Source organism: Hyaena hyaena, unplaced genomic scaffold (genome assembly GCF_003009895.1).
Source record: "Hyaena hyaena isolate Hyena2069 unplaced genomic scaffold, ASM300989v1 scaffold_284, whole genome shotgun sequence".
In the NCBI taxonomy this organism is placed as follows: domain Eukaryota; kingdom Metazoa; phylum Chordata; class Mammalia; order Carnivora; family Hyaenidae; genus Hyaena; species Hyaena hyaena.
In genome coordinates, this window is record NW_024080913.1 from 1,608,602 (window position 1) to 1,678,117 (window position 69,516).

The 69,516-nt window shown below is 48.7% G+C and overlaps 2 protein-coding genes and 1 non-coding gene across 6 annotated transcripts in view; all 3 read left to right on the top strand.

The window, feature by feature from the left end:
- Positions 1 to 9,353, top strand: part of CGN (cingulin) — a 29,489-nt gene extending 20,136 nt beyond the window's left edge. Inside the window, exons 11-21 of the mRNA XM_039246249.1 lie at positions 1 to 125; positions 425 to 631; positions 987 to 1,244; positions 2,193 to 2,363; positions 3,651 to 3,812; positions 7,088 to 7,177; positions 7,633 to 7,716; positions 7,827 to 7,945; positions 8,251 to 8,359; positions 8,746 to 8,909; positions 9,215 to 9,353. The exon at positions 1 to 125 is cut by the window's left edge and continues 76 nt beyond it. Coding sequence (XP_039102180.1) covers positions 1 to 125; positions 425 to 631; positions 987 to 1,244; positions 2,193 to 2,363; positions 3,651 to 3,812; positions 7,088 to 7,177; positions 7,633 to 7,716; positions 7,827 to 7,945; positions 8,251 to 8,359; positions 8,746 to 8,909; positions 9,215 to 9,353 — 1,628 coding nt within the window. The remainder of the gene's footprint in view (positions 126 to 424; positions 632 to 986; positions 1,245 to 2,192; positions 2,364 to 3,650; positions 3,813 to 7,087; positions 7,178 to 7,632; positions 7,717 to 7,826; positions 7,946 to 8,250; positions 8,360 to 8,745; positions 8,910 to 9,214) is intronic.
- A 3,072-nt stretch (positions 9,354 to 12,425) lies between these two features.
- On the top strand, positions 12,426 to 52,452 carry TUFT1 (tuftelin 1). Of its 4 annotated transcripts, XM_039246250.1 has the most exons (13): positions 12,426 to 12,584; positions 34,951 to 35,025; positions 35,398 to 35,499; positions 38,158 to 38,244; positions 38,743 to 38,832; positions 40,559 to 40,624; positions 43,100 to 43,213; positions 45,355 to 45,483; positions 46,040 to 46,134; positions 47,896 to 48,001; positions 49,186 to 49,269; positions 50,225 to 50,325; positions 50,902 to 52,452. In XM_039246250.1, exons 1-13 carry the CDS (start codon positions 12,525 to 12,527, stop codon positions 50,966 to 50,968), a joined length of 1,176 nt encoding a protein of 391 aa, XP_039102181.1. In that variant the 5' UTR covers positions 12,426 to 12,524; the 3' UTR covers positions 50,969 to 52,452. The 4 variants fall into 4 exon arrangements, with proteins under 4 accessions (XP_039102181.1, XP_039102183.1, XP_039102182.1 ...); XM_039246252.1 differs by lacking the exon at positions 38,743 to 38,832; XM_039246251.1 differs by lacking the exon at positions 34,951 to 35,025 and having other exon boundaries at positions 12,427 to 12,584.
- LOC120241310 lies at positions 15,898 to 16,004 on the top strand. Its single transcript, XR_005530869.1, has one exon. It is a non-coding gene; the product is annotated as a U6 spliceosomal RNA (small nuclear RNA).
- Positions 52,453 to 69,516: the final 17,064 nt, after the last annotated feature.

Here is a 69,516-nt window from a genome sequence, read left to right on the forward strand (position 1 = left end):
GGGAGCGGGACTTGGAGAAGCAGCTGCGGGCCGAGGCGGATCGATGCCGGGGGCTGGAACAGCAGAACCTGCAGCTACAAAAGACGCTCCAGCAGCTGAGACAGGACTGTGAAGAGGCTTCTAAGGCAAGGGGAGTGGGCACAGGGCTCAGGCGGTGCAGGATGAGGGTTCTGGCGGGCACGGAGGTTCCCTGCCGTGGGTATGTACAGACCAGATCATGGTCCTAGGTGTGTAGTTCAGAGCAGCCAGGGGGTGGCCGGGGAGGCCCTGATGACCCCGCCGCGCCTCGTAGGCCTGGGATTCTCAGGGGCAGGCCGCTGCGGTGGCCTGGCTCCTGTGGGCTCTCTTCCGGGCGGCCTCCTTGGCAGCGGCCGGTGCCCTGGGGCCCCGGGGTCTGAGCTGCCGCTCCCTGAACTGGCCGCAGGCTCAGATGGCGGCAGAGGCAGAGGTGGCGGTGCTGGGGCAGCGGCGGGCGGCCGTGGAAACCACGCTTCGGGAAACCCAGGAGGAAAACGACGACTTCCGGCGGCGCATCCTGGGTCTGGAGCAGCAGCTGAAGGAGGCCCGAGGCCTGGCGGAGGGTGGGGAAGTGGCGGAGGCGAGGCTGCGGGACAAGGTGCAGCGGCTGGAGGTCAGTGCCCCTGAGCCGGCTTCCTCCCGGCCCTCTGGCCTCTCATCCCTGGCTGAGTACTCCCCGCCAGCTCCCCGGCCACCAGTTTTATTTTGCCCTGAGTGTGCCGCGTTTTGCCTTCACGACCCTCTGTTTAAACTTAGGTTTATTTCCCGGAGTGTGGCTCTGGCATCAACATCTTGGCCTTTGCACCGGCATTTTTGTCTCTTATCTCTCACCGCATGCCAGTCCCCTGTGTCTTGATTCCTTTGCTGGTGCCTCTGAGCCTGTTTTCACTGCCCACCTTTTTTGTAAATCTCTCTTTCTTCCCTCCTGTCTGCCCCTCTCCAAATGGCTTACGTCTTCCCTCTCCCAGGCAGAGAAAAAGCGGCTTGAGGAGGCCCTGAACACAGCTCAGGAAGAGGAGGGGAGCCTTGCAGCTGCCAAGCGGGCACTGGAGGCCCGCCTGGAGGAGGCCCAGCGGGGGCTGGCCCGCCTGGGGCAGGAGCACCAGGCACTGAACCGGGCCTTGGAGGAGGAAGCGAAGCAGCGGGAGGCGCTCCGCCGGGGCAAGGCCGAGCTGGAGGAGCAGAAGCGGCTGCTAGATAAGACTGTGTGCCAGCTCAACAAGGAGGTGGGCAGGGTCGGCCTGGGCTCTTAGGAAGAGGCCCCAGTCTTTAGGGAGCTTGCCTGAGGGGAGAGGGGAGCGATGGGGAAGTCAGAATGAGTGGTGTCTGCTTTCCTCAAATTCATTGCTGGGGAGGCCAAGGCCAAATCTTCAAGGAGCGTGTCCTTCCTACTCCTCCTCTGTGCTCTTGACCTTCCCACAATATCCCATAACACCATGGTCTTGGTCCTTGGAGAAGGTCTCCTAGGATTCTCCCTTAGACATCTATAAGGCTTGAACAGAAGAATTTTCATTAGTAGAATTTTCTACTTGGGGTAGGAAAAGGAAGGATCTATAATACCTCCCTAGGTGTCTGTAAGACCTAAATATGGGAATTTTCATGGGTGGGATTTTATATTTGGGGGAGGACAAGGAGGAAGGAAAAAAAGGAAGTTAGTTGCTTTTTATCAGGTAAGGTTCTTTTAATCTCTCTCTAAAGCTAGAGCAAACACCTAATATATTTCATCAGTTCTAAAATGCACTCAAAGTTGATTTCAGTCTTATAATTTTGATGGGTCATTACAGTTCAAGCAGTAGATTTTTCTTTCTTAGTGGTACATCTTGCAATCATTAGCATCTTGGGTTTGTGGAAATATGGTCAATTAGGTTTGCTCTATATCAGACGCTGCTGTAAGTACTTTATGTAATTAACTATCGTACTTCTCACAACAACTTCATGATGCAGGTACTGTTATTTTCCCATTTTACAGATGGGGACCTGAGACCCAGAGAGGACAAGCTGTGGTCACACAGCTAGTAAGGATTTGAAGCCAGGCAGTCTGTATATTACTACTGGCCATACTGGGGACCTAGGCCCAGGGGAGAGAATGGAGGCATGAAGTACAGTCTGGGGTGTCGGGCCCAGAGAAGGGACAGGGGTGCAGGGCTGAAAAGGCTCTTTTCTTTGCATCTCAGCTGGAGCAGATCGGGAATGACTCGAAGCAGGCCCTGCAGCAGCTCCAGGCCCAGCTGGAGGATTATAAGGAGAAGGCCCGGCGGGAGGTAGCAGACGCCCAGCGCCAGGCCAAGGAGTGGGCCAGTGAGGCTGAGAAGAGCTCTGGGGGGCTGAGCCGGCTTCAGGATGAGGTAGGAGCAGAAATGGCAGGGGGGTGGGAACCCTCTCAACATCCTTGGTCTGAAGGTCATTGCTTCTTAACTCAACCTGGGGCCAAGGGATCCTGGGACCCGGGTTGAGGTCTAACCACTTAGGACACAGTAAGGTAGGGGAGTTATCCATTGTAGGAACCAATGATAGGAGGTCTGTTGTCTGTAGAGCGTGACTTTTTTTTAATTTTAATTTTTTTTAGAGAGAGACAGGATGAGAGAGAGTGAGTGGGGGAGAGGGCCAGAGAGAGAGAGAGAGAGAGAGAGAGAGAGAGAGAGAATCTCAAGCAGGTTTCATGCCCCATGAGGAGTCCGACACAGGACTTGACCCTATGATCCTGGGATCATGACCTGAGCTAAAATCAAGAGTCAGACTCTCAACCTGCAGAACCCCCCCGGACCCCTGTAGCGCGATATTTAAACTGTTGCACATTAGAATCACCTGGGGAGATTTAAAAAAAAAATCCCAATACCAAAAGAATGTCAACACTGCAATGTTAGTGGAGGTATGGTATCAATATAGAGTCATGTTTGACATACGGTAGATGCTTTAAATATGGTTGCTAGTTTTAGGGGCACCTGGGTGGCTCAGTCGGTTGGGTGTCCGACTTCGGCTCAGGTCATGATCTCATGGTTTGTGGGTTCAAGCCCCGCATTGGGCTCTGTGCTGACAGCTCAGAGTCTGGAACCTGCTTCAGATTCTGTGTCTCCTTTTCTCTCTGCCCCCTACCCACTTTTGCTCTGTTTCTCTGTCTCTCAAAAATAAATAAACTTTAAAAAAATTTGTTTTTAAATATGATTGCTAATTTTAATCCTTCACAATCTTTTCCAGTAACAATGTGTTATAAACTTGTGTTTTGTGGTTACATTAAACCTTTTCTTGTTAAAAACCCAAAAATCCCGATACCCAAGCTGCAGCCCATATCATTTAATTCATAACCCCTGGGCCCAGGACCCACGATCAGTTTCCTGAAAACGACTTAAGTGATTCTAATTTGTGTAGGGCATTTTAAAACAGTAAAGAAAATGAACTAGGAGCTCCTTTCTGTGGGCTAGATAGGATGCTGCCGGGATCCCGGATGGTTGAGTAAAGCTAAAGATCTTCAAAGAAAAGAAAACAGACTAAACGTCAGCCTGCTTTTTATTATCACCGTGCTCTGGCAGTTCTAAAGAATGTCAGTGAGGAAACACTTGTCCCCCCTCCCCGCCCCTCCTGCCCCCAGCCCCCACCTCGCTTCTCCATGCTGTTGCCCGTTTCCCTCTGCCCAGACCCAGAGGCTGCGGCAGGCCCTGCAGGAGTCCCAAGCGGACCGAGACACTGCCCAGCTAGACAAGGAGCTGCTGGCCCAGAGACTGCAGGGGCTGGAGCAGGAGGCGGAGAACAAGAAGCGGTCCCAGGACGACAGGACCCGGCAACTCAAGGGCCTCGAGGTAAGGAGGTGGGGGGTGATGAGGGGATGAGAGGGAGGGGGGCGGGTGTCCAGGTCCTGGCCCAGGTGGGACTTCTGTGGGAGGAGCCAGGACACACCACACCCCCTTTCTTTTTTTTTTAAATTTTTTATTTTTAAAAATTTTTTTACAAATAGTTTATTGTCAAGTTGGTTTCCATATAACACCCAGTGCTCATCCCCACAAGTGCCCTCCTCCATGCCCATCACCCTCCTTCCCCTCCCCCCACCCCCATCTGCCCTCAGTTTGTTCTCAGCATTCAAGAGTCTCTCATGGTCCTCCGTTAAGATCCTCCTATACGTGCAAACATATGGTATCTGTCCTTCCCTTCCTGACTTGTTTCGCTCAGCATAACACCCTCAAGGTCCATCCATGTTGCTACACATGGCCAGATTTCATTTTTTCTCATTGCCATGTAGTATTCCATGGTATACATAAACCACATCTTCTTGATCCATTCGGCCGTTGATGGACACTTAGGCTCTTTCCATGTTTTGGCTATTGTTGAGAGTGCTGCTATGAACATTGGGGTCCATGCGCCCCTATGCCTCAGCACTCCTGTATCCCTTGGGTAAATCCCCAGCAGTGCTATTGCTGGGTCATAGGGGAATTCTATTGTTAACTTTTTGAGGAACCTCCACCCTGTTTTCCATAGGGGCTGCACCCATTTACATTCCCACCAACAGTGTAGTAGGGTGCCCATTTCTCCACATCCTCGCCAGCGTCTAGAGTGCTCTGATTTGCTCATTTTAGCCACTCTGGCGTGAGGTGGTATCTCAGTGTGGTTTTGATTTGTATTTCCGTGATGAGGAGGGATGCTGAGCATCGTTTCATGTGTCTGTTGGCCATCTGGATGTCCTCTTTGGAGAAGTGTCTGTTCATATCTTCTGCCCATTTCTTTACTGAGTTGTTTGTTTTTCGGGTGTGGAATTTGGTGAGTTCCTTATAGATTTTGGATATTAACCCTTTATCTGATATGTCATTTGCAACTATCTTTTCCCATTCCGTTGGTTGCCTATTAGTTTTATGGATTGTTTCCTTTGCCGTGCAGAAGCTTTTATTTTATTTTATTTTATTTTTTATTTTTTTATTTATTTCTAAGAGAGAGAGACAGCGTGAGCAGGGGTGGGTCAGAGAGAGAGGGAGACACAGACTCTGAAACTGGCTCCAGACTCTGAGCTAGCTGTCAGCACAGAGCCCGACGCGGGGCTCAAACCCACGAACTGCGAGATCATGACCTGAGCGAAAGTCGGATGCTTAACTGACTAAGCCACCCAGGCACCCCAGAAGCTTTTAATCTTGATGAGGTCCCAACCACAAAAGACCCCGAATAGCCAAAGTAATACTAAAGAATAAAACCAAAATGGGAGGTATCACCATCCCAGACTTTAGCCTCTACTACAAAGCTGTCATCATCAAGACAGTATGGTATTGGCACCAAAACAGACACATAGACCAATGGAATAGAATTGAGAACTCAGAAGTGGACCCAAAAGTATACAGCCAACTAATCTTTGACAAACCAGGAAAGAGTATCCAATGGAAAAAAGACAGCCTCTTTAACAGATGGTGCTGGGAGAACTGGACAGCAACATGCAGAAGAATGAAACTAGATCATTTTCTCACACCATACACAAACTCAAAATGGATAAAGGACCTGAATGTGAGACAGGAAACCATCAAAACCACACCCCCTTTCTGCTCTAGGGACGGAAGCTGGTAGCCCACAGCTGGTGGAGTTTGACTGCAGGGATGTTTGTTTTGTGTTGTGTTGTTGTTGTTGTTGTTAAACACTTTTAAAAGAGAAATTTTATTATTTTTTAAAAATATTTTTTATATATATTTTTATTAGTTTTTTAGATTTATTTATTTTTTTAAATGTGGGCTAAGTCTTTTTTTGTTTTTTTCAATGTTTTATTTATTTCTGAGAGAGAGAGAGAGAGAGACAGCATGAGCAGGAAAGGGTCAGAGAGAGGGAGACACAGAATCTGAAACAGGCTCCAGGATCTGAGCTGTCAGCACAGAGCCCGATGCGGGGCTCGAACTCACGAACCGTGAGATCATGACCTGAGCCGAAGTCAGATGCTTAACCGACTGAGCCACCCAGGTGCCCCTTTTAGATTTATTTTTTACTGTTTATTTATTTTTGAGAAAGAGACAGAGTACGAATGGGGGAGGAGCAGAGAGAGAGGGAGACACAGAATTCGAAGCAGGCTCCAGGCTCCAAGCTGTCAGCACAGAGTCTGACGCGGGGCTCGAACCCACGAACCGTGAGATCATGACCTGAGCCGAAGTCAGATGCTTAACCGACTGAGCCACCCAGGCGCCCCAAATATTTTTTTTATTTTTAAGTAGTCTCTACATCCAACATGGGGCTCAACCTCACAACTCCTGAGATTGAGGGCCAGCCAGGTGCCCCTGACTGCAGTGTTTTAAACGGCTTTGAATTAATTGTCAGTGTTTAGGAATTTATACATGTCATATAAAAGTTCTGATTTCTGGCTTCTTTTGTACATTTGGAAAATGTGGTAACGCCGAGCTTCTAATCCTGAGTTACCTCCACGGCAGCAGTTGGCTGGGCATGAGTGGTGACATCTCTTTAGAGTCAATAGTCTCTTCAGTTTGCTATATTTGGCAATAATCACGATAACAAGACGATAGCAGGAGCAAACACATATTGTACCATGTGCTGAGCACTTCAGACTTATTTAATCCCGACAGTCACCCTGTGGGAAAGGTGGTCTTGTCTTCTCCATTTTATTGTTGAGGGAAACTGATGCACCGAGAGGTTAGGTAATCAGCCAGGGCCCCTTTGCTAGGAATCTGGTTTTCAGGGCCACGCAGTGTGGCTCCAGAGACCAGACGCTTCATCTGTCCAGGCTAGTGCCTGGCCTCAGGGTGCTTCCTTGGTCTGGGCCCTGGCACTTCTGTTTCTGACTCTTTCCATCCCAGCCTTGGCTCAGGCACTTTGATTTCTGTCTGCTTTCCCTCTAGGGAAACAGGGCTGCCCCAGGGAGGGACAGGTTCTGGGGTTTGTCATCCCATCAGGGGACCAAGGCTAGAGCAGGTGCCCCTCACCCTTCCCCTCGATGCCATCCGTGGTCAGCAGAAGGTGTAGTTCCGAGGTGGCTCTGGGCAGCGGCACTTGTGGGGACCCTTGAGACAGGTCTGCGGAGGCAGGGCTTTGAGAGTGTCCTGGTTGGGGTGTGGCGTTTTGGCATCCAGCGTGTGCAGCAGAAATTGCTCCTTCGCCACAGGAAAAGATCTCACGGCTGGAAGCGGAGTTGGATGAGGAGAGGAGCACGGTGGAGCTGCTGACTGAACGTGTGAATCGGGGCCGGGACCAGGTAAGCCCTGCCTTACCCCTGTCCTGTGTCCACCCCCGACTGCAGAGCCTCATGGCCGTCTCAGGACACCTCCGCCCTCCTGTGTTTCACCGTCTGGAGGATTCTGGCCGCAGAGTCCATTCATGGCTGGCGCTACTCGAGGTCCCCTCTGCTTCAGGGCGGGTGGAAAGAAGCCAGGGAGTTGAGTGGAAGAAGGAGTCCCGGTGGCCTGGGATTACTCTCTGGCCTGAATCCAGGCTACTGCCATTCTGAAGGGATGCTAATTCCTGGTGAGATGGAGGAGGCCCTGTTTAAATTCCGTGGCTCCTCCCACTCGAATAGGCTGATTTCTTAGTCACCTGGGAATTGTGGGGATTCAGGGAGCATCCTACGGTTTACTCTGCTTCATGTTGTTCACCTGGCTGGTTCTGTGTCAGCCCTCCCTGAATCTGGCTCCTCTCACCCCTCCCCACCAGGTGGACCAGCTGAGGACAGAGCTCATGCAGGAGAGGTCAGCTCGACAGGACCTGGAGTGTGACAAAATCTCCCTGGAGAGACAGGTGAGCTGGGGAGTGGGGAGTCTTGGGGACAGACCCCGGGAGGCAGGTGAAAGTACCAAAGGAGGAGTTGGAAGTGGAATGTGACTGTGAAGACTTTCTGTCCCTTCCAGAACAAGGACTTGAAGAGCCGATTGGCGAGCTCAGAAGGCTTCCAGAAGCCTAACGCCAGCCTCTCTCAGCTTGAGTCCCAGAATCGGGAGTTGCAGGAGCGGCTGCAAGCTGAAGAGAGGTGACGTGAGCCCTCCCTCCCTCCCTCTGGGCTTTCCTCCTCTGAGGCCCCCTCCATCTTGCACCTCACACATGGCCAACCTGGCCTCATCCTTAGGGGGACCTTTTTTTTGGTAAAGAACAGAGAGAGTTGCAGATCTTCTGAAATGCAAATGACTTCTTCTCTCCCTGGTTTTTGGCATCAATCCTGGATGCTTCCCAGTGTGATGTGACTGAGCAGAGTTCATGGAGGCCGGAGGGGGCCCCGTAGGGGTTCCTTCAGAAATGGCGACAGCCAGAGACACCCCCCCTTCCCTACCCTCTTAGGGAGAAGACAGCTTTGCAGTCCACGAACCGAAAACTGGAGCGGAGAGTTAAAGAGCTGTCCATCCAGATCGATGATGAACGGCAGCATGTCAATGACCAGAAGGACCAGGTACACACAGTAGCCGGGCCAAGCAACCACGTGGTAAGCGCGTACTGAGCGTTTGCTGGAAGGCCACCGGAGGGCCTACCTCAGACATCTTCCCAGCTTCAACTCTTCTTGTATAAGGCCGGAGACGAAACCGGAGGGACTGGGTTAGAGCAGTCAGAGTAAGCACACGCGTCGCATGCCTGCGACATGCTAGGTTCTCTTTCTCAGTGTTACACATGTCAGAACCTATTTAATCCCCGAAACAAACCTGCAGAGTTAGGGAACTTGCCCCTGGTCATGATATATTTCTAGGGCAAAGATCCCTTGTCAGAATTGCTACAGGGGAGGGTCCCAGTCCACGGTAGCAGCAGATGCTTTTCTAACATGGGGGCTCGGTATCCTGCCAGCTAAGCCTGAGGGTGAAGGCTTTGAAGCGGCAGGTGGATGAAGCGGAAGAGGAGATTGAGCGACTTGATGGTCTGAGGAAGAAGGCCCAGCGTGAGCTGGAGGAGCAGCACGAGGTCAATGAGCAGCTCCAAGCCCGGATCAAAGCCCTAGAGAAGGACTCCTGGTAATGGCTGTGCTCCGACCCCGGCTGATGGGGATAGCTGTGTGGGAAGGGGATGGCTCACTGGATAGGGAGGAGGGCCCCTAAGATGGCACTTGGCAGTCACGTCCTCCTGCCTGGAAGCCTGCGTGATTATTCTCTAGCATCTTAGCCCCTAGTCTAATCCCATCTCCCCAGATCTCAGATCCGTGGCGGATCTTGTGAGTACCTACAGGGCTTAGAACAACTGGGAATTTCCTTAACATGGTAAGTGGGGCTGTCTCAATCTTTGTGTCCCTCCCTTACAAGTATTCCTCTCTCTGACTCAGGCGCAAAGCTTCCCGGGCAGCTGCCGAGTCAACCCAGCACGAAGGGCTGAGCTCAGATGAGGAATTTGACAGCGTCTATGACCCTTCCTCCATCGCATCTCTGCTCACGGAGAGCAACCTGCAGACCAGTTCCTGTTAGCTTGGGTCCACAAGGGACCAGACACCACACTTGAGGCCCGCCCTGGCCGTCCTGTTCTTCCCTGCCAAGCCTCGGGTTCCCCCATTCCTGGGGGGAGAGAGGGGGACACCCAATTATCCAGCCTGAAGACTGGGAGGGGTGTGAATGATGGTGGTAAAAAAAGGCATTAGCATTAAGCTGGTGGATGGGCTTTCCCTTTCCTCTGGAGAAGTGGGTATTGTAGGCCAACTGAGCCCTTCCCTTAAGTGCCGATCCTCCCTCTTCTCCCTCATAGCAATAGGATGGTCAGCGTAGAGGCCGAAGTGGCTCAGACAGGATAGGAGGGAACAGATATTGCCATGTATATAAAGCTTTATTTCTTTAGCCCTTAACCCTTAGGCTCAGGGAAAAATACCCTTTGTGATTCTGCTCCCTCAACTCCTGCAACATGTTTCCCTCCAACTCTGGAGCAGGGTGGAACATTCCGGGTAATGTACACACTAGTGTGGCTCTATCCAGTTCTTGGATGCTTCTCTTTGCACAGTTGGGGGACCCATATGGTAGTCCCCACCTCCCTCCGCTCCTGTGTATTTTGTCTTCTCTAAGCCAGTGGATCCACGGGTCTGTTCTCCCTTCCCATCTTCCCCATCCCAACCTTCCTTCTTTCCTTCTGGTGCCTTAGCCAGGGTGAGGAGAGAAGGATGCTCTTCTTGCCTTCTATGCCTGCACATTCATACCTCTCCGAGGACCAAGCTTTCCCCAAACAGGGCCCTCGGCCTTCCCTGCTGCCCCAGTGAACGGTCTAGAGAGCTGCGGGATCCTCTGCTGATGAGCCCTGGGGGAGGGACTTTGGTAGGGCCATGATAAGGTGGTGGGCCTGGTTCTGCTCAGGGTCTCTGTCTTTCCTCCTTTCCCTCTGTGACTCTGGATGTGTTCATAACGGGGTTGCATCTGGGAACCCTGATAACTGCCTACCTGAGTTTGAAAAGCAAAGGTCTTCCTTGTGGTTCCTCTGGTCCAGATGTGGCCAACTTTAGTAGGGAACCAGGGGGCCCTTGTTATCTCAGGAGCTTGAACCTGATACAGGGCTTCCTGCCTAGGACTAAAGACTGACTCTTGGTAGAAACGGGAAGAGGCAATGGAGGATTTATTCCTCCCTTGGGTTTTGGGGAGAGCCCAGCCCTGGTGGGGAGGAGGTAAGGGAGATGATTCACCTCTCTTATTTCCTAAGCAGGCTCTGTAAGGAGCCTGGGGGAGGGAGAAGGCTGTTTTCGTCAATGACTTGTAATTTCATGATAAAAAAAAATCCTCTATTCTGCAAATTAGATATTTTCCCCCAAATGAATCCAGCCTTGATTTTATTTTAAATTAAACATTAAAATGATATATCTATACCAAAATCCTTGACTTCTCGTTCTTTTTCCTGGCTTATTTGGAGGTTTGTTTTATGAAGAAACCATTTTTTTAATGTTTTTATTTATTTCTGAGAGAGAGAGACAGTGTGAGCAGAGGAGGGTCAGAGAGAGAGGGAGACACAGAATCCAAAGCAGGCTCTGGGCTCTGAGCTAGCTGTCAGTGCAGAGCCCAACGCAGGGCTTGAACTCGTGGACTGCAAGATCATGACCTGAGCCAAAGTCAGACGATTAACCGACTGAGCCACCCAGGTGCCCTAGAATTCTTTATTTTATGTTTTTAAATTTTTAAAAATGTTTTTATAAATTTATTTCTGAGAGAGAGACAGTGTGAGCAGAGGAGAGTCAGAGAGAGAGGGAGACACAGAATCCGAAGCAGGCTCCGGGCTCTGAGCTAGCTGTCGGCATAGAGCCGGATTTGGGGCTTGAACTCACCAATCGTGAGATCATGACCTGAGGTGAAGTTGGACTCTTAACGGACTGAGCCACCCAGGCGCCCCTGAAGAAACCATTTAATTATAGAACTTAGAGGCTGAAGCTGGGGTTTTCTTTACCTCACTTTTTAGAGGCCATTTACAACAGGTCAGATGGAGCCCAGGGAGCCTGTGTTTCTAGCACCTCCCTTCTCTCCTAAACAACCTTCTGGGAATAGAAAGCCACTAAATGCCATCTCTGAAGGTTAAAAGAGAGACTAGGATTGAGTTATATTCCCTTGGGGCCCAGGGACATCCCCATCATTGACCTCCCAGGTGCAAAGACACTCATCCCATCCCACCTGATAGAGGATTCCGTCCCTACCTGAGAGGTAGCAAAGTTTCTGTCATTCTGCTTTTGTGTTGCCTTGAAGAGGGAGCTAGCTGTTCATCAGAGACTGCTGCCAAATTCAGGGGCACTGCCCACCCAAGAGTGGGTCAGAGCTCCTGCGTTCTTTCCATATGGACCACAGCCCACCCTATGTGGACCGCAGCCAAAATGAAGAGAGGAGTTGGACTGGAAGAAACTCCACCCTTGGCAATCCTCTCCCCTAGGTCCTTAAAATGCTAATCTGGGCTTGGGGAGTAAATGCCACTGGAGAAATTGAGGTTTGTCCTTTCTCAAGAATACAAAATCCTTTTAAGGCAACGTGTCCCGCCTCTCCCGGCCATATAAGGGCAGCTTTAGTATAATAGCTTCTACAAAACAAGCCCCACCCAGAGCCAAGCTGTCGTTGACTTTGGCCTGGGCCTCCTGCCAGGGCAGGGCACCTGCCAGACTGGCTTAGGCCAGTCTGAGTGAGTTGGCCTTTTGGTGCCTGCATTTCTACTGTGATGGAGGAAAGGTTTGCTCAGCTCCACAGAGCTGGCCTTATATATGAGACGAGAATGTAGGGAAGCTTTTTTCCAACTCCTCCTCTGAGGGGCAGGCAGGGTGATTTTCTTTTACCAACACTGACCTTGGAGTTGAAAGGAAGGAATAGCAAGACTAATGAAGAATGTTTGAAGTACAGCCACGTAACGCTGGACAAAATTTCGGTCAAGCAGCCTCAGGTAGCCTCCAAGCCCCACCTTTATGTAAATCTGAGCTAGAGCAGATGGGCGTGTCCTGGTGCTTCTCGGTAACGCCCACCTTGCTCTTTCGCTCACTCTCATTGGCGAACGGCATCTTAGGGGAGTATCCAACTGGCAGCCCCCGCCCTCCGACGCGCCTATACAAGGACACGGTTCCGCGCGCGCCTGCTTAGTAGGAGCCGGACCGCGGGGCGGGCAGTCGGTTTTCGCGCTGCGACCGCCGCGGGAGTAAGATGAACGGGACGCAGAACTGGTGTACCCTGGTGGGCGTGCACCCGGAGGAGCAGGCCGCGGTAAGAGAGAGCGGCTGCGCCGCCTCCCCCCGTCCGGTATTCTCGGTTTCCAGTTCCGCCCCTCTGGTGCCCCGCGCCGAGGTCGCTGACATCACCTGGGGCTGGCTTCGTGCCGCCGGCTGCTCGCCGCGCTCTTTCTTTTTATCTACCTTCCCGTGGAGGGCAGCGGGGGTCCGGGGCGGGGGGAGGGGGGGTCGCGGGAGGAAGGCTGTTCCGAGACTCGGGACGTACCTGCCCTCTGGGCGGACACTGCGACTCCTGCCGGGGACTCCGCGCGGGTTCCCAGTGCGCGCTGCTCAGGCGTCCTGTGGGCAGTAGATTGGGTCGGGGAGAAATGAGCTCCTGGGATGGGATCTCTGCGCTCTTTGGACTTCGGGTCCCCGACGAGGGGGATTCGGCTTTTCTGTGGGTCCTGGTGCCCGCAGAGGCCCTTCAAAGAACTTACTGGTGCTTTGGGTGGTGAGTGAGAAGACAAAGTGAAGCCTAGGGCTTGGACAGGAGGGTGGGGTCGTATGGCTCCAGGCACGCCGACATTGGCCAGGACCGCCACGTTTCGCTAGGAAGGATTTAGGGCCGTCCGCTTGGGGGTCACCTCTCTGCTGGGGTTTCTCCTTCCCCTTGCTGTTCTCCTGGCTCCCCTCCCCCACCGGCCGATCGGTAGCTTCCTGGGACGGTTTTATTCACGTTGTTTCCGTGTCCAGCGTCCAAGCCCCGGAATGAAGGGGATTCCAGAACCTAGGCTGAGAAGGGAAGGGTAGTGACCCACGCGAGAGCTTCTAGACAGAGTGGGGGTGGGGGACAGAGGGGTATTCTCCAGGGCTAACACACCTGCCCTGCCCCCCTCACTCCCTTGGTTCCCGGTGCCTATTCTTGTCCTCACCCGGGGTGACCATGTGATTTTTCCTCTTCAGAGGCAAAGGAGGGTAACTTGCAGCTGAATGTTTCTAGGCTTTGCTAGGGAACTTGACCCAGAAAGGGTGTGTACTGTTTCACCCATTTTTCCAGCTATTGTGGGGGAGAGCGAAATGGGAGCCCAGGTGATGGGGAGTTTGTGTCCCTCCATTTCCCCTCCCTGCACTGTGTATCTGATTCCCTCCCTCTCCTCCACTCTCAGCCTGTTCCCTGGGGGAGCTAAGGCAGGCACCTGGATTATGGCTCTTCCTCACAAAATAACTACCTAGAATAGTTTTCATCTCAAGTACAGATGATCAGTTTCGTTCACAGCCTCCTCTCCATTTCTGTCCAGTCGATTAGTATTTCCATCACATTGCAGGTCTTGCTACTGCCCCAATCCCTCATTCTCTGTAGTTGGTTACTCCCCAGCCATGGAACTCAGAAGATAGGAAGAAATCCATCTATTTTGTCCACCCCAGGTCCTACTCCATTCTCTTGCTCACTGTTCTTCTGGAAGGGTTGAGGCAGGGCAAAGAGTATGAGGAAAATAAAGGAAAGGCTTCTTTTTGCTTGCTGTGAAGAAGAGATCCAGAAAGGTCTTAAGACCGAAGTATTGGTACTGTTGAGAATGAGTATGACACATTTCTGTCCTTTGATATTTTCTTGCTTGCCTCGAGGGGTAAAAAGAGTCAGGAGGAAAAAAACAGTGAGCAAGGAATTCAGTCAGTTGCCAGCCATGGATTAGTTTGAAGCTGATCAGAGACTTCTAGAACAAGAGGAGACAGAAATTCCCTTTATTCCTTTTTCTCAGGCTGGGCTTGAGAGGTATTTTACTTCAAAGGTATGAATGAGACAAGCATTGCCTGTCTGTTCTTGGAGACATTCCTGAGCTCTTAAGGAGGGGGAGGTGGTAAACAATCAGTCAGGGGACAGGCTTTGTCCAGGGATTCCTCTCCTCTGAGCCAGCCTGAAGACAGAATTGACGGCTCTGGACAGTCACCAGGTAGCTGTAGTATATACTCACACCATCGGGTGAGTGCGCAGTGCATGTGCAAAGTGAGTGAACAAACATATACATGAAGAAGTTTCTCCTTGTGTCAGCAGTGTAGACAATTTAACCTACTGGTGTGTGCTAGTGCGAGTTAGGGCCCTGGGACTCTGTCGGTGTTTCCCTACCAGCCAGGCCATGTGCCTTGGTGTATCACACTTGGACGTGGAAACGCAGCTGATATGCTCTCTGGATTGTTTTCATTGTTGGAGGCAGATGGAACAGGTGCAGTGAGCCAGTGTGTTTTTCAAACTGCAGATCATCACTACTACCAGCGGGTCTGAAATCCACGTAGGAGGTTAGACCCCAGCCTTAGTAAATAGATTCCAATCATATGAAATTGTGGAATAGGCAAAACTGTGGAGACAACAAAAAGAGAAAGATCAGTGGTTGCCAGGAGGTTTGAAGGTGGAAGGGAGATGAATAGACAGAGCACAGAGGGTTTTTTTGGGGCAGCGCAAATACTCTGTGTGATAGAAGTCAGAATCCTTTTGTCCTAACCCACAGAATCTGTACATTATTCACTTACTTGAGTGGGTCCTGAGGGGAACTGTGGATTTGTGGTGATTATGTCGTGTCAGTATAGGTTCATCCTTAGTAAAAAAAACAAACAAACAACAACCCAAAAAACAAAAAACCATTCTGGTGAATGATGTAGATAATTGAGGAAACTCTGCATATGTAGGGGCAGGGGGCATATGAAAAATTTCTGTACGTTCCGGTTGATTTTGTTATAAATCTAAAAATTCTCTAAACAAAATAAAGTCTTAAAAAATAGAATTAGCGCTATCAGAGTGTTACAGTGGACATTTTTGGCAAAAGTTTTGTTTTAGTTATATGTATGTATACACATTATATGTATGTGTGTCTGCTTATTAAATCTTAAGGTAAAATTTGTTTTAGGTCAGAGAAACTAGCAAGCCACTGTAGTAAAGTTATACTGGCAGATAGAAGCACAAACAGACCTCAAACATTTTTATTAGACATTCCCAGTAAGTTCCTTTGGTTATAAGCAACAGAGACTGTTCATCTAACTTAAGCAGAAGAGGAATTTATTAGAAGGAAATGGGCACCTCACAGAATTTAAAGGAAAGCTTAAAAAGTGTGAACTGGGGCACCTGGGTGGCTCAGTGGGTTAACTGTCCGACTTTGGCTCAGGTCATGATCTGACTGTTTGTGAGTTCGAGCCCCGTGTCTGGCTCTGTGCTGACAGCTCGGAGCTTGGAGCCTGCTTCGGATTCTGTGTCTCCCTCTCTCTCTCTGACCCTCCCCTGCTCACGTGCTCTCTCTCTCTCTCTCTCTCTCTCTCTCTCTCTCTCACACACACACACACACACAAATAAATAAACATTAAAAAAGTGCACACCAAGGGTGCCCACATTGGCAGCACACATACTAAAATTGGAACAGTACGGAAAAGATTGGCATGGCCCTTGTGCAAGTGTGATGTGCAGATTCATGAAGCACTCCCTATTGTCCGGCAGTATTATAGTGGCATTGGATGGTGACACATGGTAGCCACGCTTGTGGTGAGCACAGCATAACTACGGAGTTGTCAAATCACTATGTTGTACGCCTGAAACTAATTTAACATTGTGTGTTGACTATACTTCAGTTAAAAAAAAAAGTGTGAACCTGCATCTGGATCCGTATAAGTGGAAGGAACTAATGGAGAGTTTCTACATGTGGGTGAATTGGTTCCAGGTCTTCCAAGGAGAGGGTGTCATTGGCCCCTCACCCACCGTGGCAAGGGCTTTGTGGAGGTCCTTGATTGGCAGGCCCCCCAGAATACCCAGGAAAGGAGAGAGATTCCCCCAAAGCAAAACCCAAGCGCTGTTACCGGTGGAGGAGAATGGAAGCTGTGTGGCAGAAGCAGCAGCTGTTCCCCACATTAGACTTCTGTTCAGACGATCTCTGTTTCTTTCCTTTTCAATCACTTTGCAATCAAAGGAGTATATGTTCATGATTTCTAAAAGATCTAATAATATCAAAAGGCTTTTTAAAAGAAAATAGCAGGCAGTTTCCTACCCCAAGCCCTGCCCCATGGAAGTAGCCACTTTCAACACTCAGCTCTTTTGTTGGTGTTTACCCCCATTTCTAAATAATACGCTTATAGTGATATTTCTTGATTTGTCAGTTTTAGACATGTGTTGACTTCCTGCTGTAGGAATTATAGAAAAGTTTACACTCCCACTCCTTACCCATTCTCTTTCCCTTCTCCTATTTGGCGGAACTATGATTTCTGTTAATACCATGGTGGTTAAGAGCCTGGTCCTGGGAATCTGACCCTAGAGTGGGCTGGAGTCAGGGCTTTGATGTTTGTTTTGCCCAAGATCACTTTGGTAAATTACTTAATCTCTTGCATCTTAGTTTCTTCATCTGTAAAATGGGGATAATAATTTCACCCTCTTCATAAGGTTGTTATAAGGGTTAAATAAGAATGCGTGTGAAACATTAAGCACAATGCCCAGCACATGGTAAGTGCTCAGATGTTGGCTGTCGTTTTCTACTGGTTCTACTTACTGGCTTAGATGAGACTGTATTAGCCTCTCATGAGACCCCCGCCCAAGGGATGGAGGAAGAGTCTGAGAACTCTCTGGTCTGGTCAAGGTTTGCTCCTTCTCATTGTGTTAATATTTATTCTTATCTGTTCCTTTCCCCTTTGTTGTACCAGTGGAGGGTCTGAAGGATGAGAAGGGGCCTGTCGGGGCCCAGAGTAATCTTTGCTAGTACCAACCAACTCAGCCAGGATGGGTCGTAGACGAGTGGTGGTCAGCTCAAAGGCATCCCGCTCTAGGCCCCTTTCCTCTTCCTCCTCTTTCTGACTCATGGCTTGGACAGCTGGTGTCCCGTGATGCTCTGGGCCCTTTGGAAGGATGATTCCCTTTAAGTGATCTATCAGTGTTCCCCTTCCTTAGAATATTTGCATTTTTTTCATCTTCTCTAATTATTTGTCTTGGTCAGTCTTGGCCAAAGTTTCTCTTAACACCTGGGTGGATTTGGAATTTTTTCATCAGCTGCAGTCTGAACCTTGTCTTTACCCTGAATTAGGTGTTATTCCTTTAGGATCTCAGAAGCTGTGTTAGTTTAATACCACAGTCTTTCCTCAGCTCCATTCCTTTAAAAAAATTTTTTTTGTTTTTTTTTTTAACTAAAGTTGTGATTTATTGAAGGCTTGCTATGGGCCTAATTTTTCTGTAACCACTTTAAGTAGGTATAATTCATGGACTGCACACATAACCTATTTAAAATGTATAATTCAGTGGCTTTTCATGTATTTGCTGAGTTATACAGTCATCAACACAGTGAAGTTTGGAACATTTTCTTTACCGATAAAGAAATCCTCACCCATTAGCAGTGAGTCTCCGTTTTCTCCCAACCCCCTCAGCCCCAGTCTACTTTCTGTGTCCAAGATTTCCTGTTCCAGGTATTTTGTGTACATGTGATCGTATAATGTGTGTGCTCCTTTGTGACCGGCTTCTTTCAATTAGTACGATGTTTTTATGGTTGATAAGTGTTGTAACATGAATCAGTACTTTGTTCCTTTTTGTAGCTGAATAATATTCCTTTGTATGGATAGATTATCACATATGTTCGTCATGGATAAGTGTTGGTGGACATTGGGTTGTTTCTACTTTCCGTCTAGTATGACTGATGCTGTTATGAACATTTACTTACAAGTGTTTGTGTGGACAGATATTTTAATTTCTTTTGAAGAGACGTACCTAGGAGTGGAATTGCTGGGTCAGAATCTTTGCATTTTGAGGGGCACCTGGGTGGCTCAGTGGGTTAAGCATCCGACATCGGCCAGGTCATGATCTCGTGGTATATGGGTCAAGCCCCACGTCAGGCTCTGTGCTGACACCTCAGAGCCTGGAGCCTGCTTTGGATTCTGTGTCTCCCTCTCTCTCTCTCTCTTTGCCCTCCCCCCCAAGAATGAATAAACATTAAAAAATTATTTAAAAAGAAAGAATGTTTGCATTTTGAAAGAGGATTCTACTGGAGTCACTGATGCTCACTCCAGAGGAATGAACAAATGCTAACATGGTGAAAGCTGGCTCCGTGACACCAGGGTGGGGAAGAAACTCCTGGGCAGAGGAACCTTTCAAGTTTGGTGACTGACTGTTGCTTCTACTGCTGACACCCGCCCCGAGCTCAGCCCATAAATTCCTCTTCACACCATTCCATCTCCCCACTTCATCGCCCCATCCTTACTCTCCGGAGCACTGTAGCTCACGTCTCCAGCCCTGCCAGGAATCTGGGGAATCCGGAGCTCTGCCAGCGGATGGCGCTCAGAGGCTCACCCAGGCACCTGGCATTTAGTGCCCGCATCTGCCCATACTTTTGTGGGGTGGGAGGTGGGGTGTTCACTGGATGGTTTCGGTGCCCGACACATGTGCTCAGACACTGTCAGCCCAGCTTCCCCGCCTGCTGGTAATTATGGCACATGCCTCTTTGGGTCACCGTGCAGAGTCTTGTGAAATACCCGTGTCTCTGAGGGGTGGGGAAGCTTAGTTAGGGGAGTAGGTATGTGCCAGGGAGGCTGGTGGCCTAGATTTAAGCCTGGCCAGCCAGGGCAGGAAGAGGAGAAGAAACTACGGGCTGTGATGGGGACGGGCAGATGAGGGAAGAGAAAGGAAATGGTCTCCTGGAGTCTGGGGGCACAAAAGCAAAAAAATGACAAAATGAAAAGGGAGGGGAGGGGGCGCAGAGGAACTGCCCCTTCATTCCAGGCTGGCCGAGCGCCTCGCCATTTCCTGGAAGGAGGAAAAGGCTGTCTCCTTCAGAGCTGAGCATTCAGGAGCCCACCTCCTTCCTGCACACCCTCGTATGCCCCATGGTGCCCTGTGCCAGGCCTCCAGGTGACGAGAAGGGCCGCCCTGGTTCAGGCACCACCCTCAACCCTTGTTCTGGGTTCACCTCTCAAGCGCCCGGTCAGCCCTCTGCACATACCCGTTCAGCCCATGCCTCGGGCGGGTGGCCAGACAAAGGACAGACACCCGTTTTGCTGGCTGATCTGTGGGGAGGCGCGGCAATAATTCTTTGTGTCCCCCTCCACGGAAGGCCGGCCCTGGGCTTGTGAGCCCTGAAGGAGGCAGGACCAAGGCCGCCCAGAGCCTCGGAGCAGAGTGGCCTGGGAGTCTCAGCCAAGAGAGGGGAGGCCCCAGCCACCCCATCTGGCCCCCTTCGGCATTTCGGGTCTTCCCTTGTCCTGGCCTCTTGGGAGCCCGTGTTTCAAGCAGCTGGCTGTTCCCATTTCTCAGAGGGGCAGCCTGAGGTGACGGCTGCAGCACTGGAGAGACCACGTCCGCGTCAGGTAGCAGAGGGGGCTGGACTGAAGGGCAGAGGGATGGAGGAGTGGGTTATGGAGTGAAGGGGGACTGAGGATGCTGGTCTCCAGCTCAGGGACCATCTGCACTGCGCTCACTTTCTCCTAGAAAGACCGTGACCCTCGCTCGGAGGCATCCAAGCAGCCTGGGGCATGGGAGCAGGGAGATGTACTTTCCCTTCCATCCGCACATCTGTCCCCTTTCCACGTGAGCCAGGACTGTGAGAGCCTCTGGGGCCTCCCTCTCTATCTCCCTATCATTCCTCTGCTGCATCTTGATCTCGAAGCCCCCAGCTCTGTGTTGATCCCCTCCCTGAGCGCGCCACGGAGGAGTGACTCAGCAGGAGATTTGTTTGAACAGAGGCAGAGGCTGCCTGTAATTTGGAGGTGGCCGGGCTTCTCCCCAAGGATGTTTATGAGGTTCAAGGCTGCTTCCCTTGTGATTAGCTGTTTCTTTTTCCCTAGAGAAGAAAGCTCTCCCTCCTATCAGGACTTTCAGGGAGCCCCCAGTGGGAGTGCCCTGCTGCACATTTGGGGGTGCTCCCTGTGCCCCCTGGAGTCTGCCCACAGCCTGAGATCACCCCAGCTCCAGAGAACGACCAGCTGCGCCAAGCAGAGAAAGGCCCAGCTTTCCTCCTTGCCTCCAAGCCGGGGTTGTGGGTTGAGGTTCATGGCCTAGCAGACTGGATTCTCTGGTTCTGGAGCCTGAGGTGCCAGAGAGAAATCTAGATCTGTTCACAGGCTGCATTTAGACAGCTGGGCTCCCCCCACTCTCCTCCCCGTCGTCTTCCCAGGGCTCCTTGGGAAAGGAGCGCTGTCTCACTTCTGTGAAGTGATTTATAGTTTGGAAAGCACTTTCGCACTATCTTACCTATCTACCTACCCTGCCTTAATCGTAGGCAGGGTAGGTATTATCACTCCCATTATGCAGATAGAAAACTGAGGCCCTGAGAGAGAGAGTGATTTGCTCAAGGATTAATAGGTGTCAGTTGGACTCAGGCCCCGTGTCCAACTCCAAGTTTAGCATTTTTTTCTTGCCTTCTCTTTATTTATATATTAGATTGGTGCTGGTCAAATACATTTTTGTTTTTAAAGTTTAAAACACTGTGGGAGTATGGACTTAAGGTCCCTTTACTCCTCTGTCCTTCTCTTGTTTAATGTGTGTAAATTCAGTGCGTTTCCCATGTACTTGTGTTCTAGAATGCCCTGTGGCCTGGTGGCTGGGGGCAAGGGGTCCAGAGCCATAGGGCCTGGGTTTGGATCCTGGCTCTGTCCCTTCCTAAGCAGATGGCCTTGGGCAAGATACCTAATGTCTGTGCTTCAGTTTTCTCGTCTATAAAAGAAGAATGTTGATAATAATATTTACCATATAGTTTTATAGTACACGTTACGTGAGTTAATATATATAAGCACTTAGAACACAGCCCAGTAGGGCTCAGTACATAGTAATTGCCATATATAGGAATTGCTAGTCACTATGAACATACATATTATGTAGTTAAATAAATAAGAAGTCATTTTTTTATGAATTGGTGACTTGTTTTTTTTTCTGTGTCATCTTGAAGATTATTTTCTGTCAGTTCATAGAAGTTGATTTATCAGCAGTGTAGTATTCCGTAGTATAGGTGATAGCCATACTTTATTCACTCACTCACCTACTAGAGGATAGTTACACTGTTTGCAGTTTGTCACGATTTGTAAACAGTATCATAGTCAACAGGTTTACACATATATCTTGGGACAAATGTGCATAGATTTTCATAGAGCATATTCGTGTTTTTTTTTTTTAATGTTTATGTATTGATTTGGGGAGAGAGAATGAGCGGGGGAAGGGCAGAAAGAGAAGAGGGAGAGAATCTCAAGCAGGCTCTGTGATGTCAATGAGGGAACCCAGGATTTGACCCCATGAACTGTGAGATCGTGACCTGAGCCAAAATCAAGAGTCAGACAGACACTCAACCAAGTGAGCCACCCAGATGTCCCTCACAGAGCATATTCCTAAAAGTGGAATTACTGGGTCAAAGTGTTTGTAAAATATACAAACACTTTTTATTAATATTGCCAAATTAACTTCCAAAAATACTTGTATAAACTTACACTCTCTCTGTCAATATATGAGATTACTCTTTTTCCCTGCACCCTCACCAATCCTGGATATTATCAAGATCTTTAATATTTGCCAATCTAGGGCACCTGGGTGGCTCAGTCGATTAAGCGTCCGACGATCTTACAGTTCAAGGGTTTGAGCCCCGCATTGAGCTCTGTGCTGACAGCCAGCTCAGAGCCTGGAGCCTGCTTCGGATTCTGTGTCTCCCTCTCTCTCTGACCCTCCCTTGCTCATACTGTCTTTCTCTCTCTTTCAGAAATAAATAAAATCTTAAAAAAATATATTTGCCAATCTATTGGTCTAAATATGATATTTCTGCAGGATTTACACGAAGAAAAGTACATTGCTTTACTGAAAAGCAAGAAAGAAGGCTTGTACATATGGAAAGTTTTGAAGCATAGCAATAAAATAGATAGCTGTGTATTGAGCACTCACTTTAAGAAATAGAACATTGCCGATCTTTTTGAAACCTCTGGGATCCCTCCTGGTTCATAACCCTCTGCTTCCTCCACGGAAGTGATCACTGTCTTGAATTTTGTGTTTATTTCCTTGCTTTTTGTTATACTTTTCCTACATGCACAAGTGACATAGTGCTTGGCCTGGCATGTTTTGAACTTTATAATCATGGTATTATTTATGTTCTATAGTTTATTTTTTAAGTTTATTATTTATTTATTTATTGAGAGAGAGAGAAAGCGTGAGCAGGCGAGGGGCAGAGAGAGAGGGAGACCAAATCCCAAGTAGGCTCCACGCTGTCAACACAGAGCGCCTCACAGGGCTCAGTCTCATCAACCATGAGATCATGGCCTGAGGCGAAATCAAGAATCAGTTGTTTAACCACCTGAGCCACCCAGGCACCTCTTAAGTTTATTTATTTATTTAAGTCATCTCTACACCCAGCGTAGAGCTTGAACTCACGACTCTGAGATCAAGACTCATACGCTCCCCCAACTGAGCCAGTCAGGTGCTTCTTCTTTGGCGTAATTTTAAAACTTACCATTAATGTGGAGATTCATGCATCATTCATTCATGTCAATACATGAAGCCGTATGAACACTAGTTGATTGTACTCAATATGCCAGAGTTTATTCATCCATTTTCTTATCAGTGGCCCATCTGAGCTGTTGTCAGTGGTTAGCCATTACGAACAATGCTGGTATGAACATACATCTGCATGTCTCCTCTTACACTTAAATATGTAAGTTTAATGAAGTTCGCTCCAAATGATAACTCATTGTCTTAACTTGCATTTCCCTGATTACTGGTGAGGTTGAGCATCTTCCCTATATTTTTAATTTTTACATTAAAAATTTTTTTTGAATAATAGATTTTATTTAACCCAGTATATGCAAAGGTTAGCCTTCCAACAAGTGATCAGCATAAAAATAAATTACTTGAGTTTTTGTACTGCGTCTTTGTACAGACCATCTTTATTTGGACTGGCTGCATTTTTTAGTGTTTATTTATTTATTTTGAGGTGAGGGGAGAGTCCCTCTGTGCTATTGGCACAGAGCCTGATGGGCTCATACTCACAAATCATGACCTGAGCTGAAATCGAGACTGGGATGCTTAGCTGACTGAGCCACCCAGGCACCCCTCAGTGTGTATTTTTTGAGAACCCACTCTAAGCCAGGCACTGTGGTTAATAAGCTCGTCATGTCTTCAAGGAGCTTATGATTTTACTGAGGAAGTTGCATAAAGAAGTAGTCATAAAGAAACGAGGTCAGTGTTACAGTGTTGTAGTGGGTACAGGGGAAAGCTTTGACCCAGGAGCGCTGGGGTAAGACGCTAGGATGCCCAAGCTGGGAATTCTCCAAGGAGGGAAAGGGAGGGCAAGGGACACGAAAAGAGAAAGCCATGGGTCCATTTGTGAGGAGGTGAAACATATATTACATGAAGACACGTCAAAGAAAGAGGTGTAGATTTGGATGCCTTCCTACAGCTAGATCAGGAATCTTTGGGATAGTTACAGTGTAGGGCACAGGGCAGGCAGTGGTAGGAGTCCAGGCATTAGGTGGCATAGATAATGACGGGGGCTTTCATACTGTGAGGAGTTTAAATTTTTTTTTTTAAAGATTCTACTTAACGATGACGTATGTACAGAAAAGTACATGGGTCATAGATGTACAGTAATTTCACTGGACACATTCCTCTACCCAGCATCCAGATCAAGAAACAAATCATTACCAGCACTACCAGCACTGCAGAAGCTCCTGCTTCTAGTCATTTTCCCCTTCTGGTTATTACCTACCCCCATCCTTTGGGGGTAACCATGTTGTGACTTCTAAGGCATATTTTGTTTTGATACTTTTTATATAAGTGGGATCATTTAGTATACTTTTGTGTTGAAATTCTTTTGCTTAACATTTCTGTGATATTTATCCATGTTGCATGTACAGTTATTCATTCTTTTTCATGGCTGGATACTGTTCCTTTGTGTGACTATATTGCAGTTAATTTATCCATTCAACTCTTTTAAAAAAATATATGTGGTTTTAGGGGTGCCTGGCCAGCTTCATCAGAAGAGCATGTGACTCTTGATCTCAGGGTTGTGAGTTCGAGCCCCACTTTGGGTGTAGAGATTACTTTAAAATCTTTAGGGGCGCCTGGGTAGCTCAGTTGATTAAGCATCTGACTCTTGATTTTTGCTCAGGTCATGATTCCAGGGTTGTGGGATCAAGCTCTGCCTTGGGCTCTGTGCTGAGCATGGAGCCTGCTTGAGGTTCTCTCTCCCTTTCTCTCTGCCTCTCACCTACTCGCATGTGTGCTCTCGTTCTCAAAAAAAAAAAGAAAAAAAAGAAAAAGAAAGAAAAAGAAAATCTTAAAACTAAAATGTGGTGTTTTTTTTTTTTAAATTTTTTTAATGTTTTATTTATTTCTAGGAGAGAGAGAGAGAGAGAACGTGAGCAGGGGAGGGTCAGAGAGAGAGGGAGTCACAGACTGAAACGGGCTCCAGGCTCTGAGCTGGCAGGCAGCACAGAGCCCGACGCAGGGCTCAAACCCACGAACCGCGAGATCATGACCTAAGCGAAAGTCAGACGCTTAACCGACTAAGCCACCCAGGCGCCCCTAAAATGTGGTTTTATATATGTATGTATGTATGTAATCTCTATACCTTCATGGGGCTCAGACTCACCACCCTGAGATAAAGAGCTGCATGCCCTGGGGTGCCTGAGTGTCTTATTCTTGATTTCAGCTCAGGTCATGATCTCTACGGTGAGATCGGAACCCTGCCCCCTACCCCCCACTGTGAAGCCCTCTGTATGTCAGCGTCTGTGCTAAGCCTGGACCCTGTTTAAGATTCTCTCTCCCACTTGGCCCCTCCCCTGCTCCCTTTCTCTCATGCGCCTGCTCTCAAAAAAAAAAAAAAAAAAGTTGCGTGCCCTACCTACTGAGCTAGGTGCCCCCATCCATTCTATTCTTGAACATTTGGATGATTGGCCTATTATGAAAAATGCTACTGTGAACATTCTAGCATCATTTTTTTACGAGGAGAATTTTTGGGGGGCATGGCGGGGGAAACATAGGTATGCATTTCTGTTGGGTAGATAACTAAGAAGTATAGGGTTTGCAAATGTTCATCTTTGGTAGATATTTACAAAGACATTATGGTAATGAGCAGTCCTGCCATCAGTGTATAAGAGTTCTGTTCCCTGCCCACAGTGTTTTTTATTTTCATTTGTAGTCATTCTGATGTGTATTTTGTAGTATTGCCTCGTGATTTTAATTTCTAGTTCTTTGTCGATGATGACTGGTGAGACTGAACCCTTTTCATATGTTTATTAACCTTTGGGACATCCTCTTACCCTGTGTCTATTGAATTTTTTTGTCCATTTCTCTGTTGGGCACCAGCTTTCTCTTCCTTTCTTTACCTCCTTGCTCTTTCTCTTTCTCTTTTAAATATACTTTTGGGGCACCTGTGTGGCTCAGTTGATTAAGCAACTAACTCTTGATCTTGATTTTGATCAACTAACTTTGATCAGGTCATGATCACACAGTCTGTGAGTTCAAGCCCCACATCAGGCTCTGCGCTATGACAGTGTGCTTGGAATTCATTCTCTCTCTCTCTCTCCACCCCCCTTCCTCCCTGCCCCTCCTGTGCTCAGTCACACACACATACACTCTCTTTCTCTCTCTCTCTGTGTCTCAAAATAAATAAACTTTAAAAATATATATCCTTTTTATTTTGGAATAAGTTTAGATTTACAGGAAAGTTGCAAAGATATTACAGAGAATTCTCATATAGTCTTCAGGCAGTTTCCCCCAATGTTAACATCTTACATAACCATGGTACATTTGTGATAACTAAGAAAGTTAATGATGATACCAGACTGTTAACTAAACTATAGACTTTATTTGGATTGCACCAGTTTTTCCACTGATGTACATTTTCTGATCCAAAATCCAGTCCAGGATACTATGTTGTATTTAGTCTTTTTGTTTTGTAGGAATTCTTGATGTATTCTGAATATCCTTCGTCAAATATATATAGAGCGAGTATCTTCTGCTCTGTAGATTGCCATGCATTCTCTTTTGATGAACAAAACTTCAAAATTTTAATGTAAAATTTATCAATTATCAACTTTTTTTATGAGGAGGATATTTTTCTGCTGTTTAAGAAAAGTTTTGCCTTGGGGCACCTGGGTGGCTCAGTCAGTTAAGCAGCTGACTTCGGCTTAGGTCATGATTTCACAGGTCATCACTTCGAGCCCCGCGTCGGGCTCCATGCTAACAGCTCAGAGCCTGGAGTCTGCTTTGGATTCTGTGTCTCCCCCTCTCTCTCTGCCCCTCCCCCGTTCATGCTCTTGTCTCCTCTCTCTCAGAAATAAATAACATTAAAAAAATTAAAAAGCTTTGTCTTTACAAAACTTTAGTTTTGCTCTTTACGTTTAAATCTGCAATCCACTTGAAATTGATATTTATATACAGCACAAGGTAGAAGTTATTATGCATCTTTTTCTAACAAGGCAATTTTACTTGAACTTATTAGCATATGCTTATGGGAAATTATTTGAAGAGCATCACGTCAAATTTTGAGGAACTGGCACTTTCGTGTATCTACACGTTTTAGTGACCAGGTTTTCACTTAAGCATCATACTGTCCATCTTACCAATTAATACACTAAGGCTGAGAGAGAATAAATCAATACACACAAGGAAAAGCCAGAGTCAGTGTTTGAGCCCGGGTCTAACTGTTCTAAATGCAATTCTTTTTCTGCAAAGAAGAGAGAGTCAATGGGGTTGGAGGGTCCGGGACCAGGCAGTAAATGTGGGGGTGATCTAGGCCCTGTAGTGTATCATCTCATTCTGTCAAAATAAATATATTTTCTAAAATAAAAAAATAGGGGCGCCTGGGTGGCTTAGTCGGTTAAGCGTCCGACTTTCGCTTAGGTCATGATCTTACGGTTTGTGGGTTCGGGCCCCGCGTTGGGCTCTGTGCTGACTGCCAGCTCAGAGCCTGGAGCCTATTTCAGTCTGTGACCCCCTCTCTCTCTGACCCTCCCCTGCTCACGCTGTCTCTCTCTCTCTCCTAGAAATAAATAAAACATTTAAAAATAAAATAAAATAAAATAAAAAAATAAACATTTAAGAAATACAAAGAGACTTTGACAGTAATCTACAAAAGGGAGGGCAAGGAAGGGGGCTTAGGTTGAATACCTAAGTTTAATTAGTTTAGTCTATTCACTGGAGTACTGGTGGCCATTAAAAGCCAATTTTGAAGACTGTTTAGTGTGATGGAAATTAAAGATGAAACATTACAGGGGGAAAAGAATGTGTGTCTCCCTCTGCCCCTTGCCTGCTCACATTCTGTTTCTCTCTCTCTCAAAAGTAAATAAACATTAAGAAAAAAAGAAAAGGAAATAGAATATTTTATGTTCCTGAGAGATATTAGTCTAGTGTTTTCTTTTCTGTCTTTAAAAAAAAATTGTTGGGCCACCTGGTGACTCAGTCAGTTGAGTGTGACTCTTGATTTTGGCTCAGGTTATGATCCCAGGGTCATAGGATCGAGCCCTGTGTCAGGCTCCACATGAAGCCTGCTTGAGATTCTCTCTCTCCTTCTCTCCCTCTCCCCCACCACCATTCCCTTTCCCCTGCTCACATTAACACTCTCTGCCTCTCTCAAACTGAATAAAACAAAGAAACAAAAAATAATAAAATGGTCTTCAAAAATAAAAATAATAAAATGGTCTTTGTCTGATCTTGGTACCAGAATAAGACTAGCTTCATGAAATGAATTGGAAGGTGTTTTCTCCTCTTCTGTTTTCTGGTTGAGATTAGGGGCGCCTGAGTGGCTCAGTCGGTTGAGCATCCAACTCTTGATTCTGGCTCAGGTTGTGATCTCACAGTTCAGGGGATTGAGCCTCATGTCAGGCTATGTGCTGGTGGCATGGAGTTTGCTTGGGATTCTCTCTCTCTCTCTCTCTCTCTCTCTCTCTCTGCCCCTCTCACTCTTGTACTACATGCTTGCATGCACGCTCTCTCTCTCTAAATAAATACATTTTTTAATAAAAAAGTCTTTTTTAATCTGAAAAGAGATTATGTGGAATTAGTGCTAATTTTTTAAACATTTGGTAGAATTCTCTAGTGGAAGCACCTGGGCCTGGATATTTCTCTTTTAGAGAGATTTAAAATGATGAATTTAATTTCCTTAAAGTTATAAGGCCACTCCTGTTACCTGTTTTATATCAGGTAATTTGTGGTAGTTTGAGGAATTGGCCCATTTTGTCTAAATTGTCAAATTTTTGTTCATAGAGTTGTTCATAGTTTTACCTTATGCTTTTGAAATCATGGTAAAGGTTTATCAATTTCAACAATCTTTTCAAAGAACCATCTCTTCATTTCATTGATTTTTCTCTACTTTTCTGTGTTAAATTTTGTTCATCTCTTTATTAATTCCTTCCTCCTGCCCACTTTGGGTTTAACTAGTTCTTTTTCTTCTAAAAGTGAGAAGCCTAAATTGTTGGTCTGAGACTTTCTTCTTTTCTAATGTATGCATTTCTTAAAAATTTTTTTACACTTATTTATTTTTGAGAGACAGAGTGGGACAGAGCGTGAGCAGGGGAGGATCAGAGAGAAAGGGAGACACAGAATCCGAAACAGGCTCCAGGCTCTGAGCTGTCAGCACAGAGCCCAACGTGGGGCTCTCAGAGCCCAACGTGGGGCTCGAACCCACGAACCATGAGATCATGACCCGAGCTGAAGTCGGACGCTTAACCAAATGAGCCACCCAGGTGCCTCTGAATAAACTTTTAAATAAATAAATAAATAAATAAATAAAGTTTCCCTTGAAGGGTGCCTAGGTGGCTCAGTTGATTGAGCTCAGGTTTATGGGCTCAAGCTGGCGTTGGGATCTGTTTGGACAGCTCAGAGCCTGGAGCCTGCTTTGGATTCTTTGTCTCTCCTGCTTGTGCTCTGTCTTTCTCTCTCTCAAAAAAAAAATAAATAAATAAAACATTAAAAAAATAAAAAATAAAGTAAAAATAAAATTTCCCTTGAGACGTCCTTTTTGACCTAAGAATTATTTCAGAGTATGTTGTTTAGTTTCCTAGTGTTTAGCAATTTTCCTTTTATCTTTCTGTTATTTCTGTCTTTTTAAAAAATTTGTTTTATTTAGTTTTGAGAGAGAGAGAGCACATGTGCAAACAGGGGAGGAGCAGAGAGAGGGGGGAACAGAAGATCTGAAGCGGGCTCTGCGCTGACAGCAGTGAGCCAAATGGGAGGCTGAAACTCACGAACCATCAGATCATGACCTGAGCTGAAGTCAGATGCTCAACCACCTGAGGCACCCAGGTGCCCCTCTTTCTATTACTTCTAGTTTGATTCCATTGTGGTCACACAACATGCTCGGAATGATTTCAGTTCTTTCAAGTTTGTTGGTTTGTTTTATGGCTCAAATTATTGTCTATCTTTATGTTCTATAGGTACATGCAAAGAATGTATACTCTGCTATTGAGGGGGTGTTCCATAATTCTTGATTACATCCTGTTGGATTTTTGTCTAGTTTTATTAATTGCTCAGAGATAGGTGTTGAAAAAGTCTCCAAGTATAGTTGTAGATTTGTTTTAAAAATTTTTTAAAATAAAAATGGAAGGGGGGAATGCCTGGGTAGCTCAGTCAGTTGAGTGTCTGACTCTTGATTTCAGCTCAGGTCATGATCCCAGGGTGGGATCAAGCCCCATATTGGGCTCCGTACTGAGAATGGAGCCTGCTTAGGATTCTCTCTCTCTCTCTCTCTCTCTCTCTCTCTCCTCTCTCTCACTCTCACTCTCTCACTCTCTCTCACTCTCTCTGCCCCTCTCCTCTGCTCTTGTGCACGCTCTCCCTCTCTCTTTCAAATAATAAAATTAAAAAAATATATTTGTGGATTTCTCCTTTCAGTTCTTCGGGTTTTTTTTTTTTTTTTTAAATACGATTTTATTTTTAAGTAATCTCTACATCTAATGTGGGGCTCATACTCACAACCCCGAGATCAAAAGTTGTACACTCTTCCGACTGAGCCAACCAGGCACTCTCAGTTCTTTAGTTTTTGTGCCACATATTTTGCAGCTTTGTTGTTTGGTGCATATCCATTTGGGGTTGCTATGTCTTCTTTGTGGATTGACCCTTTTACATTATACAATGGCCCTCTCTGTCTCTGGTAATTCTCTTTGCTCTGAAGTTTACTTTATCTGATATTAATATAGCCACTCTTGCTTTCCTTTAAATAATGTTTGTATGATAGATCTTTTCCCATCCTTTTACTTTTAACTTGCCTGTATAATTATGTTTAAATATGTTTCTTGTAGACAGCATGTATTGATTCATGGATTTATTTTTATTTTAAAATGTTTTATTTATTTCTGAGAGAGAGAGATAGAGAGAGGGAGAGAGAGGGAGAGAGAGAGAGACAGCATGAGCAGGGCAGGGTCAGAGAGAGAGGAAGACACAGAATCAGAAGCAGGCTCCAGGCTCTGAACTAGCTGCCGGCACAGAGCCCAAAGCGGGGCTCAAACCCACGAACCGTGGGATCATGACCTGAGCCGAAGTCGGACACTTAACCAACTGAGCCACCCAGGTGCCCCCCTGCTTTTTTTTTTTAATTTTTTTGAGAAAGAGAGAAAGAATGAAAATCTTAAGCAGGCTCCATGCCCTGCCCAGAGCCTGATGTGGGGCTCTATCCCAAAAACCTGGGATCATGACCTAAACCAAAATCAAAGAGTCAGACGCTCAACTGACTGAGCCACCCAGGCTCCCCTGATTCATGCTCTTTAATCAACTCTGTCAATCTCTGTTTTTTATTTGGTATATTTAGATTACTTACATTTAGTGCAATTATTTCTATGGTAAGTCTGCCATTTTATTTTTTGTTTTTGTTCTCTATTTTTCATTAATCTGTTTTGTTTTTCTCTGCCTTCCTGTGGGAGGAAGCTTTTTAGGATTCCATTTTGATTCGTTTGTTTTTTTGAATGTTATCTCTTTGTATAGATTTTAGTGATTGCTCTAGGTGTTACGTTTGTATAAATATAACTTATCACAGTCTACCAGTGTTGTCATTTCACTAGTTTGAATGAAGTATAGATACCTTACCTTCCTTTACATCCATTTATCCTCTCCCATTTATAATATAAATAAATATTTCTGGGGCACCTGGTGGCTCAGTCGGTTAAGTGTCTGACTTTGGCTCAGGTCATGAGCTCATAGTTATTGAGTTTGAGTCCCCATGTTGGGCTCTGCTCTAACAGCACAGAGCCTGAAGCCTGCTTCAGATTCTGTGTCTCCCTCTTTCTTTGCCACTCCCCCACTTGTGCACGTGGTGTCTCTTTCTCTCTCTCAAAAATAAATACATAAATGAAGTATTTCTCAGGCAGTTTTCTGATTTTAGTTTCAACCATCAAATGTAATTTAGATAACCCAAGAATAGAGGGAAAGCCTGTTGTATTTATCGATATTTTCCATGTTGTGTTTTTTTTTTTATCTTTTTGTTTTTAAAGTTTATTTATTTATTATGAGAGAGAGAGAGAAAGAGTAAACGAGCAGGGGAGGGGCAGAGAGAGAATCCCAAACAGGCTCCATGCTGTCAGAGCAGAGCTCAACATGGGACTCAGTCTCACAAGTCATGAGATCCTGACCTGAGCTAAGATCATTATTTGAGCCAAGATCAAGAGTCAGATGCTTAACTGACTGAGCCACCTAGGAATTTCTATCCATGTTTTTTCTATCTTTCTAATGTTCTAAGGTTCCCTTTGTAGTGTTTCCTTTCTTTTTAAAGATCTTTTACAGCCTTTTTAATGTAGTTATATTGGTGAGAAAGTCTTAGTTTTTCTTTACAGGAGAACATCTTGATTTCCTCCCTCATTCCTGAAGGAGAATTTCTTTTGGTCATAGAATTCTTGATTAAGAGGGTTTTTTCAGCACTTGAAAATATTGTGCCATTTCCTCCTGGCCTTCCTAGCTTCTGATGAAAATCTGCTGTTTAATCACACTGCTTCCCCCATATAGATAAGGTGTCATTTTTCCCTGATTTGGAAAGATTTTCCTCTTTGTTTTTAGTTATCAGACATTTAATTATATGTTTTGGCATGATTTGGGGGTTTATCCTGTTTGGGATTTGCTCCTTGAATCTGTGGGTTTATGTCTTTTGTAACATTTGGAAAGTTTCCAGACATTATTTCTTTGAGTACTTTTGCAAGTTTCCCACTTTCTCCCGTCTGTCTGGAGTTCTGATGACATATATGGATGAGATGATCCCTCATGACCCCGATCTAGCCTGGGTGTCCCAGCTCTTCCGATTAGAATGCCCGGGTCCCTACAATAAACTAGACTTGATGACCTTCATTGGCTGATAACTCCTTTGTTTTGGCTGAGGGATGCCCCAGCGTTTCCCAGCTGCCTCCAGGTATAAGAAGATGTGGCTTTAACCAAAGTGCATGTCTGTGTCCTGGGGAAAAGCATTGGCAGCTGCTCTGGCTATTATGAAATCCTTTCCTCTTCTTTCTTGCGTAATGTTCTCTTGACCCAGATGACCCAAATGTCACATGGAGCACAAGTACGCATTCAGAAAATGCCTGCCCGTATAGAGGGCTGTGGCACCACCCCCATCCTCATGGAATGGAGGTCACTGAGAGGCAAGTGCCGTAGGAGGCCCCATGATGCCAAGGGAGCTCAAGGAGGGGAGGGGATGTTTCCCACAGTATGTAGGGAAGTGTCATGAAAAATGTGGCCTTTGAATGTGAACTTCTGAGGGCCCTGCAGATGCCCAATGGGAGGAAAGGACATTTAAGGCAGAGGAAATGGTGCAAAGTTGCTGAGGTGGGAAAGCCTGGGAGGTATTGGATGGGGGACAGTGAGGAGCAGTGACAGAAGTGGGTTGACCCAGACTCTGGAGGGTCTGAATGCCCCCACTGAGGATCTGGCTTATATTTGGTAGGAATTAAGTGTTTTTGTAAAACCAGCTACCTTGCCAGGGTTAGGAAGGATGAAGGGCCGTGTGGGCGTGTCTTCCATCTGTCCTAAATTTGGGTTCATTCCAAGAAGTGGGAGGAGGCTAATATTTGAGTCCCTCTCTTTTATGTGGCAGAGGCCTCCACACCCTTTCTGTTTATCTTCAACGGAAACCGCCTGTGTCTGCATGGTAGTGTCGCCATTTTACAGGGCGATCATTGAGAGTTAAGTATCTGGTCACAGAAACTGGTTTCTTTTCCTTGTTTAGGAAGGACTGTTCCCTGCCCAGAGAATCTTCCCCAAACTCCCTGGGTGGGGCACATTCTTCCTTCCTCCTTCCCTTCTATCAGACATTTGGAATATTAGGAGAGTTCCTTAAAACCTGTTAAGGGTAAGGTGGCATTTATACTCAAAGTCACGTTTATCCAACCTCCCATCCTTGCCTGGGGGGAGCATGTACTCCCTTCTCATGCTCTCATGGGATCAAAGCTAGAAGGAGCCTTAGAGATACTTAGTACAGCCCATGATTTTTCTGGTACAAGCCAGGAGCCCAGTGTAGCTAAAGCTTGTGTCCAGCTCTACACCTGACACAGGTTATAGGCAGGGTTTGGTGCTCTCTGCCTCGATGACCTTCTCTCAATGTTGTTATCTCTCCAGATCTCCAGCCCCCACTTTTCCTTTTACCATATGATTTCTCCCTCAATGTGTTCTATTTTCTCCACTCTGTGTGTGTGTTTGTGTCTGTCTGTCTGTGTATGTATGTGTCTGTGTGTTTCACAGCATATTTCTTATTTGTTTAATTAAAAAAACTTTTTAATGTTTATTTTTGAGAGCGAGAGAGACAGAGCATGAGCGGGAGAGGGGCAGAGAGAAGGGGAGACACAGAATCCAAAGCAGGCTCCAGGCTCTGAGCTGTCAGCACAGAGCCTGATGCAGGGCTCAGACCCATGAACTGTGAGATCATGGCCTGAGCCAAAGTCGAATGCTCAACTGACTGAACCACCCAGGCGCCCCTCACAGTGTATTTTTTAAACCTTCTTTGAGTTAGGAAAGAAAATGTGCTTCTTCCTTCAAAATTAGGCTCATCTATATGTAAGTACCTATTGCCTTGCCTTCTTTCATTTGGGTAATTTCTGTAGGCCTTATGGAAGCAGGGGTTTGGATTCAGGTACCGGCCTGTGGTTTGGTTCGGGAAGGATGTCCTAACCTCGTGAAGTGCATCAATAACTGCTGGTTGCCTGTCAGGTGCAAGCACCCTGGACCGGTTATGGGGGCATCCAGGGATGCCCTCTTCAAGGCTGGGGAAGGGGAATCCATGCAATGTGCCTGCTGTGATGTGGGGACCAGGGCAGCCAGCCTCTCTGGAGCTACATAGAGCAGCCTGCTGCGTGGCCGCTGGTGTGCAGAGCACTGTCAGCGGATCCAGAGACCTGCAACGCAGGAGCGACGGGCGTTAGGCAAGCCACTGTCCCCTCTTCAGACGTCAGCTCTCCTTGGTTGTTAAATGATGGTCACAAGGCCAACTGTAAAGGCAAGGGGTGACTGTCGCTGTAATTGTCATTATCAGGGAAGCGCAGACATTCTCAGGCTGACTCTGCAGAGTGAACTGACAGGAGACGAACTTGAACACATAGCCCAGCAGGTATCGAGGTTTCTGCGGGGGCGAGGCCCCTTCCCCTCAGCCAGCTGTCCCTTCTTGCTGCTGACTCCTCGTGCCGGTGCTTTCTGGGGCCGTCCCTGCCACTGCCCAGGGCCACACACACCTGGCCTCAGCCTGTGCACTGCTTTGGAGGCGGGGAGGCCCCACTAAAAGGAAAACTAACCTGCAGTTTCTGCTAATCTCCCATCCGGTGTTGCTGCTGTGTGGCTTCTGGTAGAGGTTGACATGAATTTTTGGAGGGAAAATCAAACTAACCCTTTACATCTCTCGAGGAGCAGGTGCTCTGCAGTGGTCAAGGGACAGAAGTTCTGGGCTTGTCATGATTTCTGAGCCATCCCCCCCCCCCCCCGACAGGCGGGTAGGAGGACCTTTGCCATGGTATCTGGCCGCTCAACCAGTCATTCGTTGGCGTCAGAACTGGTGGAGTCCAATGATGGACACGAGGAGATCATCAAGGTAAGCTTAGCTCGCCTCCGCCCGCCCTCTCTCCTCTCTTTCTCCTTCCAAGCACGGGAGAGGCAGACGCTGACTTGGCCACAGGGAGATTGTGGTTTGACTTGGAAGAACCCGACCTGTGATGCTAGTTCCTGCCCGTTCCCTGGAGAGAGGAAGACCACAGTCTGTCGTGACTTTGGTGCAGGTAGACGGATGAGATGCCCTTTCTAGGTGCCCCATCCCACTAGCAACATTTAGCTGCTCGAGGTTGTGGAATCGGGTGGGAGGTGTGTTCATGGAGCTTTTTTTTTTTTTTAATAAAAGAATGCACGTTATTTCCTTTTTTAAAAACAGCTCTTTGAGGGGTGCCTGGGTGGCTCAGTCAGTTAAGCGCCCGACTCCTGATTTCACCTTAGGCAGTGATCTCATGGTTTGTGAGATTGAGCCTTGCGTCAGGCTCAATCAATTGTGTTTTAAGAGTTTATATGTAGGTATAACGGATGAATGTGACCACACTTTCTCTGTGGTGTTATTTTTACTATATTTACATTTTTTTAAAATTTTTTAATGTTTATTTATTTTTGAGACAGAGAGTGTAAGCAGGGGAGGGGTAGAGTGAGAGGGGGACTGAATTGGGCTCTGTGCTGATGGTAGCTAGCCTCATGCGGGGCCAAACTCATAATCATGAACTGAGCTGAAGTCATACGCTCAACCGACTGAGCCACCCAGGTGCTCCTATATTTCAATTTTAAAATACCAGTAAATAGTCCAAAAGAATTAACTCTTCTTTTTAAAAAAATTTTTAATGTTTATTTTTGAGAGAGAGCATGAGCGGGGAAGGGGCAGAGAGAGAGGGAGATGCAGAATTTGAAGCAGGCTCCAGTCCCTGAGCTGTCAGCACAGAGCCCCACACGGGGCTTGAACCCATGAACAGAGAGATCATGACCTGAGCCAAAGTCAGACGCTTAATCCACTGAGCCACCCAGGCGCCCCTGTTAAATTTATTTCTAAGTGTTTTTCTTTCTGTTGCTATTGTAATTAGAATTTAAAAATTTTTTTTAAATATTTATTTATTTTTGAGAGAGAGAGACAGAGTGTGCATGGGGGAGGGGCAGAGAGAGAGGGAGACACAGAATCCAAAGCATGCTCCAGGCTTTGAGCTGACAGTTCAGAACTCACATGGCTCAAACTCACAAACTACGAGATCATGACCTGAGCCGAAGTCAGACGCTTAACTGACTGAGCAACGCAGGCACCCTTAGGATTTTTTTCAAATTTCATTTGGGGTTGTTCATTAGTAGTGTATAGAAATACAACTGTTATTTGTGTATTGATCTTGTAACCTACAACCTTGCTACAACCTCTAATAATTTTTTAGTGGCTTCCTTGGGGTATTTCTGTATACGTGATTACTTCTGCAAACAGAGATCGTTTTTTCCTCTTTTCAATCGAGATGCCTTTAATTACTTTCTGTTTCTTACTCAAAGTCATTGCATGGCCCTTAAAGAAAGCAAACCTAGGGGTGCCTGGGTGGCTCAGTCAGTTGAGCATTCGACTTCGGCTCAGGTCATGATCTCATGGTTCGTGGGTTCGAACCCCGTGTCAGGCTCTGTGCTGACAGCTAGCTCAGAGCCTGGAGCCTGTTTCAGATTCTGTATTTCCCCCTCTCTCTGACTCTCTCCTGCTCATGCTGTCTCTCTCTCTCTCAGAAATAAATAAAACATTAAAAAAGAATTAAAAAAAAAAGAAAGCAAAAGTACCCTACTATTCTATCAATGTAATCATTGTTGTTAATACTTTATTGTGTATCCTCTCAGACATTTTCCTACACTTACGTATTTTTTCAAAAATTAAATTGGATTATGTACCCTCTATTCTACAGTTCTCTTGCCCCCCCCCCCCACTTTAATGTTGGTTTATAAATCTTCCACGTCCATGAGTGTAAATGTCTGGTACTCTCAGGACCGCGTAGTATTCTGTTAGAGACGTACCATAATTTTTGGAAGCCATCCCTCATTTTTGGTCATTATGCCTGTTTCCATTTGCAGTCATAAACAATATTTTGCTGAACATCCTTTACTAAATTATGTGTTTTACAATATAGGTAATGTTTTTAAGCTTTTTTTTAAAGTTTGAGAGAGAGCGCGATTGTTCACGTGTGAGCACACGTGCACATGTGAGCGGAAGGAAGGGCAGGGAGAGAGGGAGAGAGAGGACTCCAGGGGGACCCCCATGCTGTCAGGAAGAAGCCCGATGTGGGGCTTGCCTTCATAACCGTGAGATCCTGACCTGAGCCGGCGGTTAACCGACTGAGCCACCCAGGTGCCCGAATAAATACATTCTTGATTGTAAAAGATTCAAGTATGTATAGAGAAAAATGTGTAAATCCCTTGTTAACAACCCCCTGTGCATGACTGTTGCCCCCCTGTGCATGAATTTACGTGTATATGTGAGTGCTTATGTCATTTGGCTAAATTTATTTCATTAAGAGAAATTTCCAGAAGTAGGTTCGATAGATCAGAGAGGAAGCAGAGTTCTAAGCCTTCTGGTCTGAATCCTCGAAGTGCCACCCAGAAGGCGGCGGCGTTTTACCACCCTGCCAGCAGCAGACCGGGCCTGCCTACGTGGAGTGGACGTAATGGGTTTCCTAACTCGGTGGTGGTGTTCCTCCTGCTGCAGGTGTACCTGAAGGGGAGGACCGCAGATAAGATGATCCACGAGAAGAGTATCAACCAGCTGAAGAGCGAGGTGCAGTACATCCAAGAGGTGGGCGCCTCCCCCTCGGCGGGAAGCTCCGATCGTTTGGCTACCTTCTTTGGTGGGGCCTGGTCCTCTCCCATCTGCTCCCTTCACACCCGAGGTGCCACCAAACCCTCCTGAGTCTGATACCATCTCTGACCCTCCCATGACTCAACCAATCCATTCATCAGCAAATACTTATCACCTACTATGTGCCCCCTGTATGCTCTGTACCCAGGCACCCTCTATAACCACAGTCTCGTTCCCCCACCTCTTCCCAGCCCTCACGCTGGCTGCTGCTGCTCCTGGCACTTGTCACCGTGTGATACATCACACGTTTCCCTTGGTGGCCTTTGGCATCGTGTGTCTCTGCAGCAAGCATGTCAGCTCTGGCAGGACAGGGCTTTTCCTGCACGTAGGGGGGGCTGTGCCACAGGAGCAAGGGTCAGCGATGGGCACAGGCCTGGGCGAGTGGGATGCTCTCTTTCCTTGCTGAGGCGCTAAGGTTCCCGCCTCCCCTTCCAGGCCCGGAACTGCCTACAGAGGCTGCGGGAAGACATAAGCAGCCAGCTTGACAGACGTCCAGGGGACCCCATCCACGGACAGGAGATACAGGTGACAGCCAGTGGTCCTTGCCCAGCAGGCTGTTCTGGGCAGTCCCCTCGCCGGTCACGCGGCGGCGGCCGAGTCTCCCAGCAGGGCCAGGAAAGGAGAGCAAGGCAGTGCTGGCATCTCGGAGTGCTCGCGACCGCATGAGGGCTCGTCAGCAGCTGGGCACCGGCGTCCACACGTGCCAGCCCACGTGCAAGGTGCCTTTGTCCCCAACACTGTGCACAAAGTGGAATTTATGCAAGTTCAACTACTGTTATGGCAAAACCTCTTCTCTGGAAGGATTCGGTGATCAGTTTGTTTTAATTTTTTTTAACATTCATTTATTTTTGAGAGAGAGAGAGAGAGAGCCAGAGAGACAGAGCATGAGCAGGGGAGGGGCAGACAGAGAGGGAGACACAGAATCCAAAGCAGGCTCCAGGGTCAAGCTGTCAGCACAGAGACCAACAAGTGGCTCGAACCCACAAACCGTGAGATCATGACCTGAGCCGAAGTCAGACTCCCAACCGACAGAGCCACCCAGGCGCTCGCCTGTGATCAGTATTTTTGCAGTGCCTTGTAGAGCAGACAGTTAGCTATAAATCCAAACTTCTCCCAAGCTGGCCTTGTGTAATTGGGGTGACGCCCATGCTGGGAATTGGAAGCTCTCAGTCCTGGTCTGTTATTTGTGTAAGTAGCCATCTTCACCCTGGCATCGGGAGCTCCTGGACTTGAGGGTTCCCCCCACCCTTGTGTCAGGGTCCCCACACACAGCATGGGGTCTGGGATGCAGAAGGTCATCAGGAAATGTCACACTGAACCTACTGGAAAGCACCTGAAATGGATGGATAAACCTGGGATCCTGCTTTCAGCTTTTCTAAAATTGGAGGCTGGAAGTGTCCTCAGGACAGACCCGTCTCTTCCATTTCACCTTTGTCCTCCTTTAGATTCAGAGTCCTGACTCCTTCACTTGCATTTGGTTGGAGTGGGGGGGGGTTTCTCCCACAGCCCCCACCTTCATCCCCGCCCCCTCCCGAGGGAAACAAAGACCAGCTAGTGGCAGCAGCGTCCCTGTCCCTCTTTGGCGTGAGCGTGCGCTAGGCTTGTGTGGTGAGTCCCCTTGATTCAGTTTGCTGTGGCTGAAGGTGGGACCCCCCTGCCCTCCCCACGGCCCGAGCTTGCCTCCGGCTATTGGGAGGCGCCTGGTCAGGTGGGTCAGAACCCGAGGTGCTCGGAGCCTGGCCCAAGCCTCCAGGGCCCTGTTTGCACAGCCAGCAGCCGCGTGATGCATCATTGGGCTTTGGGTTGGAAAGAAGGGCAGCAAATGCCGCGTCACCTGTTGCTTGATGCTTTGTCAGACCTTGTCAGGATCCCCACGGAGGCCGGGAGACTCCGTGTGGGTGGCAGGCACTCCCTGAATCTCTTGGGCCTGCAGGGGCCGGCCTGCACGCACTCCCGTCAGCCGCAAGCTGTCAGCCTGAGGCTCCCTTCATCCCCCCTCCGCGGCCACACAGGCCTCTCAACGCCTCTCCTCTCCACTTGCCACAGAGCACTTGAAGTCGCGTTTCCCTTCCTGCCTTCCTTTTCTCCTGCCTGCCTTCTCTTCTTTCTCTTCCATCACCTCTTCCTTCTCTTCTTCCTTCTTTCTCTACCCCGCCTCTTTTTTCCAAAGGTTGGAGATCTTAGGAAATTGATGTTTCAAAGTTGGTTGTTTGGGCTGTTTGTGCTACCGATTTTATTTTTCTTTGAACAGGTGGTGCTGGAAAAGCCAAACGGATTAAATCCAAGCCCCACGGGCCTGTACAGCAGCCCACCCGAGGTGAGTAAGGGGGTAACTGGGAAACAGCGGCCACTGCGTCTTGGCCACGAGGCAGGCTATCGTCCTCCCTGATGCCTTAATTAGTGTTCTTTCTGTCGTACTAAATAGAGGAGTACTGGAAACACACAAATCAATTTCTTCCTAGGGGCGCCTGGGTGGCTCAGTCAGTTGAGCGTCCGACTTTGGCTCAGGTCATGATCTCATGGTTCGTGGGTTCGAGCCCCACGTCGAGCTCTGTGCTGACAACTCAGAGCCTGAAGCCTGTTTCGGATTCTGTGTCTCCCTCTCTCTCTGACCCTCCCCCGCTCGTGCTCTGTCTCTCTCTGTCTCAAAAATAAATAAACTATAAAAAAACATTTCTTCCTTCTCCAATCCTCCGTCAAAGGATCCCTGTTAACAGGTTGAAGTGGATGGATTCTTTTAGAGCGGTACTCTTAGCCTTCACTGCTGATTGAAATGGGCTTGCAAGCTTTTTTTTTTATTTGTTTTTATTAAGTTTATTTATTTATTCTGAGAGAGAGAGAACAAGTGGAGGAGGGGCAGAGAGAGGGATTGGGATGGGATCCAAAGCTGGCTCCACGCTGTCAGCACAGAGCCCGACATGGGGCTTAAACTCATAAACCATAAAATCATGACCTAAGCCAAAGTTGGATGCCTAACCGACTGAGCCAGCAGGGCACCCCGGCCTTGGGAGTTTTGAAGGAGACAAGGCTGGTACCCGCCCTAGAGATTGTAATTTAATTGACCCGATATGTGGGCTGGTCATCAGGACTTTGGAAATCTCTTCAGGGGGCAGCTGGCTGGTTCAGTGGGTAGAGCAGGTAACTTTTCATCTCAGAGTTGTGAGTTCGAGCCCCACATTGGGTATGGAAAGTACTTAACAACAACAACAATAAAAACCCTTCAAGTGATTCTAATATTTAGCCAAAGCTGAGTGCCAATGTTCTAGTGTATTTTTCTTTCTTGTTTTTTTTAAAGATTTTATATTTTCTACGTAATGTCTTAAAATCCAGGATACATTATCATCTCTGATCTCATAAAGGCCCCTCATGTTTTGTTTTGGTTTTCTTTGCCTCTCCCCTCCCCAACTCTAATATATTCGGTGTATGATTTCAATAATCCTGTAAGTGTGTCTTCAGTTTTCATAATGGATTTGTGCTATACTTTATCTTTTCCCTTTTAGGCCAACACCATGTTCCTTGGGTCTATCCACATTGTGTTTAAATCTATTGGGCTTCTAACTTCTACTAGTTTTAATAACTGCCTTTTTTATCTTCACACCACACCGTGAACATTTTCCATGTCGTTAAATAGTCTTCTAAGAGCGGCATCTGAAATAAACACATAGTAGTGATGTTGCCAGGAGCCTTTGAAATCTCTCTCCCCTGCCCAGCAGCTCAGGGACAGACAGGGTTGTTGACTGGATAACTTGATGGCTAGGCTTTGGCGTGTTGTGATGCTAGCTGCTCACGTTAGAGGTGCAGTTTGGATCTTTTCCCTTCTCCTGAATCACCATACTTGGCAGATATGCTCTGGCACTGGGTCATAATAACACCTGGGACTGTTTGTTCAACTCCTTCTTCTCACAAGCTCTAAGCCCAGCGGATATTGTCGTTTTTTTGAGGCAGCCTGTAAGGCCGGGCGTGGTCCTGGTGAGGAGTCTTCTCCTGCTGCACAGAGAAATGAAGGCCCCCCCCCCGGACTCAGTGATAGCACAGCCCCTAGGACCCTGTCACCCCTCCCAGCTGAGAGCTCCATGCCCAGGTTTACAGGGGCTGGGACGCTGTCACCCCCTCCCGGCTGCGAGCTCCGTGCCTGGGTTTACAGGTGTCTCTACCTCCCACTGTGTGAGGCAGGCAGAGAGTTTTCCTGGCGCCTGTGCAGCAGAGGTGGGGGCAAGACCCCACATGCCAGCTCAGCGCCAGCCACCAGCCCACAACTGGGTGTGTCCGGGGAGAGACTCAGTGGCAGCCGTTTCCCACTTGGAATGGGATTCTGGGCTCACTGGGCGTTCTTGCTCTAAACCTGCGCTCTCGTCAGTGACCGGTATGTGCTAATCTCCGAGCCAGATGCAGAGAAGAGCAAAAGAGGTGCCTTTGGGAAGTGCCCCTTGTGATGGGTGTGGTGCAGTCCCTGCCTGGGGTGCTGTAGTCTAAAGGGGGCGGAGGTCCCTACTTTGAGAGCTCTGGTCTGCTGGAAGCAGGCCAAGCATGTGAGGATTCCTGTTAATCAGTTGATACATGCATCGAAAGTACTGAGTGTGTCTAAAATCGTCAGATGATTTGAGGCTACTTGAGTTCCTTAGGACATGGAGAGAGCATTTTTGTGTGAGCAACTCCCAACCCCCCAGGTGGCTAAGACTGACTCTCCTTTGAGTGAGTGATAGGAGGCTAGTCTGTGCCCCAGTATGTGCCGTGGGGACCTTCTCTTACACAGACACGGTGGCTCACCTTGTCTTCCCCATTGTGACTGCAGGTAGACCCCTGTGTGAATGAAGATGTTGAGAGCCTGAGGAAGACTGTGCAGGACCTGCTTGTCAAGCTGCAGGAGGCTGAGCGGCGACACCAGTCAGACCGTGTGGCTTTTGAGGTGAGATTTGGGGTTTGGGGAGAAGGTGCCCCAAGGGTTGAGCTGCTAGATACAAGTGCCGGTGACTTAGCCAGGGCCTTATGTGTTTCTGGCTGGGTGCCGTCCATGGGAAAGGTGAGGCTTTGAGGCCTGGTCACTCCCCTGTCTGTTTTTCCCATCCCTGGACATTCATGGTGTTTGCTCTTCTAGGCTGGGCACTGGTTCTCTGTTGAAGTTGGGTGGTGGAGTTGGTCTGGGGTAACAGGAAACTCAGTCGTTTCTCTAAGGGCCACAGTAAGAATTCCTGGGCCCCAGGCACCATGTGGGCAAGGACTGTTGTGGTCAAGGTCACACTGCATCCTCATGTCCAGTGTAAGGTGGTGGGTACTTAAGTGTGGACTGGATGAGGGGCGCCTGGGTGGCTCAGTCGGTTGGGCGTCCAACTTCAGCTCAGGTCATGATCTTGCGGTCTGTGGGTTCGGGCCCCGTGTCGGGCTGTGCGCTGACAGCTCAGAGCCTGGAGCCTGCTTCGGATTCTGTATCTCCCTCTCTCTGCCCCTCCCCCACTCATGCTCTGTTTCTGTCCCGATAATAAATAAACATAAAAAAATTTTTTAAGAAAGTGTGGAACAGATGAGCAGGTGGAACAGTGTAGTTGTAGAAAGATCTGTGCCCGTGGAGTCAGAGGACTTGAAGTCTTGACTTTGTGAGAGCTTTGTGATATTGAACGAGTATCTCAATTATGGTTACGAAAGTAATACTAAATTATTATGATGGAAGATTTAAAAAGTACAGAAGTCTGTGGAGAGTGAAAGATCTCCACTATTAAAAGAGTGTGAGAAGGGGAACCTGGGTGGCTCAATCAGTTAAGCATCCGACTCTTGATTTTGGCTTAGGTCACAGTCTTACAGTGGTGAGGTCAAGCCATACATCAGGCTCTGTGCTGAGCATGGAGCCTGCATAAGATTCTCTCTCTCCCTCTCTCTTTGCCCCTCCCCTGCTGTGTGCTTGCTCACTCTCTCAAAAAAATAAAAAGTAAATAAATAAATAAATAAATAAATAAATCAAAGTGTGTGAGGTCTTCCATACTTTCCAGAAAATTCTTTGAGTATAAAATGAGGTACAGTGGGCAAACACTAGGCTTCTGTGTAAGATTAACCAACTGTTATTATCTGCTCTTGTTCATCTACATGTAAAGTATTTCTATATCATAAATATGGAATGATAGGATTATGCCCTGCCCAGGCCTGCCAGGAGCCGGTGGTGGGAGGAAGGCCAGCCTGAACGCTTCTCTTTCATGGGACTAAGAGAATTTTTGAGAGAGATATTGAGAGGGAGGAGGAAGGCACAGGGGATGATCAATTGCCTTTAGAGACGATCAGTTATTTGAGCCATTAATTTAACCTCCCTAAGTATCGGTTCCAACTTTTGTAAAAAGGGGGCAGTAGAGATGTCTCACCAGTGTGGTGTGTGGATTGAGCGCGGTAAGATACATAAGTATATTTGTTACTCCGAAGGGTTTTAGAAATGTAAGATCCCCTGTATTTTTCTCAGTGATCAATTTAGGATGTGGGTTTTCTATCCTAAATGGTCGGGACCCCAGGGACGTGCTGAGGTTAGTTTGGTCCCAGAACCAAGTGGCAGTGCGGTAGAGGAGTTCACGGCATCCATTTCAGATTCCACACTTTGGATGATTTGTTGGATGACGTACTGGTTTGGCAGCCAGTTGTTCCCTACCCTCTTGGTGCACAGCAGGAGGGAGGGGGCATCGAGGCTGTAGCACCCACCAGACTATGGATTTTGGAAAGAAATTTCTACACTGAGAGCCATTGTGAAGTACTTGTTGGTCGTGACCATACGTGGAACGGTCTGTTAGCTCTGGGTTTCAAAGCTTGAACGGAAAAGTGTCCTGAGTAAAAGCCCGAGGCCAGAAAGTGCCAACAGCTGCAGCCCCCTGCCCACGGTTTCTTAGAAGGGGGATGCCCTTGGTCCGTAGCACCTGCTGCAGGGGAGGTGCTCCTTGGGTCGTTCCCACCACTGGGTAGGTTGGCTCTGTTTTGTGACTATCACCACGCCCAGCGTCCTGGGTTCTCTCCCAAGGTTTTTTACCCATGTTTGCCCTTTCTCCTCCACCCCCTTCCTCCGTCCCCATCCTGCCCTAGGTCACACTCAGCCAGTACCAGAGAGAAGCAGAACAGAGCCAAGTGGCCCTTCAGAGAGCGGAGGACAGAGCACAGCAAAAGGAGGCGGATGTTGGAGAGCTGCAGAAACGCTTGCTCGGAATGCAGGAGGTGACCCATGGGAGTCCTCTCCTGGGCTGGGCATAGGGGCCGCTCCCGGGATTGATGGCTGCGGGCGCACTCTGCTTTTCTGACCAACTGGCTCCAGAAAAGCGCACTTCATGGTTTCCTCAGCAAGTACCTTCAAGAACCTTTCAGCCTTTAAGGAGCAAGACTCAGCCCCAGCTGACGAGAGTTGAACCCATTTCCATTTCAGTGGGCTTCTGTACAGCTGCCCTTTATGGGCTTTTGAAGACTGTTGTTAAGGAGCCATGGGGCCTGGTGTACTGGGGACCAGCGGCCACAGCCGGTGGGTGCGCCCAGCTGACAGAGGCCACAGGCTCCCTGTCCGGGCAGCTGGGCGGGGCTGGGAAGTTTCCGTGCGCAGAGGGAGGGAAGGGTTCTCCTGACAGGGGAGGGCACCCCATCAAACCAGCTTGGCTTGCTGCTCCTTGGAAACTGTCCAGGCCCGGCGGGTGTTGAGCCCGAGTCCTCGGGCCCCTCTCGCCCAAACACAGAAACCGCTGCCGTGAACTCAGCCTACATTTTCTTCCCTCGGCCCATCCAGGAGCACCAAGCCTTACTGGTGAAGCTGAGGGAAGGGGAGATGGCCTTGGAGGAGCTTCAGATCAAGAGCACTGATTGCCAAACAGAACGAGAAAAGTAAGGGCCCGAGTTCACCGCGAAGTGGGGGTGCAGGCGGCGGAGGGTGGGCCGCAGCCAGAGCCGCAGCCAGAGCCAGGGAGGAAAGTGGAGCTGATGTCAGGCCTTCCCTCTGTGAGTCATGGTGCGGCTGCTCAGGGTAGGGCCCCACCCAGGGCGCTGCTGCCGGGGAGCCTGCCACCTCTGGGGAGCTCCTTTTCCATAGAGTCAGAACCAAAGAACATGCTTTCATGGTGTCCGAGCCAAGGGCGAGTGAGAGCTGGTCTGGTGCCTGCTGCGCCCCGTGGCGCCTTATTCCACTGGTTCTCTCCCTGGATGTGGACTTGGGGTCACTGCCCCACGGCTCCCTCCCCCCAGGACAGGGATGAGGGGACGTTATTGGAGGGAAAAGTCAAAAAACTTCCTCACTCAGCATTCCATTGAGAAACACAGCGAGCAGCCTCGTGAATTGGCTGAGCATTCTGTCACTTGAGGCCGCTCACGCCGAAATCCACCCGTGAGCAGTGGCTGGTGGGGTCTCCGGGGTCCTTCCACTCCCAAGTTAGAGGGTTTTACAGATTCCCTCTGATCACAAATCCGAGGCCCCAGGCCAGTGAAACAGGATAGAGCGCAGACTGGGTCGTTCTGGACCTTCAAGAATTGGAAAACTCTGGATGTTGCTGGCAGTTAAGATCTCAAAGTTAGTGCCAGCACGTCGGGTCTGTTCTCCATGGTACGAGTTGGATCCTCATAAGTCCAACAGCCATCACAGGGACGCCTACTCAGGAACCCCAGGTCTGTGAAAACAGGACCCTCGCCTCCTTGGGCCCCTCCACCAGCTGGGGGCGTCTCCTCTCCTCCGGAGTAAGCTCTAGGGTAACTAGTCTAGGCGTGGGAAGTGCAGATGCTTTGTGGTCGCCTCCTTTTGTGCTCGACTTCATAGAATTGCTCTCAGTGACTCCGCGCTCCGTCTTTTCTCCGTGATGCTTGTGGCAGGCAGCAGAGAGGAAGCAGCCAGGAAAAAAAGACCCAGATAATCCAAAACGGAGGTTTGGGAATGGCAGCAATAGCTATGCATCGTAAAGGCTGATTTTGTCGACAGAAGGAGCCTGAGAAACAGGGCCGGAGGGCTGATGTGAACTCTTCGATTGTTCGAGGGAGGACATTGGGGGAGGCTCGGAGTGTATGGTACCCACCCCCTCAGAGGTCTGAACTCCTAGACACCCTGCCCAGCTGCCTGACCCCTGGCATCTTGGGCCAGTTTGGAAGAGGTGGAGGAAATAGCGCTGCCTGGGAATCAGGGACTTGGGAACACACTTACTTCTGTGAAGGGGCTTTTAGGACCCTTAAATCTTATCTCTCTCTTGACCTCAAGCCCTTTCCAACAGCTTGATGGCATTAGGTATCACATTCCCGGCTCCCACCTGAATCTTTCCAGGAACAAGGGGCTCATCACACACGAGGCAGCGCACTTTCTGGCACTTCCATGCTGAGAAAGTCCGTCCTGTGTTAGCGTGAGGACTGCTTCCTCGCGGGTCTAGTTGTGCCGTCTGGAGCTTTCCTGTGTAACTTCCCCTTGCTGAGCCTGGTAGCTGATCTCTTGTGGTGCTTCTGCTGTGCTGTTCCATGCTGTCCCAGCATCTCCTCCTCCGGGCAGACCACTGGGGAGTCGGGCAGCAGGGGTCCGGTTCACGTAAGCGCTCAGGCCTACGGTGCTTCCTGTGACTGGGTAGAGAGAAAGCATCCTCTCCCTTTGCCTCAGCTTCTGGTCTTGATGCCTAGGGCGGCTCACCTGGAGAAGGAGGTGGCTGGGTTGCGGGAGAAGATCCACCACTTGGACGACATGCTGAAGAGCCAGCAGCGGAAAGTCCGGCAGATGATAGAGCAGGTGAGCAGGGCCAGCTGCCCCCGGAAAGTCACCACGTCGAGCCCAGCCCTCACTCCTGTCCATGCTTTTGCCGCTCACTTTCCCAGGGAGCTTGGCCTCTGTTCCCAAAGCTCCTATAAAACGTTCACGGCTGCCGACCACTAGGTCTGGGCGATTGGGATTCGCTCTTCTCACATCATTCCCCTCGTTCTTGGCCATTTGCCTTCTGCTTTCCAATGGGGAAAAAAGAAGAGGCTTGTCTCTCTTATGCTTTGAAGAGAGCTGGTAAATAAAAAGTAAGGTCACGGTAGACTCACTTATCTGTGTGTGGCTTCTCCACCTTTGTACCTCGCGGCAGATTTCCTGCCTTCCTCTACCTCAGTTTTAGGGTAGCAGAGTCCAGGACATGCCATTTTTTGCAGAACTGTTTGAGGACTTAAAACCCCCTAACTGGGTGGACATAATTGTTGCATGTCAGCTCTATGAGGGCCGGGGTTTTCCTGGCTAGTCCATTACTCTTTCCCAGTGTCTAAAACAGAGCCTGTCACGTGGTAAGCCCTCAAAAAAAAATGTTTTTAAGTAGGCTTCACGCCCAGTGCGGAGCCCAACACAGGGCTTGAACTCACAGCCCTGAGATCAAGACCTGAGCTGAGATCAAGAGTCAGACGCTTAACCGACTGAACCACCTAGGTGCCCAAAAATATAACTTGAATGAATAAATAATTTGTATTTGCCAACATCAAACGGAATGGGTTTTGAGTCCTTTATGATTTTGGATCATCAAAATGGTGTTCTTCTCACTCCCCCCACACACACCTGGGGTAATCAAGAGCTCAATATTGACTGAAATGAGGCTTTTATAGAAAAGCAGGCAGCACCTGGATGGCTCAGTTGGTTAAGCGTCCGACTTCAGCTCGGGTCATGGTCTTTGCAGTTCGCAAGTTCTAGCCCCACATCGGGCTCTCTGCTATTGGTGCCGAGCCCATTTCAGATTCTCTATTCCTCTCCCTCTTTGCCCCTCCCCTGCTTCTGCTCTCTCTCTCTCAAAAATAAACATTAAAAATAAAAAGAAAGCAAGCTAAGCAAGTCATGGGAGGGTTGCAGAAGTCGGCCTTGCGTCTGCTGGCTCACCTAGCAGGGCGAAGTTCGATGCATGTGCACGGAGTCATTTCAAAATGAGCCCTGTTGTCCCCCCATCTTTGCAGCTCCAGAATTCAAAAGCTGTGGTCCAGTCAAAGGACAACACCATCCAGGAGCTCAAGGAGAAAATTGCCTACCTGGAGGCAGAGGTGCATGCCCTGAGCAGCCCTGGGAAGGGGGCAGGCCCTTGGAGACAGGACCGCACCAAGGGAGGGAGGGATCCCGGGGGTCTTCCTCCTGTCTGGCTGCCGCTCGGACGTGCACATTGGAAGACTGCTGGCGTTCAGTTCCGCCGAGTCCAGTGCAAGCCTGTGCCTCCTCCAGAGGGACACATCAGCACGGCGTGAGCCCCGTGCCCAAGGCCGAGCGGAGGGGCTGCCAGCAGAGCTGGACCATGAAGGAGGCGGCCTCCGTGGGGGGGGTCCTCTCCGTGCCTAGGGTGAAGGCCTTGATCAGCTCCCAAGTTCTGCATCTAATTTCCACCCTTCCACCGACCCCCAAAAACTGCTTTCCAGGCACCGTGTGAAGACCTGTGTGTGCAGTGGGGGAGATAGAAAGAAACGGGAGGCTGGGTTGTTTCTCTCCAGAATTTGCACTTTAGATTTAGAGATAAAATATGTTTTAAAAAAAGAAAACAAAAGACCTTATAGCCTAAGGAATATAGTCCATGTTACGGGGATGGCCTTGTGTGACACCCAGGATGGAACACATAGGGCTGGGAAATCTCTGTGGTTTACACCTAAAACTAAGGTGGCCTATGTGTCAGCTATACATCATTAGGGGAAAAATGAAGACCTAAGGATATCTTATATAAAAGAGTATGGACCAAGGCAGGTGACTATCTCAGTGGACTACAAGAGACTGTGTACAGGAAGCGTGTGGAGGGGACAGCAGGGGACCGTCGGTGCAGCACACAGTCCCTGTGGGAGGAGGCAGGACTGGGACCTGCAGGCGATCCGGGCGGTGAAGGTGGGGGCGGGGAGGGTACGTGTGGTCGGGCCGCGGCAACAGTGCAAATAGGTGGAGAGACCAGAATGATCTAGTTAGACGTCACACGTGCAAGCCCAAAAATGGCCAAGTCTGACCCCGCAACTTGTATTTCAGAATCTAGAGATGCATGACCGGATGGAGCACCTGATCGAAAAGCAGGTCAGTCATGGCAACTTCAGCACCCAGACCTGGGCCAAGACGGAGAGCCCGGGCAGGTGAGTGAGTGCTCACGGGGCCGGGGGGAAGCAAGGACAGTACTGTGGGAAGGAAGCCTCTAGGGCCGAGGCCAGGGCGAGGCTCTTGTAAATCTGTCTTGGGCTCTCAGGCTCTAACCTGACCCGTTCTCCGCCGGAGCCACCTTCCATCCAGATCAGAGGAGAGCCTGATAGCACAGCCCCAAGGAGGTCCATGAATGGCCTCTAGAGGCGTACAGACCCCTGAAACTGTTTGTCAAGGTCATGAGTATGTAGTAAGTACTTATTTCCAGGGAGAGGGACTTTGTTTCCAGGAGATTCACAAAAAGATCGCAGACTTTGGAAAAAACAAGACTCACAGCTACACCCACTCCTCAGCTGTTAGAATGCTCCCTGTTTTCTCCTCACCCCTGCCCCAAGCAGCCGTACACTCCCCCTCTTCTCTCTTGGATGTCGCTGACAGTTACCATTTCAAAGCATGAGAAGCAAGAAGACATCAGCCAGCCCTGAAGTGTGGAACCCCAGGGGCGAACGTGGGGGGTGGCTGTGTGCAGGACGGGTGACAGGAGGCGCCCAGTGTCTCCTACTGTCTTTCAGCGTGAGGATATCCAAACCCCCCAGCCCCAACAAGCCCAGGCCTCTCATCCGAGTGGTTGAGACATGAGTGGAAGGAGCCCGAAGCTGCCGTCGCTGCTGCCTCTCACCTGCGGAGAAGCCCACCTGCCCCGTAGGCCGTCAGCCCCAACCTTGACTTCCTGACTGACCCCTGGCTGCACTCGAGCCTTGGGGCCAGTTGAGGTGTCCCTCCATTTCTAGACTCTGACCCCTGGACGCTGGGCGGACAGAGGATGAGCGCCTCTGCGGGACCCTGCAGCCCCTTTGGAGGACGCTCTCCTGCTGGCGAGAGCCAGGGCAGTGTCCTTATCCCTGTAGTTAGTACGTCTCTGTAGCAGGACCTCCCTACTCTTGTGGACTGGGGGGCAGCTGGCCCCGGAGTCCGGGCCCTTATTGGCCCAGAGGAGGCGACCAGAGTTGCCTCAGTGCTCGAAGCCGGAGGCCCCGGTGTCCACTGTGCCTGGAGGATGTCCTGGGGGACTCCGTTCCCTGTGCGAACACGGCTCCGTTCTTAGCCACACACTGGTGGCTCCTCTCCTCAGCCCCTGCTGGCCTGGGCCTCCTACAGACGGACAAAGGCGGCCCATCATGGCCGGGGCAGAGCCCGCGAACCTCGTCTTCCCAAGAGAAGGAAATGTACCTTCCTGGAATGGCTTTTGGTGGAAAGATTCTGTAGGGCTGCAGAGAGCTACAAGTGACTTCTGTCCGCGGGGAAGACTCCAGCAGGGCTTAGGGCTTTTGCCGAGGATGCAGCACAAGGGAGACCTCCGTCTTCTGGACTCAAGAGCCTAAAAACTGTTTTCACTGGGTTATAGCCATCTCAGCGAAACTCTCATTGTATTTATTTTGCTAAGTTATTGGTGTTTTTCCCTCTACATCTCACAATTGATTTAATACCAGAGGTTTACAGCCTTCTCTTGCGGTGTTCGGATTTGTTCCACGCTGGGGAAAATGTGTTCCCCTGACCTTGTTAATTTCAGAATGCCATCTTTTCCTCTTTTTTCTTCTACCAACTTCTTTCCCTCCTTCCTCCAGACGGATCCAACCTCAGAAAGGCAAGCGTGTTTGCCCTGAGGCGTTGGGGTCTTCATGTCCTTTGGGAGAAAGGATGATCGGAACTCTTGTGGGGAGGGATTGAACTCTTCCCCTAAACTGTCTGCACCCTCTGCTCCACAATTGGTCCATTTGCCTGCCCTGAAAGACCCTAACACTCACCACGTTTTCCTCACGAAGGGGATAAGCCTCAGGACATAGTCCCTTAGGGCACAGAAACATGAAAGGTAACCACAAACCAAGTCTTTAGGTTTGACCCGGCTCCAGCCCAGAAGCCTGACCTCCCGTGTGTTTCTGCGCATCAGGACCAGGCCGGTGCACCGGCACCATCCACGGGTTGTTTGCTCACTCTCCTCGGTCATAAAACCAGGGGGTCAGACCAGATGGACGTCATGGGCCCTTCCAGTTCTGACGTTTTCTTCCCAGGCGGCATATGGGTTGTGTGGTGGATTTAATAAAATATGTTCTGTGTCTCTTGGAGCTGCTGGTCTGTTCCCCCTCCCCCCAACGCTTTTCGGGAAGGGTGAAAGAACATGATTTTAGTGCCCGTTAAGGAGGGGCACCCTGCTGTCCACATCCGGAAGGTGTGGTGTAGGCGGTCCAAACACTGAAGGACTTTGGGGCAGTCAGAGGAGTTAGAACGTCCCTCTTAAGCCGCTCAGCATCACAGTCTGGGTCCTCATCGTAGGAGGTGGCCCTTAACTTTGGCCCTGCCTGGAGTGGTGGCCTCGCGGGGCCCCCTGGGCTTGGCTGGTGTGTGTCCTCCTTGACTGGAGAAGAGCTGATCACAGCGGAGGCCCTGACACTACTCGGAGATTCGCCAGCCGCCACCGGAGGGAGGGAAGCAAGCCCAGGTCCGTTGCAGAAATGACAGGCACGCTGGAAGTGCTGACGGCAGCTGTCTGAGGGCTTCTGGCTTGCTCTGGGCTCTCTCTGGTTCAATTAGTGCAGGGGTCTTTTTTTTTTTCCCTTTATGCTAAGAATGCAGTTGAGTGTAGAACCCCCTGGGGCAGAGCTGAATTTACATGAATCTTTTCTGGACGGAAACAACTGGAAATGCAGCCCCCTCAGTCCCCACTTCTAGCTTCTCTTTCTCCTTCAGTGGAAAGAATGGAAAGTTTTCTCTTGAGATGTGCCTTCGCCTTTCTGCTCGTCAGCTAATCCACACCCCAGGTTTCCGAGTACATTGGAAGCCTTCCGTCCCAGACCCAGGGTGGCCTACTGGCAGCCCCGGGCTCTCGCCTGCCTTTGGCAGCTTCACTCGGCAGGGGTGTACGTAGACTGCCTGTTCACACACCGAGGAGGGTGGACGCGGGGTGGGGCTGCTCTCAGGCGCCGAGACTTGCAAGGCTGGAAGGCAGGGGTGAGTGTGCCGCCTGCCACACAGGAAAGGGAGGCTCTCGGCCCAGGCCCCGCGGGCTTGGTGGGGTGAGCAGAGACTTGGGCTGGAGATGATGAAGTGGGCCTGGGGACTAGAACTGGGGCTCTAAGAGTCCTTGGACAGCAACATGCCCCTGCCGTGTGTTGGCCATGGTCTAAGTGGTATCATCTCGGGGGGGAGGGGGTTGTTCCAAAGCCTAATAAGGAGGGTCCACAGGAAGAGCAAGTAGTGGAGGGAACTATTTCTATCTTAGCGACCTTTTCACTGGAGCGCAGGGACTGCAGGAGAAGACAAAGCCCCGAGCCTGCTGACTCCTGTTCTGCTGCTACTTGTAAGCCAGCTCTGTGCTGCTCCAGTGTCTCCAGGAGGCAGGATGGAGTCGGCCTGCCTGGGACCTTTGCCACGAAGGCCTGTGTCTTTGAGCTGGTGCTAAGCGCTGCCCGGACATGCAGCCGTCGGCACCAGCTTCCTGCCTGAACCTCGGAGCTCTCCCCACCTCCTGAACAAGGGCCCCTGCTCCCGCCTCCCTCCATGTGCCGCCTCTGCAAACAGAGGAGTCTGAGAGGCATTTCCACCAAGAGATGCATGGCAACTCTAACTCTAGTTAGAGGTGGGTTTTTTTAAGTTTTTATTTATTTGTTTATTTTTAGTGCTTATTTACTTCTGAGAAAGAGTATGTGTGAGCCGGGGAGGGGCAGAGAGAAAGAGAGACACAGAATCCGAAGCAGCTGTCAGCACAGAGCCCGACGTGGGGCTCGAACTCACAAACCATGAAATCATGACCTGGGCCCAAGTCAGATGATCTACCAACTGAGCCACCCAGGCGCCCCAGTTAGTTACAGTTTTTATTGAAATTCCAGTTAGTGAACAGTGTAATATTAGTTTCAGGTGTACAATAGTAATTCAACACTTCCCTACAAAACCCGGAACTCATCATAAGGAGTGCTCTCCTTAATCCCCATCTGCTATTTCCCCCATCCCCCTGCCCACAGCAATTTTAACAGGTAAGTTTCTTTTTTTCTTTTTTTTATTAAGTTTACTTTTAAAATTCATTTCAGAATCCCAAGCAGGCTCCGCGATGTCAAAGCAGAGCCCATTGTGGGGCTCAAACTCAGGAACCTTGAGATCGTTGACCTGGGCCGAAATGAAGAGTCAGACAGTTAAACGGTAAGCCACCCAGGCACCCCTAAAACTAAATTTCTAAAGCCCAAAGTTGATTTGCACACTTTCATCTCTCTTTAAAAGACTCTTTTGGGGCACCTGGGTAGCTCAGTCGGTTAAGCGTCTGACTTCAGCTCAGGTCACGATCTCGTGGTTCTGTGCTCACAGCTCGGAGCCTGGAGCCTGCCTCAGATCTGTGTCCCTCTCTCTCTCCTCCCGGCCCCCCCCTCCCCCCCCCCCGCCGCTTGCACTCCATCTCTCTCTCAAAAATAAATAATGAACATTAAAATTTTTTTTTCAGAAGAATCTTTCACTACGAAACGGTCTAAGATTTACCCTGGAAAGATGCTCTGCTATGATATGGCTGAAAGCAACTTAATTTGACTGAAGAGGGTGATGTCCCCTGGGGTACCAAAGCAGCTTTCCCTCTTTAATGAACCCTTTGATATGTGTTGCTGCTTTATGTGGGGCTCCTAATAATCCCCTGGGCTCCCTCATTCCTCTGAGCCAAGCCCTGCTTGTTCAGGCTCTGACCCAACAGCAGATGTTAGCCTAGGGCCCTTGGCCTCTTTTCCATGCTTCGATTTAGCACTCTCGTTTTACAAGGAGAAACTGTGTCCTATCTTTTCCGCCCCAGTTCTAAGCACCATGGCCTTGAAACTCAAAGTTGGAGACCTAAATACTCTCCAGACCCCCTTCCTCCGGGCTGCGGACAAAGGACATGTGTTTTACAGGTGACTCATCTCTAGCTCCCCGCGCTCTGCAGGTTGGCGGCGAGAACTCTAAAACGGGTCTGGCCTTTCTTCTGGAATCTGTCTTCCCCGGGAGACTTCTGGGACATGGGGCTGAGGCTAGACGGTGACAGGATAATTAATTTCCTGACAAGGTGTTGGTTGTCAGATCATAGACCGCAGGACCTCAGGCAGCTGAGGCATGAGAAGTCATTCATGCTCACCCCTTAATCCACCCATTTGGTGGTGCCTACACGCCTCGGCCTTTCCTCCCTCTCAGTATTCTGGGCACTGTGTCTGCAGGAGTTTGGGGACCCTTAGACCTGTGTTATGTCCCTCTGTGTTTATGTGAGTTGGCCTATGTAAAACATACTATTGTGGGGGTGGAGGGGATTGGAGAATACCGCTGTTTGGGAAAAACTCTGTTCTCCATCTGTTTCTGCTGTGCTGCTCACACAGGGCACCTCACTTCTGATTCAGCTGCTGGTCACCAGGAGCGTGAGGTTTTCCTTGCGCCATGCCATGGAGGGTGGCAGCTGGGTGTCCCACGCCACCTCCCTGGGGACAGTGTCAGAGCCCACCAGGGAAGGGCTCCATCCACCAGCCCGCCCCTCCCCCCCTCCTGCCTCAGATGCCAGTCGCAAGTAGCAGGCCCCCTGGGCTCCCACGACTTCTGTCTGGCATAGGTACAAAACAGAGGTTCCTGCGGCCCCTTCCTTGGCTTTAAGTAATTTGCTGGAGTGTATCACAGAACCCAGGGAAACATGTAAGTGTCCCAGTTGACTACAGGACACGATCAAGGATGCAGATGATGAAGAGATACCTAGGGCGAGGTGTGGGAAGGTCCTGGGTGCAGAAGCGTCTGCCCCCGCGGAGCCGAGGTGTGTCACCCTCTGGAGTGCATGCGTTTGCCAGTCTGGCAGCGCTTGGAATGCCACACGCTTGGGATTTCACGGATGCTTTCTCACCTCGCCACGGTCAAGTATCAGCTCCATCTCCAGACCCTCCCCTCTCCGAAGAAAGGGGGCGACGAGGCTGAAAATGCCAATTTTCTTTCTTTTTTTTTTTTTTTTAATTTTTTTTAATGTTTTTTTTTTTTTATTTATTTCTAGGAGAGAGACAGCATGAGTAGGGGAGGGTCAGAGAGAGAGGGAGTCACAGACTCTGAAACAGGCTCCAGGCTCTGAGCNCTGTTATGCCAGCAGCACAGAACAGGAGTGAGCTCTGAGTTTGAATGCCAGCTCTGCCCCTTTTTTTTTTTTTTTAAAATTTTTTTTTAAATGTTTTATTTATTTCTAGGAGAGAGACAGCATGAGTAGGGGAGGGTCAGAGAGAGAGGGAGTCACAGACTCTGAAACAGGCTCCAGGCTCTGAGCTGGCAGTCAGCACAGAGCCCAACGCGGGGCTCGAACCCACGAACCGTGAGATCATGACCTAAGCGAAAGTCAGAAGCTTAACCAACTAAGCCACCCAGGCGCCCCTGAAAATGCCAATTTTCTAAACACGGCTCAGCCTTTCTGGGGACCAGCCCTCATCCAGGAGCCCGCCCAGAGTTGCCTCCCTGGACCCAAGATGCTCCCGATATTCATTTATCACTTAGGAATTCACAAAGGCTTCAGGAGCCCTGCGTTAGGAATCAGGGCCAAAGGCAAATTTTAGAACAAGAAACGTCCCTGATGCTCTTATCACTTAAGAAATTACAAGAGTTTTAGGAGCGTGGTGCCAGGAACTGGGAGAGAGAGAGAGAGAGAGAGAGTGTGTGTGTGTGTGTGTGTGTCACAACTGGTCTATAGGACAGACTTCATTCCTTGGATATATTGTAATCTCAGGGTCAGGAGGACAGAAATAGACTCCTTCCAAAATCTCTGCCCTATTCACTTTCTCTCTGTGAAGAGAGTCCCTCTCTTCAGTGGTTCAGGCTAGAGGCTTGAAAGCCATCTTTGACTCTTTGTTGCCATTTGTCCCTTGTTCCCTCATTTGAAAAATCCCTCAGACTTCCCCCTTGCTGTGTCCACAACCTTGTCTCAGCCAGTCTTGAACTCTGGGTCGCTGCAGAAGCCAGCGTCTGCTGCTTCCCTGCCTTCTAGTCTAATCCACCCCAAGCTCGTCCTCCTGACCACCATCGTCTGACTCTTTCCCAAATACTAGTTTCATCCTATCAGCTGGGGTTATTTGGCCAGGACAGCCTCCCCCCCCCACCAAAAAAAAGACTGATGGGAAACAGGACAGTCTCCAAAGATGAAAATCTGTCCTGGAGGAGGAAGGGCAGTTTTACTCCATCTGGCTCCAAAGGGCAGAACTCAAATCTGCGGGTGGCTTTGAGGGGCAGACAGCCAAGGAACAGAAAGAATGCATCAATGACGAAAGAGTCGACTGGATTGTTATGTCCAGTCGGCAAGTGCCCCTGCAGACACTGGTAACAGCCCAGTTAGTAAACACCCTGAAATATAATATACCTAGGAATCCCCTTTTTTCGAAATGTCAGTCATCAACGTGAAGACAATGACCCAATTTTAATGTTTTTTTTTTTGGGGGGGGGCCTTGTTTTTATTTCTGGGAGAGAGAGACAGCATGAGCAGGGGAGGGAGACAATGACCAAATTTTGTTGAGAAAAATACGGGAAAAGTTAACGAAGAAAAACCTCCCCGGATGGCAAACGTAAAATTGTAAAGATGTCACTTCTCTCTTAATTTATTTTTGGGCTTTGTGTAATTACAGTGAGAATCCCAAAAGAGTCCTTTTAGAATTGGATATAATTATTTTAAAATTCATCTGGAAGAATAAACGGGAGATGTCAAAGAAAACGTTGAAGATGGTGCTTAATTGGGAGGCGTATTCGCCTTGGCAGACAGTAAACCATTATATAGCTCATACATCAATTTAACAGACTGGCTAGGCAAATATATACCCAATTTTATATTAGTATTTAAAAAGGACAATTGGGAGGGGAGGGGCACCTGGGTGGCTTAGTCGATTGAGTCTTCCGACTCTTGATTTCAGCCCAGGTCATAATCCCAGGGTCGTGGGATTGAGCCCCGTGTTGGGCTCTGTGCTGAGCATGGAGCCTGCTTAAGATTCTCTTTCTGTCTCTCTTTCTCTCTCTCTCCCTCTGCACCTCCCCCCTCTCTCCCCTTAGAAAAGGACCACGGGGAGAAAGGCATTTGAACAACCGGTTAAAATTTGGGGTGGAAGGGCTCTGTCCTTAAACAGTACACCTAAATAAATTCAGGTGAGTTAAAGATTATAAATCAACTGTAGAAAAACTAGAAAAATATAATTTAATATCAACTCTGAGAGGTCAATTTAGAATATTAGTACTCCAGGTCATGAAGGAATATGTTAATTGTACCTCAATAAAACATTTAATTCACAAAAATGTAAAACTTAAAAAAAAATGTTCATTTTTGAGAGAGAGAGGGTGAGCAGGAGAGGGGCAGAGAGAGAGGAACACAGAGTATCTGAAGCAGGCTCTGTGCTGACAGCAGAGATCCCAATGTGGGGCTCGAACTCACGAACCGTGAGATCATGACCTGAGCCAAACTTGATCACTTAACAGACTGAGCCACCCAGATGCCCTCCCCCGCCACACATTTATTTATTAAGCTCCTACTCTGTGTAAGCCCCTGAACCCCGGACTGGGGATTCAGGAATGGTGACCGCAGTAAGCATGGCAAATGGGATAATACGGATCAGTCTTTCTGGCTTCATTCTGTTTCTTCTCTCTGCACAAGAGTTGTGTTGCGGTGCTTCTTGAAACCGTGCAAAATGGGAAGCAACGTGGCCAACAACAGGGAGCCAGGTTAAGGACGTGACGGTGCAGCTACCCTGGAACATTCTGCATTCACTCCAAACGGCCTTTACAAAGACGATGTCGCATCAGGGAACAGTGCTTAGAATATTAAGTGACAAAAAGTAGGACACAAAATGATATGGACACTTGCGACAGCTTTGCAAAAGAAAAAATGTTTCTAAGAAGGCCAGAAATAAACACTCCAAACCACTTACTGTGCCAGTGCCATGTGCTTGGTTTTTGTTTGTTTTTTGTTACCTTGACCCTTCATTTCCCAAGTTTCCTATGGTGTTCGTTCTTTTCTCTCCAGCAAGGCTACTTCCCACACTGCCTTCCTCTCTGGTGGGGATCATTCCTGACCTTGTACATCCTGGTGTTATTTCCCTCACCCGGGATGCCTTTCTCTTTTGACCTATTAACCCATTTGATATTGACTGGTACTTGCTACAAAGATACTGTGTAGTTTATAGAAGATTATGTACATGAAAACATTTTCTATTTTTTTTTAATGTTTATTAATTTTTGAGAGACACCGAGAGAACGAGTGGGAGAGGTGCAGAGAGAGAGGGAGATACAGAATCTGAAGCAGGCTCCAGGCTTCGAGCTGTTAGCACAGAGACTGATGCGGAGCTCAAACTCACGGACCGCAAGATCATGACCTGTGCTGAAGACGGCCACTTAACCGACTGAGCCATTCAGGCGCCCCAACACTTTGTATTTTAATGTTTATTTCTGAGAGACAGAGAGGGCAAGCGGGGGAGGGGCAGAGAGCGAGGGAGACAGAATCGGAAGCAAGCTCCAGGCTCCCAGCTGTCAACACAGAGCCCGACACGGGGCTCAAACTCAGGAACCACAAGACCAACACTTGAGCCAAAGTCAGATGCCCAACCAACTGAGCCACCCAGACTGCCTACATGACAACACTTTGTAAAGTGCTTTACAGGTGTTTTTACTGTGAGGAGGAGGAAGAATAAAACCCCTATTATTTGCACAGTCCTGTGCCAGGTGCTAAGGGAGAGCAGGATGGACACATCCAGAACAGGACTATAGCCTCCAGAAGCTTACAATCTTGTGGAAGGCTCACCGGAGGGAGAGGAGTAGTGCTGAGAAGGGTGGGGGGGATGTGGGCTTAGAAGCAGGCCCTGAAGGATTTGGGCAAGTAGGTCCCACGAGAAAGGGCGAGAAGAAAGCCCGGGTTGGAAATAATCAGCCTGTGTGGGGGTTGGTGAGTAAGGCTGAAAAGTCCGGAAAGTAGTGGGGGAGGAGGGGGTGGGGAACAAATAGGGTGGGCCCTGCCCTGAGTGTCTGAACGCCTATCTTTGCAGCAACAGTTCTCCAGGGGAGTTTTCTTAAACTAGTATGTGGGTCCTTGGGGGGCAGGGATCTCCTTGCCTGTCTGCTTCAACACTGAATCCCTGGTGCATAGAGGAGGGGCACCTGGCCCAGTGGATGCTTAAACAATTGGTTCAAGGAAACTCGGAATGAAGGCTAATCCCAAAGAGGTAGATGATGCAGATTGAAAAGGTAAAGGCTGGCGGCCAAGAGACAGGTTAGCCGACTGTCGGAGCACCTCCAGGCATGAAGTAATGAGCCACTGAGCAGGGGAAGTGGCCACGGTGCTGAAAGGTAAGGGACTGTTATGAATCACTTTGGAAAGAACAGCTATGTCTTGGTGACTGACCAACTGAACGCAGGACATGGAAAGGAATCAAAGATAACCTCAGGGATGAGTGATTCTTCTTCCAGGAAGGTTCCCAGGATTCTCTGTTCCCTTTCTGAACTCAAGTAATCTATATTACCCCATTTTGGGGTGTAAACATGATAATCCAGACTTTGGATAGGTTTGTTCCCCAACTAGACTGCAAGCATTTAAAGGTCAGAGGGCCCTCCAATGTCTGCAATGCCTGGCCTACTGCGGCCACATGCTCAGCAAGTCCTCACTGGCGTAGAAGAAACCTGTATTCTCTGTGCTGAAGAGGGCACTTTACTTCTGTTTTGTTTTCATCTTCTGTCTTGGCTGGTTCCAGGAAGTGAGCAGGAGTAATAATACCTTCCCCATGGAAAAGTCAAGTGCCAACTATTGGCACGACCACCAGCAATGAAGGCTTTCATTCATTCACTTGTTCTGAGGCCAGGTTGGTCAGAGGGGAATAGTGCAGCATGGAGCCTAAACTCCGCATGGGCTTTAGATCTTGCTTATCATCTTAGATGAGTCACTTATTGGCCATGCTGGTTTGGAAGTTATTTAATTCCCTCATCCATAAAATCAAGGTGATAACGCCCACCTATTAACATTTACTGAGGGCTCACATGTGCCAGGCACTGCCACTTAAATCCCATTGTCCAGATGAGGAAATGGATACAGAGAGGAGGGATGCATAAGACAGGAAGTGTAGAAGAAGGAGACAGTCATAGGCAATCTGACCCCGTGGCTCTTGGCTTAGCACTGCTTTATGACCTCACAGGTGTGGCGGCCACCAGCACGAAGCCATATGCAAGGATCACATGTGATGTGTCTGGTACCCAGCAGGCTCTGAACACACTAATTATTGTTAATGAATTTTAGATATGTCAAAAGTATAGAGTTAAGCTTTGGGGATGAACAGAAAAATATACAGACTATATGGAAGCCAACTTGACAATAAACTATTTAAAAAAGAAAAAGATACAGACTCTGCCCTCAAGTTGCTCCTAGTCCCTTAGTCCCACCAGATATTTTGGGCCAAGAGGCAAGCAGACAATCAGAAACTAGCACTGCTAAAAGAAACCACGGAAAACAGAACACGTCCTCACTTCACGAGTGAGAAAATTGAGGCCCAAAGGTGGAGGTGGGGTGAGTGACTCAAGTTGGAAGCTTGGACAAGAATCTAGCTCTCCAGGGACGCCTGGGCGGCTCAGTCGGTTGGACATCCAACTTCCATTCAGGTCATGATCTTGCGGTCCATGGGTTTGAGCCCCAAGTCAGGCTCTGTGCTGACAGTTCAGAGCCTGGAGCCTGCTTCGGATTCTGTGTTGCCCTCTCTCTCTGACCCTCCCCAATTTGCACTCCGTCTCTGCCATTCTCTCTCTCTCAAAAAATAAATAAACCTTTAAAAATTAAAAAAAACAACAACCAGAATCTAGATCTCCTACCCTGGAATGCTGTGTCCTAGGTATAAGATAGTGCTCCAAAAAGTCAGGAGATGGTCCTTTTCCAAGGCCTGTGGGCACTTACAAAGCAGCAGCTGGGATGGGGGTGTCGCTGGCAGGTGGAGAGAAACCCACCACATTTTCTCTGCTCCTCTGGCTCCCCAAGTCTGGTCTGCAACTCTTCAGTATCACTGTGTCTTTCTCAGCTTCAAATGGCAACTTCCCCTTCCTTCGTCTTCCAGTGAGGATGGAGGTTCCACTCCAAGCTACTTTTCTCACTAGGATGTGTCCTTGGCTAAATGACAGAATCTCTCTTATTTGGGGGGCGTCCTTCTCTTAAAAAAAAAAAAGCCAAAAAAATGGGCGTTGGACTAAGGTTCCTTTCAGCTCTAAAATGACATGGATCTGGGCAATCGGGTGGCTCTATGGTTGAGGACCCAATTCCAGCTCAGGTCATGGTCTTGATATTAATGGGGTCGAGCCCCACCGCCGCCCTTTGCGCTGACTGCCCAGAGCCTGCTTCAGATTCTGTCTTCTCCCTCTGCCCCTCCCCTACTCAGCGCGGGTGCACACACTCTCAAAATTAAACACTAAGAAAAAATTTTTTTTAATGACATGGGTCTTGGGAATGCTTTAATCAGCTAGCCTCCTGAAAATTGGAGGACTTTTTGTTTGCCAAGCGGACGCCCGCCACACCCGAGGTCGCGGCCACGAGAGGGCAGCAGCAGCACCTTGAGCACCTGGGCAGGTGGCCCTGGTGGGCCCCACAGGAAGAGAAGCAGCTCTTCTCAAACCTCGCCTGGGGCCCTGGGGTTTTCCTGTTGTGAATGCCAAGTTCACTTCTTCAGCAAAGGGCAGCCAGACAGGCTGCGGGGAGGCGAGGGAGCAGGGTCGCAAATTAAGTCTAGCACCAAAAAGATAAAAGACCAAGCCTAAAAAGAAACTGGATCCGAGGAAGGTAAATATTTTATGAAAAATTGAAAATGTATCCCTGCCCTCGTTTAAGTTGCCCACAGCTCACATCATCAGAGGCAGCGCTTTGAGAAGAGCCCAGAGCATTTTGCAGGCTGGTCAAAAGTTTGGCAGGCTAACAGGTGCTTTTAGAAACTTATTTGTAAGGCTCATGTGTTAGACCAGGATTTCCTAGAGCTCCTTGAGAAGTGTCAGCTTATTTTGCTTGTGTCGGGCAAGTCCTTACTCAGGAAAGAAGTGGTTCTGGAAGTTTCCAAAAAGCCAACACTGTTTTTTGTTTTGTTCTGTTTTGAGAGGGTAAGAGAACCCAAATGATCAATGTGTCTGCTGCATGAAGAGCACCAGCCTGAGTGGCTTAAGGTGCAGAAAGGAGAAGAAGTTCGGTGAGGGCTGTGAGGAGAGCTGGGCACCGGCCCGGCTCACCCTCTCCAGTTCCAATCAGCAGTAATCACATTTCATATCATCACAAAAGCCCACAGAGTACGGGTGACCTGTCCAAGGGCCTTTCAAATATAAGAGACCTTGATTCCTTGAGAAGCCAGTTCCCGTTAGTTGATTATAATCTTGTAAAAGTTCTAGAATACCCACAGAACCAAGACTTAAGGATATGAGCTTTATATAGAAAGATAATCAGGGCGCCTGGGTGGCTCAGTCGGTTAAGTGTCCGACTTCTGCTCAGGTCATGATCTCACAGTTTGTGGGTTCAAGCCCCATGTTGGGCTCTTTGCTGACAGCTCAGAGCCTGGAGCTGCTTCAGATTCTGTGTCTCCCTCTCTCTCTGCCCCTCCCTCGCTCACACTCTGTCTCAAAAATAAATGTTTAAAAAATTTTTTTTAAAAATCTTGCTTACTTACTAGCAATAGAGCTGGTGCTTCCATTTCTTGTTGCCGCCCCCACCCCCACCCCACCCAGGGCCATGGAGGGGTGAGGGGAGGGATTAAGCTGCCCACTGCCTCCTTTCTGGCCCTCTGCTACCTTGTGAGTTCCCAAAACACACCATGTTCTTCCCCGCCTCTCTGCTTTTGCATATACTCTTCCCTCTGCTGGCATTCCTTCCCCAGCCTTACCCTTCTAATAAGCTTTTATTCACCCTTCAAAACCCCACTCCAATGACACTGATGAAGTCTTCCCCGACTTCGCAGAGAATCCCGACAGTTAATCATCCCTCCTCAGCGTTCCCATAGCAGCTGGTACAAAACTTACCGCACTCTATAGTAAGTGCTTGTTTTCACGGCTGCCTCTCCCCCCTGACCTGAGAATTCTTAAAGGGCAGGGGCTGATGATTTCTCTCTGTGCCCCCAGCCCTGGCCCCGTGCCTGGCACATTGTGGATGCTCAGTCAATGCCAGCTAAATGGACTGGGATTCTCTTTCCTGTACCGAGCAGAGTGCCTTGCAAGGTGACTGACTAGGATCACGGAACAAAAGAAAATCATTCCTGAAGGGAGCCATGGAGCACTGGCTGGGTATCAGGAGCTGAATGCAGAAAACCGATGGCTAACTCTCAATATTCAGGCTTTGGAGGGCACGCATGCAGCGTTCAAAGCTTGATGGAGGCCATTGGCCTAGAATCTGTTTTAATTACAGAAGGTTACATGTAAAGAGAAATTTTCTGATCATGTGATTAAGCTCTGGGCCATGGGTCTAAGGGAATGGTGGGTGCTCCCTGTTGAAGATCTTCATAATCTATATGTTTTGGAAGAGACGGAAGTGAGTAGGTTAAGTGTGAACAGAGACTGCTGATTTCAAGTTTATGTAACAGAACTGCTCAGCTCTGGGCACTGGACATGGGGCCGGGCTTCGGGAGCTTCTGGTGGAAGACGTGGCCCTCCGCGAACGGGTGCCAGGGTTGGCTACACAGCTGCCACTTCTCCGCACAGCTCCTCACAGCTTTGCCTCATTTGCAAACATCTGAGGGATTAGTAAATATTAGGAGATACGTGTTGTCAGTAAATAGACTTTGTGAGAGCTGCCAACACCCGCTGGTGCTAAGTGCTCGTGTTTCTCTCTGGCTCCCAGTCTTCCTCTCTGCCTCCTTGTCTCAAAGGCTCTTGGCATGGATGTGGGGAGACCCAGCTGTATTGAAAGAGGACTAGGAAGAAAGGTCCCGGTAACCGTCGCCATGCTTGAAGAAGCCGAGAAGAAGCATCACGAAGAGGCCATGTGTGGAGTTCAGGCCAAAAGCCCCGGCTGAAGTCCCAGCAGACAGCCCGCCTCAACTGACAGGCCTAAGCCGTTTCTAGATGACCTCAGCCATCAAGTCGCCCTTAGCTTTTGAGTCTTCCCAACTGAGGCCCTAGGCACCACAGGACAGAGATCAGTCATCTCTATGTGTCCTAACTGCATTCCTGACCCGTAGGGTCCATAAGTGTAATAAAATGATTGTTTCATGCCGCTGAGCTTTGGGATGATTTGTTACGCAGCTATAGTTAACGTGGATACCTAGTGTCATTCTTGGCTTTGTAAACCAATAGATTCTCTTTTTCGCTTAAGCTGGTTTCAACGGCGCTTCTGTCACTTGCAACTAAAGGAATCTTGATTAAGAAGCCCTCTAGTCTGTACATATTAGCAGCTATTGCAAATCAGTTACTCAATGGACCAAAAAAAAAGGTAATTTTTCATGTAGTCTTCATGGGGAAAGTACAGGAAAAATAGTGAGGAGGATAGGAGAGTCAGAATTAGGGAAAGGCTCTAAGAAAAAGGGAGCTCTTTCTGTCTTCTTCAACCCATGAATTCGTGGGTAATGACACGCCTTAGTGCCTCATGTAAGCCATTTAATATTTTTTCTGAGTGGTGAATTCTGGCCACTTATCTGCTGTGTGACCTTTGATAAGTCATGGTACCTTGCTGGGTCTGTTTGTTTTTTTGGAGGGTAGTAGTGAGGGAGCTATTCCTTCATCAGCAAAATGAGGAAGTGGGGGCAGATGTGGTATTTATTAACACAGCTAATGATAACTGGGTACGAAGCATTATTTAGGTGTTTTCCACGTATTCCTCATTTTGCCCCACCACATCCCTACGCAGCAGATGCTGTCAGCCACTTATGGCTCTTTCTCGGACTAAGATTCCATCAATACTTTCTCTTGTGCCTCTCACTCTCCTACCCTCTGAGAACACAAGTCACGCGTGACAAGTTCGTTGTTTTCAAGAGGCCTCTGTTCAGATTGGAAAGGTAAAGCTAGGCTAGACATTCAATTATTATGGTCTAAGCTGAGGGGCCCACCAAAATGTGACAGGGGCTATGTGTGCTAACTGCCACATAGCAAATGACGGCCACGTTGGCAGCTTAAAACAACACACATTTGTTATTTTATAGTTTTCGTGGGTTAGGAGTCTGGGCTCAGCTTAGCTGACTCCTCTGTGGCATCTCACAAGCCTGCAGTCAAGGTGCTGGCCTGGCCGTGTTTCTTAGTGGAGCCCAGGATCCGTTTCCTTGCTGTGAGCTGGGGGCGACTCTTGGCTCCTAGAGGCTCCTGCAGCTCCCTGCCGAGGGCCTTCTCCATAAGCAAATCGGAACACGGCAGCTTTCTTCCTGAGAGCCAGCATGAGACTCTCTGACCCCAGTCTGCTAAGAAGAAGTGTTATGTAACTGTCATCAGGTAGTGACACACATCACCTTTGCCTAGAAGCAAGCTGCAAGTCCTTCCCACCGGCAACGGGAGATTATACAAGCCTGTGACTCACTGGAAGAGAGGTGTGTGTGTGTGTGTGTGGTGTCACTGGAACGTGTATTTGCCACGGGAATTTAGGCAAAAAGAGAAGTCAGAGTGAAGTGGAATCCTCAGGGGAGGCTTTATGGAGGGACTTATGCAAGAGCTTGAAGGACGAGTAGAACTGAGACCAGCAAAGAGGAAAAGACGTGGGCCGTCTAGGATCCAAGGACGATACACTAGCAGAGATTTGAAGGTGGGGTTCTCACTTAAGTTAATGCCAACAATAAACCTAAGGGAAACCTGATGCCTTTGCCTTTCACAAAGGGTAGGAGGAACTTTTTTTTCCCCCTTTAACCAAAAGAAAGCTGGGTAGTGAAGAGTGTTCTGGCCGCGGTGTGAGAACATTTGGGTTTGTGGTTCAGTTCTGCTATAAACCAGCAGGGCGACTGGGCCCTGCTGGGGAGCGGCGCCTAGTTTCCATTGGGCACTACTATTCACGTTGCTATCATGAGGGCCGCACATGCTCTCGGGTCAGAAGAGCTCTGCAAGTCGCCTGGGTCCCCTTCCCGAAGGCAGCCTAGGCGAGTTCCAGGAACCCACTCCACAGAAGCCCCCCACCCTCTGCTCTGGGAAGCCTCTTTCTGTCTCCTTCCTTTTTAAGTCTCCTGACCGGGCTGGAGGGGGCCCTATTCCAGGTCTGGGACTTGGCACCCTCTCACTTTGTTACCCGCTCTACCTTGGTGCGCCAACACTCACCGATCCACGCTCGGGCCTGACCCCTTCCCCGGCGCCAGGTTCACTCGTCCAACCGATTACTCACCCACCCTCCCCTGGATCTGCCCCAAGCCCTCAAATCCATACCCGGAACTGAACTCATTGTCCTCCCGCGAGCCTCTTCCTCTTCCGTCTGGTCTTGGGCAATCACACCACCAAGCCAGGGCCCCAGGGCCGTTCTCTCCTGCCCCGCCCTCACACCCAAGGGCAGCCAAGAGCCCTCCGCCCTGGGAGGCCCCTCCCCTCGCCCCTGCCCAAGCCCTAATCTCGTCAATTCTCGCGGGAGTCACAGCACCAACTGCTAGGGTGATGCTCTCTCCCTGTGTTCTCCATGCTTCCTGCAGAATGGACTTTACGAAGTCCAGAGTTAGTAAGATGTCTTCTCTGCTTAAAAGCATTCAGAGGCCCCGTAAATACTTGGGAGTGAAATTCACACTCTTAGACACGATATTCAATGCCCGAGTTCCTCCCGTATCTGATTCTTGCCCCCCTCCCCTGTCCCCTCTCCTCTGCCCCAGTCCTACTGAACTGCCCCGCGGCTCCCGCGCTGTTCCCTGTTCTTTCCAATCTCTGGGTTTGAACGCACTGTTCCCCTGGTCAGAAGTGCCCTTCCGCGCCATCCTTCTCTGCCTCGCTGACCCGTCTTAGCCGCGATTACTCAGTCCAGCTGCTCGGTGTGGAAGGCCGCGCTCCTACGGGCACTCTTGCCAGCTGGTGCAGGTCTCTAGAACAGCTCCCGTTAACTCCGGAGACCCAAGGCCTGCGTTGTACTTTTTTCTTTAGCTGTCTCTCTTGCTAGAAGGGAGTTCTTGAGAGCAGTAACGGTGTCTTAGTTTATTTTGATGCCCTGATCACCTTTTCTTCCAATCTCATCCTTTCTATGTATGTCTTTATCTTTTGAATAGTCAACACATTCATCTAAAAATTCAGAAGTTCCCAAAAAACTATATAATGAAAAGTCTCCCTCCAAGCCCCTGTCCCCACCCCAGCTGCCCAGTCCCCCGCCCCAGAGGCAATCGATATTAGCAGTTTCTGGTGAATACTTCTAGAGATATAAATACTTGCCCAGATAAAAACATACCTATAGTTCCCCTTGTATACCCAAATGGTATCATGTTCTACTGACTGTGTTGTACCTTGTTTCCATTTACATACTGTATCCATGAGATCATTTCACTACCTAAAGAATTCCTTATTCTTTATTTACCGTTTTCAGTTTTCCATTGTGGTTGTATCCTAAGTGAACACATGAGCATTAGGTTATTTCTAGTCTTTTGCAAATACAGATAATACTGCAATGACCATCCTCACAAAAATGTCACTTCACACATGTAGACGTCTGACAGCAGAATGAATTCCTAGAAGCGGGGCTGCCAGATCAAGGCCTATGTGCATTTGTGAGTTTCACGGTGTCATATTGCCCATCATGGAGTTCCTAGATACCATCTTATTTATCTCTGTAGCCTTTGCCACTCTTACAGAGTCTGGAACAGAACAGGCAGTCAGTACATTTTACGTCAAATAAACAAATGAAAAAAAAGCTCTTTTCAGTGGAAGCTCTCTTTTCCCTTTCTCTGATGCCTTTAGTGGATACATTCCTTCTCATCCACATGTCAGTTCAAATCAAATGCCATAATTATTGTAGAGAAAAATTCTTATTCCAACTTGTATTAATTTCCCTATTTGTGTAACTATTTTGAGACCCTTCTTCATTAGCTTGGTTATAAAATAAGGTCATACTAACTTTTATGTTCTAATAACTGAATCCTTATCCCACAGTTTTGCGATGTCTTAATTATTCTACTGTTTCCCTCGCCCATATTCTGAACAATTATTGGAAACCTGTACACAGTCCACAAATTCTTACAGGGGGTTGCCTGTTGCTTTTTTAAAAATCTTTTTTAATGTTTACTTATTTTTGAGGGAGGGAGGGAGAGAGAGAGAGAGCGAGCTTG

Excerpts from the sequence above, each read along its gene's own strand:
- TUFT1 (XM_039246250.1), top strand. The coding sequence starts at position 12,525 with ATGAACGGGACGCAGAACTGGTGTACCCTGGTGGGCGTGCACCCGGAG. Across the intron at positions 46,135-47,895 it reads TGCCAAACAGAACGAGAAAA|GGCGGCTCACCTGGAGAAGG; the intron begins GTAAGGGCCCGA and ends CTTGATGCCTAG. Across the intron at positions 50,326-50,901 it reads AAGACGGAGAGCCCGGGCAG|CGTGAGGATATCCAAACCCC; the intron begins GTGAGTGAGTGC and ends ACTGTCTTTCAG.